We start from the raw sequence: 72,089 nt of genomic DNA, 5'->3' as shown, positions 1-72,089 counted from the left end.
GGGGCTATAGAACACTTACCCACCCCTCACACCTCACCACCACATCACTAATGGCCTATTAACAATAGCTTCTGCCTTTATCATATCCAGCTATCGAGAAAAAATTACAAGCCACACCGAAGGGGGAAAACACAATTTGAAGAGAGAAAGTAAAAATCAGAACCATACATCGCAGGGATGTTGGAATCATTGGATTGGGAATTTAAAACAATGATGGTTAATATTTTTAGAGCTCTAATGGATAAAGTAGACAGATGGGCAATGTAAGCAAAGACATGGAAATTCTAAGAAATAATCAAAAAGAAATGCTAGAGATCAAAAACACTGCCACAGAAATGATGAATGCCTTTGATGGACTTACAGATGTACAGAGGACATACAGAGGAAAAAATCTCTAAGCTAGAGGATATATTAATGGAATCCTCAAAAATTGAAAATTGAAAAGAGAAAAGGGGCTTAAAAAAAGAACAAAATATCCAAGCACTGTAGGAAATTTATTAAACATGTAACCTATATGTAATGGGAATATCAGAATGAGAAGAAAGGAAAAGAAAAAGAAATACTTGAAACAATAATGACTGATTATTTCCACAAATTAATATCTGAGACCAAACCACAGATCCAGGAAGCTCAGAGAAAACCAGGCACCATAAATAACAAAAGAGTACACCTCACCATATCATTTTTAAATTACAGAAAATCAAACAGAAAAATTATGAAATAATCCAGAGAAAAACATATCTATAGAGAAACAAATATAAGAATTACATACAATTTATCATCAGAAACCATGCCAACAAGAAGAGAATGGAATAAAATATTTAAAGTTTGAAAGAGAAAAAAACCCCACCAGCCTAGCATTCTGTATTCTGTGAAATTATCCTTCAAAATCGAAGGAGACATTTTTGTTCTCAGAGAAACAAAAATTGAGGGAATTTGCTGCTAGTAGACCTTCCTTGCAAGAAATGTTAAAATAAGTTTTTTAGAGAGAAGAAAATAATACAGTTCAGAAACTCATATCTAAATAAAGGAAGAGTATCAAAGAAATAAGTGAAGATGAAATAAAGCCTTTTATTTTACTTATTACTAATTGATCTAACACATAATCGTTTGTTCAAAATAGTAATAGCAACAATGTATTTGATTATGCTGAATTCGTATGTGTGTATACATGCTTATACATAAGTGAAATGAATAAAATGATTTAAGAAAAGGGAGGAAGGAATTACGGTTATTCTGTTATTAGAAGATATCACACTACCCATGAAGTGGTATAGTGTTATTTGAAAGTGGACTTGGATTAGTTGTAAATGTATACTACAAATTCTAGGCTACTGTTAAAAAAAATAAGTATATCTAATATGCTAAAAAAAGAGAGAAAATGAATTATATAAAATGCCCAGTTAAAACCAGAAATGGCAGAAAAAGAGTAGAATGCAAAAATAAGAACAAAGAATGAGAGCAACCAATAGAAAACTAATATGGTAGATATTAATCCAACTATATCAATAATCACTTGAATAGCAATGGTCTGAATGCACCAATTAAAAACAGATTTTCAGAGTTGATCAAAAAATACACTCCAACTATTTGTTGTCTACAAGAAACCTTATTTAAATATAAAGAGACATACAGATTGAAAGTAAATGGGTGGAGAAAAATATACCATGCTAACACTAATAAAAAGAAAGCAGGAATAGCTATATTAATTTTGGACTGATAAGACTTTAAAATAAGGAAAGTTATCAGGGATTAAGAAGAGTATTATATAACAATAAAGGCATCAGTTCTCTAAGAAGACATAACATTTTTAATACATATATGCCTAACAAGAGAATGTCAAACTACTTGAGGCAAAAATTGACAGAACTGCAAGAATGAATAGATGAATTCACTATCATATTGGATATTTCAACACACTTTTCTCAAAAATGGAAAGATCCAGCAGGCAGAAAATCAGTAAGGACATAGTTGAACTTAGAAATGCCATCAATTAACTGAATATTATTGATATCTATAGAATACTTCCTCCAACAACAGCAGAATACATATTTATGTCAAGTTCACATGGAACATTCACCAAGATAGACTAAATTCTGGGCCATACAACACATCTTAACAAGTGTAAAAGAATAGAAATTATATAGTATCTCCTCTCAAACTAGAAATCAATAACAGAAAGATATCTGGAAAATCCCCAAATACATGGATATTAAACAGCACACTTCTAAATACCCCATGGGGTAAATAAGAAATCACAAAAAGAATTTAAAAAATATTTTGAACTAAATGAAAATAGTACTTAAAATTTGTGGGATGCAATGAAAGAAGTGCTAAATTTTATAGCATCGAATACATATATTAGAAAAGAAGAAAGGTCTAAAATCAGCATAAGTTTCCATCTTAGGAAAGTGGAACAAGAAGAACATACTAACTCAAAAGTGAGCAAAAGAAAATAGTAAGAATTAGAGTAGAAATGATTAAAATTGAAAACAGGAAATCAATAGAGAAAATCAAAAACCAAAAACTGGTTCTTTGAAAAGATCAATAAAATTGATAAGCCCTTAGCCAGGCTAACTAAGGAAAAAAAAGGACAAAAATTACTAATAAAAGAAATGAGAGAGGAAAAATTACTACAGATTGCATGGGAATTAAAAGAGTAATAAAAAAAATTACTATGAACAACTCTATGTCCACAAATTTCATCACCTAGATGAAATGAATCAATTCCTTGAAAGTCTCAATCTCCCAAAACTCATGCAAGGAGCAATACATGATATTAATAAGCCCATATCTGTTGAAGAAATTGAATTAATAATTAATAATCTTCCAAAATAGAAAGCATTGTCTCAGATGAGTTAACTAGTGAATTCTATTAAATATTTATGGAAGAAATTATATCAGTTCTCTATAATCACAGAGAATTCTATGAGGCCAGAAATATCTTAATACTCAAACCAAACAACGATATTACAAGAAAATAAAACTACAAACCAATATCTTCTCATAAATATAGATGCAAAGATCCACAACAAAATATTGGCAAATGGAATCCAAAAAGTATAAAATATATATATATACGCCATGACCAAGTAGGGTTTATCTCAGGCATGTGAGGTTGGTTCAACATTTGAAAATCATTTGTTGTAACTGACAGACTAAAATAGGAAAATCACATGATCCTATTAATAGATTCAAAGAAAATATTTGACAAAATCAAACATCTATTCATAATAAGAAAAAAACTCTCAGTAAATTAGAAATAGAAGGGAACTTTCTCAACTTCCAAAATATTCAAAAACCCTACAGCTAACATCATAATTGTGAGAAATTAGAGGCATTCCCACTAAGATTAGACACAGAGCAAGGATGTCCACTCTCACCATTCCTTTTCAACATCATATAAGAAAATAAAAGTCATGCAGATTGGAAGGAAGACACTAATAAGATTTCGTTCACAGATGACATGATAGTCTATGTATAAAATCTGGAAGAATCAAGCAAAAAACTCAAGGAATAAGTAATTATAGCAAGATTGCAGGATATGAGGTTAATATACAAGAGTGAATTGGTTTCCCCTACACTAACAATGAGCAAGTGGAATCTGAAATTAAAAACAAATTACTATTTACAGTAGCATGCCAAATGAAATACTTAGGTATAAATCTAATAAAATACATACAAGATCTATATGAGGAAAACTATAATGCTTTGATGAACAAAATTTTGAAAATTAAATAAATGGAGAGATATCCTATATTTGTGGATGGGAAGACACAATACTGTTAAGATGTCAGTTCTTCCCTATTTGATCTTTACATTCAATGCAATCCCAATCAAAAGCTTAGCAAGTTATTTTGTGAATATTGATAAACTGATTCTAAAGACTACATGAAAAGGCAAAATAAACAACTGAATAACCAACACAATATAGAAAGAGGAGAAAGAACTTGCAGAACTGACCCTATTCAACTTTAAGATTGTACTGTAAATTTACACTAATCAAGACAGTGTGGTATTGGCAAAAGGATAGATAAATAGATAAATGAAACAGAATAGAGAGAACAGAAATAGGGCCACATAAAAATAGTTGATTGATCTCTGAGAAAGAAGCAAAGGCAATGCAATAGAAAAAAAGTCTCTTCAACAAATGGTGCTGGAACAACTGGACATCCATAAGCAAAAAAAAAAATGAATTAGGCACAAAACTTGCACTCTTTATAAAATATAACTCAAAATGGATCATAGACCTAAATATTAAATGTGAAACTATGAAACTTCTAGAAGATAACATAGGGGAGAGCCTAGATAGTCTTTGATATGGTGATGTTCTTTTAGATACAACACCAAAGACATGATCCATAAAAGAAATAATTGAAAAGCTGGACTTCATTAAAATTAAAAACTCTTGCCCAGTGAAAAACAATATTAAAAGAATTTGAGGACAAGTTATGGACTGAGAAAATATACTTGCAAAATACACATCTGATAAAGGACTGTTATTCAAAATATACAAACTTTTTTTAAAAACTCAAAAATAAGAAAATAACTCAATTTAAAAGTAGACCAAAGACCTTAGCAGATGTCTCACCAAAGAAAATACACAGATGGAAAATAGGCATATGAAAAGATGCTCCATATCATATGGCATTAGAGAAATTTAAAAAAATAATGAGATGCTCCCACACACCTAAGCCAAAGTTCTGGAACACTGACAACACCAAATGTTGGTGAGGATATGGAGAGACAGGAGTTCTCATTCATTGCTTGTGGGAATGCAAAATGGTAGTCACTTTGGAAGACAGTGTGGTGGTTTCTTATAAAAATAAATATACTCTTATCATAAAATCCAGCAATCTCACTCCTTGATATTTACCTAAAGGAATTTAAAACTTACGTCCACACAGAAACCTGTGCATAGTCATTTATAGCAGCTTTATTCATAATTGCCAGAACTTGAAAGCAACCAAGATGTCATTCAATAGTGGAATAGAGACAATGGAAGGAATATTATTTAACACTAAAAAAATAAGCTATCAAGCCATTAAAATACATCAGGAAGTTTAAATGCACATTATTAAGAGAAAAAAAAAGCCAATCTGAGAAGGCTACATACAGTATGATTCCAACTATATGACATTTTAAAATAAATTTATTTATTTAAATTAGTTTCAAGTATATAGTACATTGGTTAGGCATCTATAATGTTCATAAAACGATCCCCCCAATTGCTCCCTCCCTCATCTGGCCATCTGCTTAGCCATCATATTAATGCTAACTGCATTCCCTCTGACATGCTCCCTGTGCCCAACTATCAACTACTAATTTGTATTTCTTTAACCCTTCACCCCATTCTCCCAGCCTCCTGAACCCCCTCCCCTCTGTCCATCACCAAATTGTTTACTATATTTGTGAGTCTGATTTTTATTAGTTTGTTCTTTTTGTTGCATAGATACCGCATATAAGTGAAATCATATGTTGCCAAGGTCTGTTGCCTGTGTTAACTGCTCAACCCCAGAGCCAAGCAGGGCACAAGAGGCTGCTTGTCAATGGGCTGCAGGCACTTGTGGTTTGGGAGAAGTGGGATCTCAAGCCAACAAGGTCCATTCAGCCAATACAGCCTCAGTTTTGTTGCAACTTCTGTGCCTGGACATTCCTGCTGTAGACTCAGATCACAGTGAGACAAGCTGCTGTCAGGGGTGTTACCATAGACCACTGTGCTTCCTGGACACAATATTTCAACTCTTGTAGGCAGCAAAGGTCTGCTTGCCATTGGTTTCTGTGCAGTGACCACCCTGTGCCAGCCAAAGTTTGTTGCCTGAGTGGTTTAGGTGATTAGAGGAGGGAAAGGGCAAGGCTGAGTTAGTTCACTGTCAATGGGCCACCTAGGAAAATTTGTGAGTAGGGTGGGGTGGAGTCTGAGAGACAATGGCAATCAGATCAATATAGCCTCAGTCCTGCTGCAAATATGGTAACTGTTGTGAGTTCCTGCAGAAGACCCAGATCACAGCAAGACCAGCTGCTATCTTAGATTGGCCCACAGGTACACAATATATGCCCAAGTTTGTGTTGGTAGCAGCGATCTGCCTAATCCTACCATTGAAATGGGTCTCACAGCACTGGTCATCTGCTGGAAATGAAAATGTAGCTTAAAGGGCTGGCTGCTTTTGCTGATATTGGAAAGGTCACTCACAAGGATAGCCACACAGCTGTGAACACTTGGCTCTGAATCACTGGAATCAGGGCTTGGCAGCCATCCAGAAACAACTGCTCCCAACAATCTGAAGGTTAGGAAGGGCAGGCTGATCCCCTCAGACCAGAGCTTCCTAATGGCTCTGTGGGAAGAGTCTGCATAATTAAGCTGGAGTGGTCTCTAGGTTGCCCTGTAGAGGGGCCGAACTAAGGCACAGTGGTGGCTACCTTTCCAGTCCTTGTTCTGAAGTCAGGTAATAAAGACTTTTTCAGAATGAATCCCACACGACCCTCTAACCCACTGCTGGTATTCCAGGTGAGCGTTCGCAGGTCAGAAAGTCTTTACATATGTCCTTCAAAGAGATGTCTGGGGCTCAGTCATTTTCTGTCTCACCCAGATGACTGGAATCCCCTCTAGTTTCTACAGTCAGAGTTATTGGAATCTACTCTTCTCTGGGCTGGGACCCTGCGCTGGAGAACCCCCAGATGATACCAGGACACCCTTCCCCTTCAGGAGGGCCTCTGCAGCATCACTCTCCCTTTCGGTGATGCTTCGCCACCAACAGATGCGGGTCCAGCCTGATTTTGGACTTTGCCCCTCCTACTGCCTTCAATGTGGCTCCTTTATATTATCAGATGTAGGTGTTATGATCAGTTGAACTACAGATCATTCTCCAAGTTCATTATTTTATAATTTGGTTGTAATTTCAATGCAGCTTGGAAGGAAATGAACCCTGCTTTTACTTAGTCTGCCATCTTCCCTTGACTCTAACTATATGGCAGTTTAGTAAAGGCAAAACCATAAACAATTAATAAAAAACGGTGGTTGTGAGAGGTTGAAGTGGAGGAGAGATGGGGAGATGAATGGGCAGAGTACAGAAGATTTTTAGGGCAGTGAAAATATTCTGTATAATACTATTATTATGGATATATGTGTTCAAACCCTTAGAATGTACAGAACCTAGAGTGAACCTTTAGGTAAACTGTGGACTTTGAGTGATAATGATGTGTCAGTATAGTTTTTTCCTTAGTAAAAAAAAAGTACCGTACTCATAAGTGATGTTGATAATGGGTAGGGTATGTATGTGTGGGGGCAGGAGATATATATATTGGACACTGCCAGCACTTCTGTACAATGCGAGTCCTGCTTTAGCCCTCACTTCAATAACTCTTTCCCCCTGTAAGTCCTTGGTGGCCCCTGTGCAGCCAAACTGGCATAGACTGCTCAGAGCGAGCAGTCTGTCACCACGAAAGTATGGTCATAGACACAGCCCATTTAAGAGGCATCTACAGCTGCTGCAACCTCTGTCCCACTCAACCGCTTGGGACTGGGCAGCCTTGCATTCTCTCCCTGTCCTACCTTCTGCCACGGCAGTGTGATTTCTTATATTTCTCCCTAGTGGTATGGCTTGTTCATCTAGATCCCAGGTGATTTTTCCTCGATGTTTGCTCCTTGTTTCTGTTATAACTTTGATTTGGTTGCCAGAGGGATGAACAGAACCACAATCATTTATGCCATCTTTTTTCCCAATCAAGAACCTTTTGAAGTGTAACTTTCAAGTCTGAAAGAATGTGTGATTTTAATTGTGTTAGGTAGTATCAAATTTACCTGCAAGTAGGCTGAGCAGTGTGCAAGTGGTGGCCTCCTTCTGCCTACTGGGGCTCCATCTTGCAGACCTCATACTGTGTGTACAATAGACAGCATGGGGAGGCACCTTTCACATCAGAGTGATACTTGTGTCCTGTAAAAAAGTAAAAATGACAACATCAGTGAGGAGGGTGCAGCATCTGCCAATCTGGCCAACTTGGCCATACCTGGGTGCTAGGCACTTCAGAAGTCCTTTACTGGGCTGTCCTGCTGGTCACACCTCTCCTGTCATAAGACAGTGAGGACCCGAGCTCCTCCAATATGGCACTGTGTCATCTACAGCAGTGGAAAGCTCTGGAAAGCTGGGGTCTACAGCATTCTCCCATGGGTGTCAAGATTATCTCCTTGGACCTCAGCAAACCTGGGAAGTATAGCTTCTGAATTGCCTGGGACAGCAGCACAGACTTTGGTCAGCTCTCATTCACAGTGCGCCTGGGACGGCAAGTTAGCAGGTGTATGGTGAATGCAATGGCGGCAGCACCTTCCCCTCAGACCTTCAGAAGGGTTTAATGAGATACTGTGTGGAAAGTGCCCCCGATCCTACCTGGCCCACAGGGTGTGCTCCACTGGCTCTCACTTCTGTCCCCTTTCCATGTGGCCTTACATTCTGATCCTATGATGGATTCCCCTCCTCCAGATTGTGCTCGAGCAAACTTGAGAATCATCCTCGAAGCAGCTGGAAAGCTGTGATCAGCTGTCACCCTTGGGGAGGAGAGCTTGCATCTGCATGTCCTGGCATGTTGCTCCGAGTCTGCTCAGCTTCATCCCTGCAAAGGAGCCCTGAGCTTTCTTTTATGCATAGCAGTGGCCACTGCATCACTGAATACCTTCCATTTGGCTTCTGTAGCTCCTTCTTCAAAGACCCAAGTCACCAATCTCCCCAAATGCCAAACACAGGGTGTTGACGGTGGAGGCCACGGCCGGGCCTCTATGGGTTCCCAGCATGCCACATTCATCTTCTCTGCTCACCTCGAGGGTAGACCCTGTACCTCAGCTAGGGCTGGTGGGCCTGGCCCTTCTGGGTGGGGTCTCTGGTCCTGCCAAGCTGAGTCCTTTCTGCCGTACAGAGATGAGGAGGGCAATTCTCTGGGACAGCTCAGCTGTCAAGTTACAGTTATGGGTAGGGAGGCAATGCCCCTCCAGTATGTCTCCTCAGCTCTTGTGGAGGTCTGTGTGCTGCACCTCCAATAGAGCCACAGCATCAATGAGCTAGACTCTCTCTGGTGGTAGCTTTCATCCTGCCTGACACTGGACATTGCTCTGTTCTACATCGGCTTATGGAAGGTAGTGAAGACTCTTGAGAAGGCCTTGTGGATTATGGTCACCATGCCATATGTGGTCCTCTTTGTGCTGCTCCTGTGAGGAATCAGTCTTCTCGGAGCCACAGATGGCATCAAAGTGTACCTGAACATTGATTTCAATCAGCTCTGCAAGGTCTCCAAAGCTGATCTTCATTGGTACAGAAGGTCCCAAATCTCATCAGATGGAAAATGAAGTCCCCCCCCCCCAAAAAAAAGGAAAAAGAAAAAACCCGAAATCCAGAGTCGGGCTGCAGATTGTTTAGCAAAGAAAGAGATTTTTCTGGGTTAAAAACCCAACCATGACCGCCTCTCCACTCCTCAATTCACCCACAATAACCTCCTGTCCACTCCTCAACCCATCTGAAAAAAGAAAAACAAAAACAAAAACAAAAGCCCACTTTTTACTTTTTGAGGAAGATATATTTTAAGAGATCTTGCTGTTGGCCTCTCACTTTGGCCAAATCAAACACGTATTAAAAAAAATACCTGCACTTTAGCTTATAGCCATTTATATTACCACCAACATTTATGCAAGTTATTTTTATCCATGTGCTTCCTAACATATGTATTCTTTTACTTTTTGCCAGACTGATATACGCTATATAGTATCTCATTTTCATTTATACTTATATGTGAATGAGGTAGCATCTTATATGTTTATGGTCCACTTTATTTTTTAGTAAACTGTGCCTTCGGACCATTTTTCTCTTGAGTTGTTGGTTTTTGTGAGTTCTTTGTACATTAAGAAAATTCTATTTTCTATTATGTGTTAAAGTTGTTTTTTACTTGATTCTGATTAAATATGTGTGTGTATGTATGTGTATGTGTGTGTGTATATATACATATATGTATATATACATGTGTGTGTATATATATACACGTATATATACACATATATATACACACACATATATATATAGTCATACAGGTATTTTAAAATTGAATATAGTCAACCCTTGACCTATCTGTTAACTATTCCTACCTTTTGGACAGGGCTTTGAATGGAGGGTTCCTAACAAGGAGGTATGAGAAGGTATTTCATAGTGGTTTTGATTTGCGTTTTCCTAATAGCTAGTGATGTTGAGTCTCTTTTCATATATTTGTTGACCATTTGTATGTCCTCTAGGGAGAAGTGTCTGTGCAGGTCCTCTGCCCAATTTTTGATTGGATCACTTGTTTTTTTGTTATTGAGTTGTATAACTTTGTATATTTTGGATATTAGGCTCTTATTGGAGGTGTTGCTTGCAAATATATTTTCCCATTCAGATGGTTCTCTATTTACCTTGCTGACTATTTCTTTTGCTGCGCAGAAGCTTTTTAGTTTGATTAGTCCTATTCATTTATTTTAGCTTTTACTTCCCTTGCATTTGAGGTCAAATTATAAAATTCTCTTTAACTACAAGGTACTTGAGTTTCATTCCTATGTGTTCTTTTATGCTTTTTACTGTTTCAGCTCTTATATATAGATCCTTAATCCATTTTGAGTTAACTTTGGTGTATGGTGATAGACAACAGTCTAGTTTCATTCTTTTGCAGATGGCTGTCCAGTTTTCCCATAACCATTTATTGAAGAGGCTTTCCTTTCTCCACTGTATGTTTTTGGCTTTTTTTCAAGAAATTATTTGCAGCTATGAATATGGGTTTACAATTAGACTCTCGATTCTGTTCCACTGGTCCTTGTGGTTGATTTGCTGCCAACACTGTGCCGTTTTGATTACTGTAGCTTTGTAGTATAATTTAAAGTGGGGCAGAGTGATGCCTCCAACCTCGTTCTTTTTTCTCAGGATGATTTTGGCAATTTGTGGTCTTGTGTGCTTCTGCACGTATCTGATAAATTTTATTCTATTTCTTTAAAAAATGCCAATGGGATTTTGATGGGGATTGCATTAAATCTGTATAATGCTTCAGGTAATATGGTCATTTTAACTATGTCGATTCTTCCAATCTAAGAACATGGAATATATTTCCATTTTTTTAGTATCTTCTTTGATTCCTTTTAATATGGTCTTATAGTATTCATTATATAGGTCCCTCACATGTTTCGTTACATTTATTTCTAGGCATTTTATCCTTTTTTGTTGTAATTGCAAAAGGAGTTATTTTTTCCACTTCTTTTTCTGATGCTTCATTATTAAAGTATAGGAAGGCTATGGATTTTTGAACATTGATTTTGTATCCAGAGACTTTACTGTATTTGCTTATTGTTTCTAGTAGTGTTCTTGCGGAGTCTTTAGGGTTTTCTATATAGAGAATCATGTCATCTGCAAAACGTGACAGTTCAACTTCTTCATTTCCTATTTGGATGTTTTTTATATTTTGTCTGATTGCACTCACTAGGACCGCAAAAGTTACATTGAATAACAGTAGCAATAGTGGAGAGCCTTGTCTTGCTCCTGATCTTAGAGGAAAGGTTTTTAGTTTTTCACCATTAAGTATAATGTTGGCTGAGGGTTTGTCATAGATAGCCTTTGATATGTTAAGGTTCTTTCCTTCTATACTGATTTTGTTAAGTGTTTTCATCATAAATGGATGCTGTATCTTATGGAAGGCTTTTTCTGAATCTATTATTACGATCATATGATTCTTATTTTTTAATTTGTTTATGCGATGTATCACATTAATCAATTTTCACATGTTGAACCACCTCTGTGCCTCTGGGATGAAGCCCACTTGATTGCAGTGTATTCAGTTTTTAATATGTTGCTGTATTCAGTTTGCTAGTATCTTATTTAGGATTTTTGCATGTGTATTCATGAGAGATATTGGTCGGTAGTTCTCATTTTTTTGTGTTATCTTTACCAAGCTTTGTTATCGGAGTAATATTAGCCTCATAAAATGAGTTGGGAATTAATGTCTACTTGTCGATTTTGGGGGGAGAGTTTGAGGAGAATGGGTATAAAATCTTCTTTGAACGTTTGATAAAATTCAGTCATAAAGCCATCTGGTACTGGACTTTTACTTTTTGGTAGGTTTTTGATGATTGTTTCAATTTCCATACTGCTGATTGGTCTATTTATATTTCCCAGTTCTTCTTCATTTGGTCTATGAAGATTGTATTTTTCTAAGTACTGGTCTATTTCTTCTAGATTATTAATTTGGTGTTATACACTTTTTCATAGTATTCTTTTATGATCCTTTGTATTTTGTGGTGTCTGTCGTCATTTCCTGTCTTTCATCCCTGATTTTGTTTATCTGTGTTCTTTCTCTGTTTTCTTGAGTGAGTCTATCCAGGGGCTGGTCCATTTGATTAATCTTTTCAAAGAACCAGCTCTTGGTTGCATTTCTTTTTTCTTTTACTTTTTTTTTTCCTTTTGGTTTCAATTTCTTTTATTTCTGCTCGAATTTTGATGATTTCTTTTCTTCTGCTGTCTTTAGTCTTCATTTGTTCTTCCTTTCTAGCTTTTTAAGATGAAGTGTTAGTTTGTTTTTTGGGAGCTCATTTTTGTTCCTGGAGACAGGCCTGTAATGATATGAATTTTCCTCTTATGACCAATTTTGCTATGACCCAAAAGTTTTGATATGTTGTATTATCATTATCATTTGTTTCTACGTATCTCTTGATCTCTCTTAATTTTTTCTCTGACCCAATATGTTTTGGTGAAGGCCTTTTCTTGTGGAGATAATTGGGTGTTCTGTTGACTTCTTGAATTCCAAGCTCCAGCTCACTCCTTAGATTTGGGAAATTCTTGTCAACTATTTGTCTGAAAATGCTTTCTAGTCCCTGTTCCTTCTCCTCACCTTCAATAATGCCCATTATTCTTTTGTTTCCTCTCCTGATGGTATCAGCTAGTTCTTGAATTTCTCTTTCTGTATTTTTTATTCTTCGGATTCTCTCTTCTTCATTCTGACTTACTTTAGTTTTCTGTCTTTAATATCACTGATCCTTTCCTCCACTTGGTTGACTCTGTTTCCCAAGCATGCTATTTCATTTTTTCAACTCTTGCAGCATGTTCTTCATCCCCAGAAGATCTATTCTGTTCTTTTTGAGGGTTTTAATCTTTCTCTGCTCATCTAAGTGTTTTTCAATACAAGAAATTGCTTATATGACTCATTTTGGAATTCGATGAGTTTTTTTCAGAAGTACCATTCTGAATTCTCTGTCATTTAAATTGCATATTTCTATGTCTGTAAACTTATTTTCTGGAGATTTTTCTCTTTCTTTATGAGATGCCTTGTCGCCTTGGTTGTTTATCGTGTTTAATGGACTATTTCTTGCCTGAACATTAATGGAAATGTATTCTTCCCCTGCCCCAAAAGAAGGTTTATTATGTAAAGGTCTCTGTTTAGCCTGTTGCAAAGAAGGTGCTTTTCTTTTGTTTTCCAGTAAGTGGCGTGTAAGCCTCTTGGATTCCTGCTTTTTATAAAGCCTTGAAAATGCCTTTTTTATTTCCTGATAGATATTTTGTCACTCTCTCTACACTCAGTTTTAATCCTTGTCAATGTTAGCAACAATTTCTGTAGCGTTTCCTCTGATTCCCCTGGGGTTCCAAGGTGATAGTTCTCAGAGGGCATGGGGAGGCGCCCTCTGGTTGGGAGTTGGGGACTGAGGCTCTAGAAATAAACTGGTGTTTTTATGCCATCATGCTTTTGGGCCTTTGCTCTGATGACTTGGCCCTGACACCACAGGCTGCACTGAGGCTTCGAGGTGCTCATTGCTTTCCAAGACAGGGCTGTTCAGGGAACTTACCACTCCTTCTCCCTCCCCTCCCCCTACAGGTAGGTCCTGCTACTGTGAGAGGCATCTTTATTTCTCCCAGTCCACCACCAGACACCTGGGGTTCTGACCCGTGGTCATTCTTATGTGCAGCTTCCATGTTTAGTTGTCCTGGTGTGCAGTTTGGGTGTTTTTTGTTGAGTTTTAGATGTTCAGCTTTATTGTTGTTTCAAGAGGTGAAATCTGGGGATGTCTCTCACTCTGTCGTGTTTCCAAAGATTGAGGGCTGTCTTTTGATTTGTAATATAAGTATATTTTATTCCTTGCTTAGTTAAATTCACCAATATGTACTATGAGCCACTTTATACCAGCCCCTGTATGTGGAACTGGAATTAAAAAAGTACACATAGACTCTGGCCTCAAGATATTCAGTCTAGTAGGAAAGACAGGAAGATGTATAAGCCGTATATTTCTTTACAATTTCTTTACAATGTGTCAAGTACAACAATAAACATATGCACAAGATGCAGAAGTAATATGGAGGAGGGAGGATAACACCCTTGGGAGATCAGGTAGACTATCACAGAGGATGGTGCATGTGAGCAAGGATAAACAGGAGTTTGCCAAGTAAAAAGTGGGGAAAGAAAGTTTCAAGATGTATGAAGAGTATTACAAAGGTATAGAGGTCTCGAACACAGTGGTGCTTTAGAAAAGACTTGTGATAATTAATACCTGAGTAAGACAACTTTAAAATATAAGGAGGATTAACAGTGATGTAGCCAAAGTGGCAAAGAAAGACCAAGTAATGGAAGACTTTGCCAAAGTTCTTGAAGTTTGAAGCCTTTGAAAGGTTTAAAACAGAATAATTGATTAGGGCTTATATTTTAACAACACAACCCTCCTTGGAAGGGGATGAGACTAAAAAGTCAGTGAGACCAGTTAGAAGGTAACTGCAAGAAATGATGAGAGCCTGACTTTGCACAGGAGAAGAGAATGTAGTCAATTTAGGAGATCCAGGAAAATATAAAGTATATGTAATTTATACATGTGGATTTCAACTAATTGTTTTTTTCCTGAGACAGTTCTCAATAGGTTTGATAATACTGTTTCCACTGGGATTCCTAATAGAATGAATGTGTAAAAGTTGTGGGACAGGAGTGGGAGACATTTAGTTGTTAATCTTGAGCTTAATTTAGTGGTTCTCAACTTATTTTCTGCCTCCACACTGTGAAACTGTCATCCATCAGCAACATCATTCAGTAGCCTGCAGTGATTTTAAACTTGGAGGAGGAAGGTTGGTATGAGGAAAGTTATAGAATCCCCCATGGAGCATGTGTAGTTTGAAAAAGCCCCCTAAGAATTCTGCTAGGTACTACTCTTCCACTCTTCCTCCAAACACATATGCACATGTGTGCAGACACACACATATACAGTCAGCAAATGAATTTATGTTCGCACAGAGAATATATAGATATATATGTGTGTGTATGTATATGTACTAAAATATATAATGTATGTGTGTGTGTGTATATATATATACACACACACACATACATACTAAAATATCTGTATACTAAAATAGCTCCCAGTTACAGATTAATAAGAAGCAACATCATTACATTCTCGTTTTCTTCTCTGTGATGCTGTTTGTTAATGCTTTTTTTATGGGCCAATGCTTTTCTGTTAAGTGTAAATCAACTCACAGGGAGAAAGTAAACCCATGGGGAGAGAATTAAGAGAAAAATCATGAAACAAATCCAACCTAGATAGAAAGGAATATAAGGTGAATAATTCCTTTTATGTAGATGTGATTTTTGAGCTGACTGCTGTTGTAAAGTTTAAGATAATAAGTGTGGCATCTGATAATGGGGTGAATAGAGTCCTCTCTCTAGGTGAAAACCAGGTCACTTGCTGAGGTAACACAGACTGTCAGGGAGGCAGTATTTGAGGCCCCCGAGTAACTTCTGTACCAGGCCAGAGTTGCCTCAGAAAAATGATGATTTTCTTCCAGATCCTTCTACCTCACCTTGTGGCTTCAGCCTCCTTACTCACCTACCTAGTATCACTATGTTCTATCTCACACATGCTCAACCTATCCTTCAATTTTAACTATCTCAGTAGAAATGTGTTCATACTGACAAAACTCTAGGTTGTACCAGCTCTATAAAGATGTATATTACAAATACTAAGAGGAGTAATTTATTTTTAATAATGCCTTAAACTAATGCAGTTCAAAGATGAATATCTCTCTGTATGCTGTACCAATGGAATATTAAAGAGATAACCTAAAAAAAAGATGAATATCACTTGGCACTACAGACATGGTCTCCATCTTCATGGAGTTTACAGTCTAGTAGGGGATATGGACAATGAACAATTATATTCATGATGACTCTTACAAGAGGGGCAGTGACTCTCAAATTATAGAATATTTAGGTCAGAACAAAAACTAGAGATATTTTAGGTGGGGTCATTGCAGTTTATTTTTTATACCCCTTAAAACATACCCTAAAATTATAATGGTACCTATGATCAGCCTACTTATCAGGCTGAATCTCTTTAGGGACACAATCTCTCAAGCTGCAGAGATTAGCTTTCTGTTCACTGCCTGGACTATTTTTTTTCTCTTTTAATTTAGGTGTTTATCCATTTTCATTCTTTTAAAAAAATAATTTACTTTTAATTCTAGTTGACATGCAACATAGTGATTCAACATTTATATACCTTACAAAGTGGTTACCATGATAAGTCTAGTAACCAACTGTCATCGTATAAAGTTATTACAATATTGACTATATTCCCTATGCAGTACATTACATCCTCATGGCTTGTTTATTTTATAACTGGAAGTTTGTATCTCTTAATCCTCTTCCATTTTTTTTGCCCATTCCCCCATCCCCTCCTCTCTGACAACCTTCAATTTATTCTATGTATCCATGAGTCTGTTTATTTTTTGTTTTTTAGATTTCACATATAAGTAAATCATATGGTATTCATCTTTCTCTGTCTGACTCATTTCACTTAGCACAATACCCTTTCCTCATGGAACTCTTCCCTTGGCTAGTGTTTGACACATCATCAACTTGGAAAAGAAAAAAAATATATATATATGTATATATGTATATACACACACACATACACACACAAACACATACACACACATACATATATATACACATATAATATAATTACTTTTTTAATATAGAAATTCATTGCAGATTCTTTTTAAAGATTATTCATTAAGGGAGAAGCTCACATCGAAGAAAAAATGCAGACACAGCTCAGTCTGATGACATTTATACATATATTTTCCTATAGTCCCTCTGCAGGCAGCAGTTTCTTCCCCTCTATCCTGTCACTTTTTATGTTTTCCAGCCATTTTAATTCACACATGCCATAGAGATTTTGCACATGAAGGTTCTTCCTGACTCTTCCATGAAGGGTCTATTATACACCTTCATCTTTGCTCATTTAAAGTAACCGTGTTTAGAAAACTCACATTCTCTATAAACTGGGCACAAACCCAAGAAACTCAGGAGCTAATGTGCCTGAGAGTGGAGGTTATTTTGAGTTCTATTTCCCAGCAATCTTATGAAAAAGTGTCAGGTGCAGACTTTTGAAAGGTTAATTTTTTTCTCAGGCTGTAAATTCTGGCCTCAGGTTTTTTTCTCATAAACTGTCAGTGTCATGATAATTTTTGGTACTACCCAAATTTATTTATTATACATAATAAACAAACTCCTTACAGGAACATTCATGTTTAGTCTGTGCTTACAATTAGTGTTGCTTTGCATATCCGAGACAATAAATTTTAACGTTAAAATCTTCCAGTGTGATATTTAGTTCAAAGTGTGTTTCTGTAGTAGAATTGCTTATAAGCTTGTTTTCTTACAGGTATCAGATGGGTTATTGAACATGGATACCTGTAGTCACATAAAGTTGGTGAGGCTAATGCAGCCACATATGTTTTTGCTCGTGTATTTGATGGCATTATTAGACTGGATTGGCACAATCAGAAACTGGAAGTATGATTCTAATTGTTGCTACCAACTGGCTCCTTTAGGGCAAACAAAATAAATACTTTTAATATCATTGCCCAGTGAGAGACAAGGCTGACTAGGCAACCTGAAATAGTAATTTGATTCTGAATTGGCAATCAAAGGTTTACTATATTAGTGACTGCCAGATTAAAGTGAGCCAAGACATGGAAACCAAAAAATCACAGCAAGAAGATGTTTAGAGTTATGCATGGTCAGAAGTAAGGCAAACATCTGAAATCCAGGCATATGGTACAGAGATCACATCTCTTAGGTCAAGACAGTCAGAATTCCAGAATTTCAGGTAGTTTAAGATCACGAACCAGCTATAGATTTATAGAAGTAAGTCCTATCATAAGTTAGGAATTGTTTAACTTCTGGGTTATTTGGTAGTTCACATTGAGGTTAGAAATTCTAACTGAGTGGAGGTAAACTTGATTTGTGAGTATAATCAAGGAAGTAGCTAAAAATATATAACACCTGGATAGGCCAGGGCTAGGAGAGCTAAGTCCCATAAAGAATCACAAGCCCAGTAAAAATGGGGCTGGAATGATGATTTTGATAATGATAATAATAACAATAGCTGCAAAATGTCAATATGCTTCATCTCATTTCATCCTCTTAGCAACCTATGTGTAGGTACTATTAACGTACCCACTGTTACGAATGGAAAAATGCAGGCTGAGAAAATTTTAGTAATTTTCCCAAGACCCATAGGTAATAAATTACAAAGATTAGTTGTATATACTGCTTCTCTTTGATTGTAACTATATAGGCTGACATTAACCGCATAATACCACTTACCCACACAAGAAATGAAGATCCTCATGAAAAAAATAGACTAGGACAAGCATGGTAAAGTGGCTGATTTAACTAATGTTTTTGACTCTCTTTCTGCTCTGTTCTCCTGATACTTGCCTGAAAAAAAGTCTCAGAGTTGATTCTGTTGGTCAATTTGACCATTTTTTGTGGAACTACTTTCTGCTTAGTCCTACACTGGGCTCTCTGGGGTTGTCTTTCTCGTATGTTCTCATTAAAAGGTAAACAGTTCAGAATAGTAATATTTAACCTCAGTAGATTATACCTAACTCCGTGGTGTGATTGCTTAATGTAATTAATTCTTCAATCATCAGACCATGATTTTTCAACTCTCTGTCCTTGGCTGATAAGAGACATGATTAAAAACAATACTCCAGAATTTGGAAAACATGATGGAATTAGAGATGTCCCCAGATCTCTCCCCTTGAAACAACAATAAGCTGAACAAATGAAACTCAAAAAAAAAACCACCCAAAATGCACACCCGCATACCTGAGCTTGGGATCTGTGCATAATAAGAGCTACCACAGGTCAGAACCCCGGGTGTCTGGTGGTGGACTGAGAGAAATAAAGAAACTGCCTCTCGCAGACACCAGAGCTTCCTGCAGAAGGATGCGGAGGGGAGAAGGAACAGTGAGTTCCCTGAACTGCCCTACCTGAGAAAGCTGTGAGCACCCTGTGGCCAGCTGGTGGCAGGGCCCAGTCATCAGGGCATAAGGCAGAGAAGCAGGATGGCAGAAAAACAACACTTGAATTCTACTGGTTGCAGTTGCAAAACCAAGCCTGAGCTGCAGCCCCCAACACACAACCCAGAGGGCCACTCTCCCCTCCCCCGTACATTCCTAGACCAAAAAGGGCAGAGCCAGAGAGGAATCTAGGAAAAAAAAACACTACCAAAACTGTGGCTAACACTGACAGGGACTGAAACTGAGGATAGCGAGCATGATTAAATATCTATCAGAAAATAAAAAGGCATTTTTAAGGCTTTATATAAAGCAGGGATCCAAGAGGCTTAGATGCCACCTACTGGAAAACAAAAGAAAAGCACCTTCTTTGCAACAAGCTAAAGAGAAACCTTTATATAATAAATTTTCTTTCTGGAAAGAACAGCAGAATACATTTTCGTTAACGCCCTGGCAGAGAAAAAGTCCATTAAACACCAAGAAAAACCAAAGTGACAAAACATCTCATAAAGAGAGAGAAAAATCTCCAGAAAATAAGCTTACAGACATAGAAATATGCAATTTAAATGACAGGGAATTCAGAATGGTACTTCTGAAAAAACTCAGTGAATTCCAAAATGAGTCACATGAACATTTCAGGAATTAAAAAAAAACTCAATGAGCAGAGCAAGGAGATTGAAACCCTCAGAAAGAACAGGACAGAACTTCTGGTGAGCAAAAAAAGAAAAAAAGAAAAAACACTGCAAGAGTTGAAAAATGAAATAGCAAGCTTGGGAAACAGAGTCAACTAAATGGAGGAAAGGACAGTGACATCAAAGACAAATTTCTAGAAATAAATCAGAAGAAGAGAAAACTGAATAAGGAAAAATAATGAAAGAAAAAATTAGAACTAGCTGATATCATCAGGAGAGGAAAGGTAAGAATAATGGACATTATCGAAGGTGAGGAAATGGGGCAGTCACTAGAAAGCATTTTCAGACAAATAGTTGATGAGAATTTCCCAAATCTAAGGAATGAGCTAGAGCTTGGAATTCAAGAAGTCAACAGAACACTCAATTATATCAACCCAAAAAGGCCTTCACCAAGACACATTGTATTAAAATTATCAAAAATCAGTGAAAAAGATAGAATTCTCAGGGCAGCCAGGGAGAAGAAAACAGTAACTTATAAAGGAAAATCCGTTAGATTATCCTCAAACTTCTCGACATAAACCATGCAAACCAGAAAGGAATGCAATCAAATATTTAAAGTATTAGTGAAAGGAACTACAGGCCTAGAATAATGTACCCAGCTAAGCTCTCCTTTAGATATGCAAGAGAAATAAAGACATTTACAGACATATACAAATGTGGGAATTCTCCAAAACGAAGCATGCAATAAAGGAAATACTGAAAGAGGGCAACCCACCTAAAACAAAATGACAAAAAATACATAATTACTGATTATAAGGCAAATAGAAGTAGAGGAATCCAACAATAGGGCGTAAATAATAAGAAAATTGCTATAGCAGGATAGTAATGAAAGACCAGCATACATAGGGTCAAACTGAGGTGGCATTGACTGAAAAGGGGATTTAAAATCCTAATTTGCTAAAGGAAATGGATATAAGGCACACGCAGAAGAAAATAGATGACTCTGTGTGTGTGTGTATACACATATGTGTGTGTATTCTTTTCATATTTGTAATGGCAACCGCACACCAAAGATTCAAAACTGAAGTATATAACATAAAACAAGAAGAACCAGAGGGAAAACCCATGAAAACCAACCAAATTAAAGAAAACAGAAATATAAGCTCAAAGAAGCAATGGAAACACCGCACTACCAGAAAGCAAAAAGTAAAATGGATATAAGAAGACCTCATATTTCAACAATTACCCTAAATGTAAATGGACTGAACTCACCAATAAAATGACACAGAGTTGAAGAATGGATCAAAAAACAAAACCCAACCTTATGTTACCTCCAGGAGACACATCTCAACTTCAAAGAAAAATATAGACTCAAAGTGAAATGGTGGAACATGATATCTCAAATGAATCACATTCAGAGAAAAGCAGGAGTAGCAGAAATAATATCAGATGGAAAGGACTTCAAAATAAAAAAGGCAAAGAAAGATATTGAGGGACACTTCATAATGACGGAGGGAATCATGAACCAAGAAGACATAATACTTTTTAATATTGATGCACTCAATCAAGGAGCCCTGAAAAATGTAAAGCAATTGTTAACAGAATGAAAAGAAGAAATAGAGCAAAACACCATCATAGTAGGGGACTTAAATACCTCACTGTCTGATACGGACAGATCACCCAAACAGAAAATCAATAAGGAAATGACATCCTTAAATGACACATTAGAACAACTGGACATAATTGACATTTACAGAGCATTCCTTTACAAAAAAGCTGCTTATACATTCTTCTCTTGTGCACATGGAACATTCTCAAGAATCTATCATATACTGAGACACAGAGATAGCCTCAAAAAATGTAAGAGGATTGAAATCATACCAACCATATTCTTTGATGATTATGTTCTCAAACTAGGGATCAAATGAAGAAAGAAATCAGGAAGAAACACAAATACATGAAGATTAAACAACATGATACTGAAGAATAACTGTGTCAGAGAATAAATAAAAAGAGAGATCAAGAGATACATAGAGACAAATGATAATGGTAATCCAACATGTCAAGACTTTCGGGAGATGGCAATAGCAGTCATAAGAGGAAAGTTCATATCATTACAGGACTATCTCCAAAAACAAGAATGAGCCCAAATAAACACTCTAATGCTTCATTAAAAAAAAACTAGAAAAGGAAGAACACATGAAGACTAAAGTTAGCATAAGGAAATAAATTATCAAATTAGAGCAGAAATAAACGAAATTGAAAAAAGGAAGAATAGAAAAAAATCAATGCAACAAAGAACTGGTTCTTTGAGAAGGTTAATAAAATTGACCAACCCTGACTACACTTATTAAAGAAAAAAGAGAAAGGACACAAATAAACAAAATCAGGGATGAATGAGGGGGAAATTATGACTGACATGACAGAATTGCAAAGGATCATACAAGAATATTATGAAAAAGTATATAACACCAAATTTAATAACCTAGAAGAAATGGACCAGTACTTAGAAAGATACAACCTTCCTAGACTGAATCAAGAAGAAATGGAAAATCTAAATAGACTGATCAGCCATATGGAAATTAAAACAATAATCAAAAACCTACCAAAAAGTAAAAGTCCAAAACCAGATGGCTTCAATGGTGAATTCTAGCAAACATTCAAAGGAGATTTAATACCTATTCTCCTCAAACTCTTCCAAAAAATCAAAGAGAAGGCAACACTTCACAATACATTTCATGAGGCCAATATTACTCTGACTCCAAAACCTGGTAAAGATAACACAAAAAAGAAAACTACAGACCAATATCTCTCATGAACATACATTCAAAAATCCTAAATAAGATACTAGCAAACTGAATGCAGCCACATATTAAAAAGATTATACACCAAGATCAAGTGGGCTTCATCCCAGAGGGACAAGGATAGTTCAACATATGCAAATAGATTCATGTAATACATCACATAAACAAATTTAAAAAATAAGAATCATATGATCATATCAATAGATGCAGAAAAAGCCTTTGATAAGATACAGCACCCACTGATGATCAAATCATTTGACAAAATCAGTATAGAAGGAAAGTACCTTAACATAATAAAGGCCATATGTGACAAATCCTCAGCCAACATTATACTTAATGATGAAAAACTAAAAACTTTCTCTCTAAGATCAGGAACAAGACAACGCTGTCCACTACTGCCACTGTTATTCAATGTAACATTGGAAGTCCTAGCGAGTACAATCAGACAAGAGAAAGATATAAAAGGTATCCAAATAGGAAATGAAGAAATCAGATTGTCACTATTCATGAATGGCATAATTCTCTATATAGAAAACCCTAAAAACTCCACAAGAACACTAGTAGAAACAATAAACAACTACAGTAAACTTTCTGATACAAAATCAACATTCAAAAATCCATTCCTATACTCTAATACTGAAGTGTCAGAAAAAGAAGTGGAAAAAAGGATTTCTTTTGCTATTGCGACAAGAGTAATAAAATACATAGGAATACATTTATCGAAACAAGTGAAGGACCTATATAATAAAAACTATAAGACTCTATTAAAAGAAATCGAAAAAGATACAAGAAAATGGAAAGATATTTCGTGTTCTTAGATTAGAAGAATCAACATATTTTAAATGATCTTATTACCTAAAGCATTATACAGATTTAATGCAATCCACATCATAATCTCATCGACATTTTTAAATAATTAGAGCAACAACAACAACAACAAAAAATCAGATTTTTATGGAAGCATAAAAGACCCCGAATTGCCAAAGCCATCCTGAGAAAAAGAACGAGGCTGAAAGTATTATGCTGCCTGATTTCAAATTATACTGCAAAGCGACAGTTATCAAAACGATATGGTATTGGCAGAAAAACAGACACCTGAAGCAGTAGAACAGAATCGAGAATCCAGAAGTGAACCCATTTTATATAAGCAAATAATTTTTGACAAAAAAGCCAAAAACATACAGTGGAGAAAGTAAGCCTTTTCAATAAATGGTGCCGGGAAAACTGGAAAGCCACCTGCAAATAATGAAACTAGACTGCTGTCTATCACCACACACCAAAATGAACTCAAAATGGATTAAGGACCTAAATATAAAACCTGAAACTATAAATTACATAGCAGAAAACACAGGACTAAACTCAAGGACCTTGGATTTGCAGAGGATTTTATGAATTTTACCTCAAAAGCAGGTGAAGTAAAAGCTAAAATAAATGAAGGGGACTACACCAAACTAAAAAGCTTCAGCTCAGCAAAAGAAATTTTCAAAATAAATAGAGAACCATCTGAAAGGGAAAATATATTTACAAGTAATACCACCGATAAGGTGCTAATATCCAAAATATACAAGGAACTCATACAACTCAATAACAACAAAAATACAAGCAATCCAATCAAAAAATGGGCAGAATCACTGAATAGACACTTCTCCCTAGAGGACATACAAATGGCCAACAAATTTATGAAAACATGTTGAACATCACTAGCTATTAGGGAAATGCAAATCCAAACCATAATAAGATGCCATCTCACACCTGTTAGAATAGCAACTATAATCAACATGGCAACTAATAATAAATGTTGGGGAGGATGTGGAGGAAAAGGAACCCTTATACACTGCTGCTGGGACTGCAAATTAGTACAGCCACTATAAAAAAAAACAGTATGGAAGTTCCTCAAAAAACTAAGAATTGATCTACCATATGATCCAGCAATCCCTCTACTGGGCATTTACCCCAAAGACTTGAAAACTCATATCTAAAAAGATATTTGCATACCGATGTTCATAGCAGTATTATTGACAATGGCCAGAACACTGATGCAACCAAAGTGTCCTACACTAGATGATTGGCTAAAGAAGCTGTGGTACATATATACAATGGAATATTACTCAGTCATAAGAAGAGATGAAATACTGCCATTTGCGACAACATGGATAGACCTCTAAATAATATTACTAATTGAAATAAGTCAGATAGATGAAGTTGAAAATCACATAATATCACTTATATATGGGATATAAACCTAAAAGCAACAAATGAACAGACAGACAGAGACTCACGGACATGGACTATAGATTATTTGTTACAAGAGGGTAGAGGGTAGGTGAGGAAGGAGTAGGTAGACGGGGGAAAGGTGGTCGAATATAGGGTTTAGGTGGAGGGTGACATGAGTAAAGGGGGTCAAATATATGGTAGCTGAAGGAAATTGGACTTTGGTTGGTAAACACACAATAGAATATACAGACATAAAATTATAATGTACACCTGAAAATTATATAATCATATTCACCAATGTTACTGCAATAAACTTAATTAAAAAAAAATACTCCAGTGATGTTACCTTCCAGACCCTGTTCTCTATTCTAGGTAGAATTTTTGTTGCCCTTGTTTCAGATAAACATTTCTTGTCCAATTGTTACTTTTCAGGTAGCCTGGGGAATTGCTGCCATACACCTTAGGTCTACAGAAACATTTTTTTCCTATGAACCTTGTCTTCTCAAGTAATAATAACTCTACTTCGGCACAAGAGTCAGTTTCATAGTTTTTACTTGGTACCTGGCTTATATAAATGTCCAGTTTCGATGCTTTGGCATTTTTTATCTTAGACTGAATAGTACATGCAGGATTAATGACAGGTTTTGACTAATTGCATTCCCAAATTAACTCCAGAGTTGCAGATCAGTCAGGGTCATTAGTCTCTTGAACTTTTTCTTCTAGTAAGTCTTCCATCTCTGCCTCCAACTTTCCATGTAGCATATCAATTTATGTCCTAGTCCCTTGTTTCCTGAGATTGTAAAATGGGGATAATTATTCTTGTACCTTCCTTGAACATGGGTGGCAGGTATATGAATATGTTCTGCTAGTGGAGTCCATTTGGCCTTTTGAGAAAATGACACTCTATTCATTCAGGGCAATAATATTGAGAAAGAATGACTGTTAGGAACACGTATAAATTATTTAGAGTTTGATCATCTCAATTTAAGTTTACCCAGGATATCTTATAGTGTTTGTACAGATTTCAGAGACTGCAACAGAGATCTCCAAAGCCATTAAGGGGGTTTTCAGGCATATGCTGATATTAATTTTAGTAAAATATTGGATCTTTGTGTAAATAGAATAATTAAAGTAATAGATAATGGGAACCCGTTATGTTACAAAGTATTTCAGGGAGAGACACTGACTATCCTTCAGGACAAGAAATCATACAAACTGATTTCAAGTCATACACATTACTTTAGGAACATGTCATAAGCAAAAATAGTCTTAAAAGACTGACAAGAGGAATATGTCTGTTTTAATTCTTTTATTCTCAATAGAGAGGGATGCAAAATTCTAGTCATCTTTTTTTTAAGAAGTTAAAAAGCTACTGACTATGCCACATATCTGAACAAAACTGACATTAGAAGGTGAAATGGAGCCTAAAGGCACTACATATTCTCAGGCAGTTTTCTGTCATCCCCATGGAATAGGCTAAAAGATAACAAGCAAGGGTTGATGAATTTTTCATGGATGTTGAGGCTCTTCCTGGCCCCTTTGATAATATTTTCTAAAAAGCTCTTTTTTCCCCTGCTACTTCCTGTGGTAGAGTGTTTGTGTAGGGAGAGGAGGTGGGAGGGGAACCATGGGGAGATGATTTTGTCTTACCCTGTGAGGCCAGTTTGAGTATGACACTTTACACTGCCTACTCGCACCCTTAATGGAATACTTGGATGAGCTCTTAGTATCAGGCAAAATATCCACAAACCTCAAAGAGCCTGCAGGCAATCACAGTTAAAATCTCTTCCACTTTGTCTCTTGACTTACCCTTGAACTTTATCTGCCGCTTCTATTCATTTTCATTTAGTGGATTTAAATTTGTTGTTCTTCTCATTTAGAGGTTTTTATTGAAATCAGTGTCCCTTCAAAATGATGAAAGAAAAAGAAGAATTTTAACTACATACGTAAATTGCCAATCACTGATCCATCAGACAACCTCCCATCATTCACTCAGGAATATCTGAAAGGGAAGATTACTTCTGTTTCACATGATGGCTGACTTGATTAAAATATTTAGCATTTTTTTAAAATTCAAATACAGTTCCATTATCCAATGTTATCATGAATATTTACATACTCATCAAGATAAAAAAGGAGCTTTTCAGATTTTACTGTTTGAGTCCTTTGATAACTGAAATAGAGCTGCTGTTCACTACTGTGTTCTTTCTTTCCAACATGTTCACAGAATTGTGACAGCTGGAAAATAGTTAAATTCTTTTTCAGGATGTATGGTACAAATACTATAGGTCCTACAGCATTTGTCAGCCTTGAACAGTGTAGGGAAAGAAAAATCATTTTCCCTCTTCCTTTGTAGGTTATTGGATGAGACTTCACTGAAGAAAAAGACTGATTAGCAGGAAAAGTAAAAACGGAAGTTTAACAACATGTATACCTCCTGTATATATGAGAGAGACCAAGGAAAACTGAGTAACTCTCTGAAATGACCCAAGCCACCACTTCAAATATAATCTCCAGTGAAGACAAAAGATGTTGGGAAGTAGTTGAGGGGATTCTTTATGGGAGATTACCAGGGAAAGCAAAGTAAACAGGATATGGTTATTATGCAGATAAGTCATCACCTTCTCCATTGGTAAGGGTGTCTACATATTTGGTCATCATCCTCTTCCTGGTATAAAGAGGAAGACACCCTTACCAATGGAGATTTTCCTTATACATGTAAATATCTCTTACAAAAGGGAAGCTTATAGTAGGTTTTCAGAGCTTCTCCTGTGTCTGTTTTTTTTTTTTAATAACCAGCCCCAAATAATCAACAGGCTGAAGAGGCATATTTTGCACTGGCAAATTCTGCTCCCTTCCAAAAGTAAAATATCTAACAGTATTAGAGCTTGGTAGAATACATGATTAAATTCTCAACCCTAGAGTGGGCATTTGTATAATTATTTAAAGGTAAATAGTGAAGTATACTCATTTAAAGGTAGATAATGGAAAGGATATAGAATGTGAAGCTGGAACACTTGTCTAGTATTTATTAATAACTATGTCCAAAGCCGTATGGCAAGCAAGTGGCAAACTGAAACTCAAACAGATTTGTCTTACTAAGCACCCTATGCTTCTAAACTCTAGCTATAAAGGCTATCAGAGATATAACAACTTGTCATATAATAACTGCCATAATTTACTATGTGCCAGACACTGCACTTTAATGCATTATTATATTTAATATGGCACAGTCAAGAAAATTAAAACTTCAGGAGATCTGTGTGATTGTGAACAAATCACTTAATTTCTCTGGAGCTCAATTGCCTTTTGTTTTCCCTGGCTGTCTAAGTCTTATTTGCTCAGGAAAGGACAATCAGGTTGTACATGTGATTATAAAATTAAGTTTCTGCCATCAGAACCCCAGGTTCACAAGTCTCTCCTCCCTCACCCAGTTCCTTTTGTCTTCTGAATCTCTATTGTTTGACATGCCTACCTGCTCCTGTTTCCGTTTTCCATACTCCACTCCTGCTGCCTTCCCAAGAACCTCTGCTCTATTTTTCTATCCTGTTTCCTATCGACATTTAAATATGCTCATACATTCCTCATCTTAAAAACTATCATAAAACTCCACCCCGAAAACTCTATGCTCTTCCTGTTAATGCACTTTTGTTATTTCCACTTAAAAAAATCAACATTTTTTAATTTTCTTCACTCACCATCTCTATTTTCTCACTTTCCAGTCACTGTTTACCTCACTGTGATCTGTCTTCTGTCCTGACTATTGTCCCCTCTCTCCGTATTAGTTTTCTATGGCTGATTAACAAATTACCACAAATTTAATGACTTAAAACAACACCCATTTATTCTCTTAAAGTTCCATAGACGTCTAATATGGTCTCACTAGGTGAATGGGTGGCATTTCTCTTTGGAAGCCCTAGGGGAGAACTTTTCATTTTCTTTTTCTAGTTCCTAGATGTTGCCCACATTCATTGCTTCTTAGTTCTCTTTCCACCATCTTCAAAACTTGCCATATTGGTTGTATTTCTTTGGTTATCTCTTTCACAGTCACATCTCCTACTGACAACTGCCAGGAAAGATTCTTCACTTCTAAGGACCCTTGTTATTAGATTGGGCTCACCTGGATAATCCTGGATAACTTCCCCATTCTAAATTACTTAATTCAATTACATCTGGCACATTCGCAGACTCCAAGGATTAGGACATGGGGGACATTATTCTGTCTACTCTCACCCTGTTCCCATAATTTTCGCACTGAAATCACCAAAGACTTCATTGTTAAGACTCCAATGGACACTTTTAATACTGGTCTTTATACCTATACATGAGAGTGTTGATAAACTCTTCTTTCTCAATTTCTCTTTCTTTCCTTTTATGACCAGTTGTTTTCTGTCATCCTGACAATTCTTCACTTCGTCCTTTAAGCAGTAGTATTCTCCAGGATTCAATCCTCAATCCAATTCTCTTCAATCCATACAAACTGTCCTCATGTTATCTCAAACATTTCCATGACTGAAACTTAAGTTGTGGGCTGATGACTCCATTTCATAGCCTCTTCTTGAGTCCAGATTATATACCTGAATACTTACTTTCATATCTTTGAAAAAATTTCAGTATTTAGGCTTTATTTTTCTAGTTTTATTGAGATGTAATTGACAAATAGGAATGTATATATTTAAGGTATACAACTTGATGTTTTGATATATGTATACATTGTAAAGTAATCACCACATGCAAGCTTAATAATAAATCACTTTATGTAGTTACCACTTGTTTTTGGTGTTATAAGAACACTTAAAAATTATCTTCTTAGAAAATTTTGAGTATGTGATACATTATTGTTAACTATAGCCATGTTGTTGTACATTAGATCTCCAGAACTCATTTATTTTGCATAACCGAAAGTTTATACCTTTTGACCAACATTTTAATTCTCTCACCCCCCTGCCTCTGGAAACAACCATTTTACTGCTTGCCTCTATGAGTTTGACTATTTTAGAGTTCACATTTAAGTGATATTATGCAGTATTTATTTTTCTGTGTCCGGTTTATTTCACTTAGCATAACAGTAATCAAAACAGTATTTTACTGGCATAAAAGCAGGCAAATAGACCAATGGAGTTGAATAGAAAACCTAGAAATAAATTCACATATTTATAGACATTGATCTTCCACAAGGATACCAAGAACGCACAATGGGGAAAGGATAGTCTTTTCAATAAATAGTGATGGGAAAACTGAATATTCACATGCAGAAGAACAAAAGTGGACCCTAATCTTATACCAAATAAAAAAATCAATGAAAAATGGATAAAACTTTAAATTAGAGTCCTGAAATTGTTGTGAAATTATTTGAAGAAAATAAGGGAAAAAACATCATGACATTGGTCTTGGCAATGATTCATTTTGTCATCACACTAAGTTCAGCCAAAGCAAAAATAGACAAGTAAAATAGCATCTAACTAAAGTGCTTCGTACAGCAAAGGAAACAATAAAAGAAGTAAAACTTCAGTCTATGCAATGGGAAAAATATTTGCAAACCATATAGCTGATAAGGAATTAATATCCAAAATATATAAGGAAATGAAACAGCTCAATAGCAAAAAGCAAGCAAGCAAACAAACAAACAAACAAAATAAACCAACCTGATTAAAAAATGGGCAAATAGGACCAGGCAAAATGGCATAGATGATAGAAGCTTTGCTCATCCCCTCTTGTGAGCACATCAAAGTTGAGATGGAAACACAGATCAAATAGTAAGCAGAGTTGCCTGGGGTCTGGATGAACAGAAGTCCTAAAAGTAGGGAGAGAAATAAGAAATTACCTTGCAAACGTTGGAGGTAGGAGGGGGCAAAGATGTGAGGCTGTCAGTATAGCAGCTGAGTGGGACAGAGGCTATGGTAGCGGCAGTGGACAGCTGCAGATGCCTCTTAAAGGGGTTGTGTCCACAACTGGACTTTCACGGAGATGGACCTGCTCACTCTAAGCACCAGCATCAGGTTGGCTGATCAGGGGACACCAGGGACTAACAAGGATAACACTGAGTTGTTGGAGTGAAGGCCAGAGGTGAGGCTTTCTACCAGGCAGAAGTGCTGGTGATATCCATTGCTCCTCTGTTGAGTCCTCCCCACTACCATTATGCAGACCCAGACACTACCATAGTTGAGTCATCATCAAACTGGATAAAAGAGGTCGCTCCACCCAGGCGATTCCCTGAAATTCCACCTCCCCCAACACGCTGCCTCTCACAAGCCACATCCACTTGTGTCCTTTGCAAGTCCTGTGCTCCTTGTTGAGCCAACTCCAAGAGTCACACTGGTGGCAGCTGATCTCGGTTCCTGGTGTGGTTTCTTTATGCAGCTATAAACACGGCATCTGTGGATTGTTTGCTGAATCTTAACAGGTGGACTCAGAGCGGCACAGGCTGTGGCTAAACTTGGCCTACAGCTGAACCCCTCTCAGGACTGTGTACTGGACACCTACTCCACAAAGCCACACTAACATGCCCCGGGAGACTTGGGAGGTTTGCTCAGTACATAGAAGGAGACACAGAGAGGCAGCCAAAATGGCAAGACAAAGAAGCAAAAACCAAATGAAAGGACAGAACATAGATCAAGAAAAAATGGAGTCAAGCAATCTCATAGATGCAGAGTTCAAAACATTGGTTATAAAGATGTTCAATGAACTTAGGGAAAGTGTAGATGAACTCAGTGAGAACTTTAATAAAGAGATCACAAAAACATAAAATGGAAATGGAAACTATAAAAGGGAACCAGTCAAAAATGTAGAATACAATATACAAGATGAAGAGTATATTAGAGGGAATTAACAAAGTGGATAAAGAAGAGGATTGTACCATCGATATAGAGGATGGAGAAGCCAAGGTCACCCAATCAGAATGGCAAGAAAAAAGAAGGAAAATACAATAATAATTTAAGGAGTCTTTGGAACAAAATTAAGTGTAAAAATATCTGTTTAATAAAGGTAACTGAAGGAGGAGAGGGAGAACAAAAAACGGAAAAACTATTTGAAGAAATAATGATGGAAAATTCCCTCTCCTGATGAAGGAAATAGACATACAACCTGAGCTAAGAGAGTCCCAAGAGAGAGGTACTCAGAGACACCCACATCAAGACACATAACTAAAATGTCAAAGACTGAATACAAAGAGAATCTTTAAAGTAGCAAAGGAATAGCAGTTAGTTACCTAAAAGGTAACAATCATAAGACTGTCAGCTGATTTCTCTAAACACACCATGCAGGACAGAGGCCTGGACTCAAAATATTTTTTTTAATTATTTTTTTATTTTTATTTTTTAAAATTTATTTTTATTTATTTATTTATTTATGGTGACATTGGTTAATGAGATCCAATGTTTCAGCTGTACACTTCAACATTAAGATATACATATATTTACACTATATGTTTACCTCCCATAGTTAGATTTCTTTCTATCAACCCCCTTTACTCCATCTACCTACCTCCTCTCTTCGCTCTCCCCACTCCCTTCTGGTAACCATGGTCCATGTCCATGAACCCGTTCGTTTGTCCTGTTCATTTGTTGCTTTTAGGTTTATACCCACATATTAGTGATATCATGTGATTTTCAACTTTTTTTGTCTGGCTTATTTCACTTAGCATGATTATCTTGAGGTCCATGCAGGTTGTCACAAATGACAGTATTTTATCTCTTCTTATGGCTGAATAGTATTCCATTGTATATATGTACCACAGCGTTTTTAGCCAATCATCTACCGTAGGGCACTTCAATTGCTTCCAATTCCTGGCCACCATGAAAAATGCTGGTATGAACATTGGTGTGCAAATATCTTTTTGGATATGAGTTTTCAAGTCTTCAGGGTAAATACCCAGTAGAGGGATTGCTGGATCATATGGTAGATCAATTCTTAGTTTTTTGAGGAACTTCCATACTGTTTTTTTTTATAGTGGCTGTACTAATTTTCAGTCCCAGCAGCACTGTATGAGGGTTCCTTCTTCTCTGCATCCTCTCCAATATTTGTTATTAGGTTGTCCTGTTGATTATAGCTATTCTAACAGGTGTAAGATGGTATCTCATTGTGGTTTGCATTTTCCTTTTCCTAACAGCTAATAACGTTGAGCATCATTTCATATATTTGTTGGCCATTTGTATGTCCTCTAGGGAGAAGTGTCTGTTCAGTGATTCTGCCCATTTTTTGATTGGATTGCTTGTATTTTTGTTGTTATTGAGTAGTATGAGTTCTTTGTATATTTTGCATATTATGCCCCTTTTGGAGGCATTGCTCGTAAATACATTTTCCCATTCGAATGGTTGTTGCTTTACCTTGTTTATGATTTCTTTTGCTAAGCAGAAGCTTTTTGGTTTGATATAGTCCAATTCATTTAGTTTTACTTTTACTTCCCTTGCCTTTAAGGTCACATTCATTAAATCCTCTCTAAGTCCAAGGTCCTTGATTTTAGTTCCTATGTTTTCTTCTATGCATTTATTGTTTCAGGTCTTATACTCAGATCCTTAATCCATTTTGAATCAATTTTGGTAAGTGATGATAGACAGTCTAGTTTCATTCTTTTGCAGGTGGCTTTCCAGTTTTTCCACTACCATTTATTGAAGAGGCTTTCCTTTCTCCATTGTATGTTTTTGGCTTTTTGTTGGAAATTATTTGCCTGTATAAATATCAGTTTACTTCTGGATTCTCAATTCTGTTCTACTGGTCCATGTGTCTGTTTTTCTCCCAATACCAGGCTGTTTTGATTGCTGCCGCTTTGTAGTATAATTTGAAGTTGGGCAACATGATGCCTCCAGGCACATTCTTTTTTCCTATGTCCATGAGTCTGTTTGTTTGTCTTTTGGTAATTTGGGGTCTTTTGTCCTTCCATACAAATCTGAGGATTTCTTGTTCTATTTCTTTAAAAAATGCCAATAGGATGTTGATGGAGATTGAAATAAATCTGTATGATGCTTTAGGTAATAAGGTCATTTTAACTACCTTAATTATTCCAATCCAAGAACATGGAATACCTTTCCAGTTCCTTGTAACTTCTTAGATTTCTTTTAATAGGTCCTTAGAGTTTTCATTATATAGTTTCTTCACATGTTTCATTAGATTTCTTCCTAGGTATTTTATTCTTTTTGTTGCAGTTGCAAAAGGAGATATTACTTCTACTTCTTTTTCTGACACTTCATTATTCAATTATCGAAATGCTATCAATTTTCAAACATTGATTTTGTATCCAGAAATCTTACTGTATTTGCTCATTGTTTCTAGTAGTGTTCTTGTGCAGTCTTTAGGGTTTCCTTTATAGAGAATTGTATCATGCACAAATAGTGACAGGTTGACTACTTCGTTTCCTATTTGGATACCTTTTATATCTTACTGGATTGTACTGGCTAGGACTTCCAGTGTTATTTTGAATGACAGTAGCGATAGAGGCCAGCCTTGTCTTGTCCCTGACTTTAGAGGGAAGGTTTTTAGTTTTTCACCATTAAGTATAATGTTGACTGAGAGTTTGTCATAGATGGCTTTTATTATGTTAAGGTACCTTCCTTCATTAATGATTTTATTGTGTTTTGATCATAAATGGATGCTGTATCTTGTTGAAGGCTTTTTCTGCAGTTATTGATATGATTGTATGATTCTTATTTTTTTAATTTGTTTATGTGGTGTATTGTAAAAATCGATTTGCATATATTGAACCATCCCTATACCCCTAGGAATAAGCCCCCTTGATCATGGTCTATATAATCTTTTTAATATGTTGCTGGATTCTGTTCACTACTATCTTATTTAGGATTTTTGCATCTGTGTTCATGAGAGATATCGATCTGTAATTTTCTTTTTGTGTGTGTTATCTTTACCAGGTTTTGGTATCTGGGTAATATTGACCTCATAAAATGAGTTGGGAAGTATTGCCTCCGATTCAAATTTTTGGAAGTGTTTGAGGAGAATAGGTATTAAATCTTCTTTGAATGTTTGGTATAATTACTTGTTGAAGACATCCATTCCTGGTCTTTTACTTTTTGGTAGGTTTTTGATGATCGTTTTAATTTCCATACAGCTGATCAATCTATTTAGTTTTTCCAGTCCTTCTTGATTCATTCTAGAAAGGTTGTATTTTTCTAAGTTCTGGTCCATTTCTTCTAGGTTATTAAATTTGATATTATATACTTTTTCATAGTATTCTTGTATAATCTTTTGTATTTCTGTGGTGTCTGTCATCATTTCCCCTCTTTCATTTCTAATTTTGTTTATTTGTTTCCTTTCTCTTTTTTCTATAATGAGTCTAGCCAAGGATTGGTCAAATTTATAAACCTTCTCAAAGAACCAGCTCTTTGCTGCATTTATTTTTTCTATTGTTCTTTTGTTTTGTTTTGTTTTCAATTTCATTTATTTCTGCTCTATTTTTTATGATTTCTTTCCTACTGCTGAGTTTAGGCTTTATGTGTTCTTCTTTTTCTAGTTTTTTATTTTTTAAGATGAAGCATTAGGTTGTTTATTTGGGCACATTCTTATTTTTGGAGATAGGCATGTAATGATATGAACTGTCCTCTTATGACCGGTTTTGCTATGTTCCAAAAGTTTCTATATGTTGTACTATTATTATCTTTCGTTTCTATGTATTCTTGATCTCTCTTTTCATTTTTTCTGACCCAGTTATTCTTCAGCATCATGTTGTTTAATCTCCACGTATTTGTGTTTCTTGTTTTCTTTTTGCAGTTGATCTCTAATTTCGAAGCATTATGATTAGAGAATATGGTTGGTATAATTAACCTCTTATATTTGTTGAATCTATCTCTGTGTCCCAGTATGTGGTCGATTCTTGATAATGTTCCATGTGCACTAGAAAAGATCATATAAGCAGCTTTTTTGGGGAGATGAAAGACTCTGTAAATGTCAATTATGTCCAGTTGGTCCAACGTGTCATTTAAAGATGTTATTTCCTTATTGATTTTAGGTTTGGATGATCTGTCCATATCCAACAGTGGTGTATTTAGGTCACCTAATAGTATAGTGTTTTGATCTGTTTCTCCTTTTATTTCTGTTAGTAATTGCTTTACCTACTTTGGGGCTCCCTGATTGGTAGCAGAGATATTAATAAGTATTATGTTTTCTTGGTGCATGATTCCCTTTATCATTATGAAATGTTCCTTGGTATATACCTTTACCTTTTTAATATTTTTATCCCTTGGGGAACAAATTTAATATTTTGTTGTTAAACAACTGGGGCAAAAGACTAGATTCGTTATAAATGCAATTGATCAGGATTACAAAGGCTTCCCTAGAGGTCCCAATATCATAGGGATGTGATATTTTTGATGGCTTTATGAAGACATTTATAACCTTCTAGTATTTTTGGCTCTGAAAAAAATGTTCAATCAAAAGACTAAATCATATGAATCATTTAATATTTCAAACAGTGCCCAATAACAAAATTTAAAACAAGAATCATTCAGAGCACTAAATTATGTTTATCAAATATTTGAATAAGCTTCATTCAGAAACTCTACATTAAAGCAGCTTACGGGTATGTTGCCATTCTCTGCAGTACTACAAAATTAGTTGTAAAGAGCTTTACCCATACTTGATGTAATGCTAATGCGTTACTACTTGCAAGCCATATATCTTTCAGTTATATTCTACCAGTTGATTACATTCCAAATGGCTTTTAGATAATTACGTCTATTTTTATACTGAAGATAATAAGCATGCTCCCATACATCAGTCCCCAGCAGCAGAATAAGAGTTGTTGTTCCTTGCAGGGATCCTAGTTAGGACAAGCAGTAGCCTGTAAGTGTCCCTTTTCTTTATTGAAACCAAGCCAACCCCAACCCAAGCCTTGAACACCAGCAGATGCAGTAGGTGACTTCTCCTTACATTTAGCAAAGGAAACAAAGTCACGTTTGATGACTTCCAGTAATTCCCCTTTGGGTTCTCCACCACCATTAGGGATCAGGTTCGTCTAGAAAATGCTGTGATTGATATAACCTCCACTGCTGAGCTTTAGCATAGGCTGAAGAGCTCTCTGAGTTGCAACATCACCCATCTCCAGAGCCTCTAGTTTCTTGTTCTTGGTAAAATTCATGTTGTTCACATGATTCATGTGGTGCTTGCTGTAGTGCAGTTGAATAATATGGGCATTAATGTGAGGCTCCAGGACACCATAGTCTTAAGACAAGATGGTAAGGGTGTATTCTGCCTGGAGCCCAGAGACCCCAGTGCTGGTGCCAGCTTCCAGTTCATCCTACACGCCGCCTGGGACAACAAGGTGATGCCACACTCAGGCCTCTCAGAGTTCAAGATGCTGCACTACACTGACAGCCTGGAGTAAAACCTATCTTTTGAATTTTGAATCTATGTTGTTTGACATTAGTATCGCTACTCCCATTTTTCTTTGAATGCTATCTGCTTGAGATAGCATTTTCCACTTTTCCACTTTGAGTGTATATTTGGCTTGGGAACTGAGATTTATCTCCTGGAGGCAGCATACGGTTGGATTTTGTTTTTTGATCCAATCTGCAACTCTGTGCCTTATTATTGATGAGTTCAGTCCATTTACATGTAGAGTGATTATTGAAATATGAGGTTTTCCTAATACTATTTTATGTTTTGCTTTCTGGTAGCTCTGTGTCTCCATTGCTTCCTTGTCCTTGTGTGTCAGTTTTTGTTACTTTGGTTGGATTTTGTGAGTTTTCCCTATGGTCCTTTTTGCTTTATGTTATATACTTCAGTTCTGAATCTTTGCCATGTGGTTGCCATTATGAATATGTAGAGGATAATTATATACATAGTAGTGCATTTTCTTCTGTGTGTGGCTTATCTCCATTCCCCTTTGTGAATTTGGATCTTTCAATCCTTATTTTTTCTATCATTGCTATCTCAGTTTGTCCCTATGTATACTGAACATTCATTACTATCTTGCTATAGCAAATGTCTTCTTATTTTTAGCTTATAATGCCCTGTTTATAGTAAGAGTTGCACTCTTCTGCTTGTCTCTGCCTGCTAATCGCCTTCTCATAGTTATGTATTTTTTTTTTGTCATTTTGTTTTAGGTGAGTTTATTCCTTTCAGTATTTCCTGTAATGCAGGTCTTGCACTGGAGAATTCCCTCAATTTTAGTATGTCTGGAAAAGCCTTTATTTCTCCTTTATATCTAAAGGAGAGCTTTTCTGGTTACATTATTCTTGACTGGTAGTTTCTTTTATTTAATAGTTTGAATATTTGATTCTACTCCTTTCTATCTTATAAGGTTTGTGCTGAGAAATCCAACAATAATCTAATGGGTTTTCCTTTATAGGTTACCATTTCCTTTTCTCTGACTGCCTCGAGAATTCTGTCTTGTCATTTATTTTTGATAATTTTAATACAATGTGTCTTGGAGAAGGCCTTTTTGGGTTGAGATAATTGTGTGTTTCATTGACTTCTTGAATTCCAATCTCCAGCTCATTCATTAAATTTGGGAAATTCTCATCAACTATTTGTCTGAAATTGTTTTCTAATCCCTGCTCCTTTTCCTTCCCATCGAGAATGCCCATTATTCTCATGTTTCCTCTCCTAATGGTATCAGCTAGTTCTCACGTTTCTCTTTCATTATTTTTCATTTTTTAGTTTCTCTCTTCTTCCTTCTGATTTATTTCTAAAATTATGTCTTCAAAGTCACTGATCCTTTCCTCCATTTGGTTGACTCTACTTCCCAAGCTTGCTATTCCATTTTTCATCTCTTTCAATGTGTTCTCCATCTCCAAAAGTAATATTTGGTTCTTTTTGAGGGGTTCGATTTCCTTGCTAAAGAACTCATTCTGCTTATCAATTTTTTTTGTAATTCCTGAAATTCTTCATATGAATCCTTTCAGATCTCATTGAGTTTTTTTTTTTTTCAGAAATACCATCCTGAATTCTCTGTCATTTCAATCACATATTTCTATGTCTATAAGCTTATTTTCTGGAGATTTTTCTCTTTCTTTCTGAGATGCCTTGTCACCTTGGTTGTTCATGGTGTTTAATGGACTATTTCTCTCCCTGGGAATTAATGGAAGTGTATTCAGCTTTTTTTCCCCAAAAAGAAGATTTATTATATAAAGGAGGTCTCTCCTTAGTCTGCTGCAAAGAAGACACTTTTTAAAAAATTTTCATTAGATGATGTCTGAACTTCTTTGGATCCCTGCTTTATACAATGTCTTAATAATGCCTTTTTTCCCTTATAGATGTTTAATCATGCTTGCTACTCTCAGTTTCAGTCCCTGTTAGTGTTAGCAATAGTTTTGGTAGTGTTTGCTCAGATTTCCCTGGGGCTCTGTGGTATTTGGTCTCAAAGGATATGGGGGGATGGGCCCTCTGGGTTTGGGGATGGGAGCTGTGGCTCAGCCTCCTGTTTTGCAACCACAGCTGGTAAAAATCAACTGTTGTTTCTCTGCCATCCCCTCTTCTCTGCCATACCTGGGCACTGCTATTGGCCACATGTAGCTCACAGCTCTCCCAGACAGGGCTGATCGGGGACCTACCTCAGCCCCTGTACCATCTCCCCTCCCCGCCCTCCTGAAGGGAGCTCCAGCTGCAAGAAGCAGCTTCCTTTTTTCTACCGGTCTACCACCCGACTCCAAGGTTGCTGACCTGTTGTAGCACTTATGTGTTGATGACATGTTCAGATGTGTTGGTGTGCATTGGGTGTTTTTTCTTGTGTTTTCAATGTTTAGCTTATTGTTGTTTTAAGTGGAGACATCTGGGATTGTCTCTCACTGCACCATGTTTCTGACATTTTTCTCATTCTTTTATTTGTTTCCACCTTTTCACTGTATTTCTACCACCTCTTTCCTATTTTGTATAAAATCTTGCTTCTATGAAAGTCCCTTATCCTACAAATTTTGCATATTCATTCAGCAATTCAATAATTTGTAGTGCTTATTATGTGCTAGGTATTATAATTGGCACTAGAAATAAAATATTGAGCAAGGAAAATTATGCTCCCACTATCCTGGAGTGTATGTTCTAGTTAGAGGGTGATTGTTAATGAACACATCAAAAAAATCTACAGGTAAAAAACAATATATCAGATAATAGTGTCATGCAGTGAATTAAAAGACAGTAATAGGAGAGTGATTAGAAGCCAAGAGACAGCTTTTCTGATGGTGACTTTTATGCTTAGAATCGAATGACACAAAGGAGACAGAAATGTCAAAATAAGAAGGAAGAGCATATCAGAAAAGGGGAACGAGTGATGTAAAGTTTCTAAGACAGATACAAGTTGACATTTTGAAGACAGAAAGCGGCACTTTGAAGGAAGTACAGCATCTGAGTGAGTGTAGGGTGGTTTGAATGAGGTCATAGGAATTCATTCGACATGACTTGTTCATGAGCTGGATGCTGGGGGCATAAGGAAATTGGTGATCAGGGATGACTCTTACATTTTTTATTGGCAATTGTATTTGGTTTCTAAATATTGCTTTCTAAAATGTGGAAGAGTAGTGAATAATTTGGAAGGTAAGAGAGGGTGACAGGGGAAGATAGATGATTTGTTAGTTCTTTGTGAATGTTTTAAGTTTGAAATGCCTATTTTTGCAAATACGAATGTCACATACTGGTTTAAGTGATACACATGAATCCTCAGTATATTGATTAAATTAAATTCATTGGATTGCATGAGATTACCTAGAGAGAGTGTCGATAGACTACAGAATAATACCTGAGATTGAGCTATATGTAACATTAAGAGGATCCAGTAATGAAGGCTGAGTAGAAGCAACCAGTAGGGTAGAAACCAAGGGTATACTCTAAAGGATGTCACATTAAAAGGGGGTTTTTAAGGGAAGTGAGTGGTCGACTATGCTAATTAAAGAATCAACTGCTGCCGAGAAATTAAGTAAGATGAGAGAAAAAGCAGGTATTGGATTTCACTACAAGAATGTCATTGATGATTTTGATCATAGCGGTTTTAGTGGTATGGTGTGGTCAGAAGCCTGAGTTAAGTGGCTGAAGATAAAGTGGGTTGTGAAGGAACAGAGACAGAGAGTTACATCACTCTGAATAAATGGTACTGGGAAGAGGAATCAGGGGAATCGATTATATATAGAAGGGGATGAAAGGTCAAAGCATTTTTTTTAAGACAAGAGATTCTATGTCATGTTTGTATGCAGGTAAGAATACCCCAGTAGAAAGGGAGAAACTGAAGTTTCAGGAGAGGGCATAATTATAGGATTAAAATTCTTGATTAAGGAAAACAGAATGGGACCCACATCACAAGTAAAGGAGTGCAACTCTACCAAGTCTGAAGATGCAATAATGCAATCAAGGCAAAATAAAAGATGATCTCTTTTCTCAAGTGGATATTTTTCATTAATTTCCAAGCCCATAAGGTCATATACCTTGCAACAACGATCATTCCACGGGCATTGCTCATGATGCCTCCTTCTAAAATCTCTTATTGGGACTTTCACAAATATCTGTCTTATATTGATCTGGCTGTCTATGTTTCAGGTCCTAATCTGTTCTGCAACCACTGAGCCCTGGCTCTCTAGTCTTTGAGCACAGAAATCCTAGAGCTTAAAGATGATCATGCAGGGCCTCATGGACAGGTAAAGAGTTTCGGAGTTTGGTTTTTGTTTGTTTACTTTGTTTATTAAGATATAATTAATGGTGTGTAAGTTTGAGATGTACAACAGATGATTTGATACATGTATAAGTTGCAAAATGAATACCATAAGAGGGTGAGTTTACATTTCCATTACCTCACATAATTATCCTTCTTTGGTGTGTGTGGTGAGAACATTTAAGATCTTCTCTTAGCAACTTTCAAGTATACAAAAATGTGGGGGGGGGCATACTGGATAGTTTTAAATAGGAGAGTAAGTGATGTGACTTAGATTTGAAGATAATCACTGTTGCTATTCTGCATATAATAGAATGGAGGGGGACAACAGTGGAAGCTCAGAGAGCCCAAAGGATATTGTTGCAGTATTCATCTTGAGAGATGATGGTGACTCGTAACTACTTGTGTGGTGGCAATAGAGATAGAAATAGATGGACTTGAGAGTTATTCCAATTCTGTTCAATGATTTGAGACAATATTACTTTCACTTAAATGAAATGAAAATTGATTTAATGAAAATAAATAAGCACATAATTAAAATTTAATTGCTAATACATAACTGTGAGGTAAGTCTGTGCTAAGGAAACAACCTGTATAAAAATACTTGGCACATAGTAGGTGTTACCGGGACCGCAATATTTGAGTTTGTCTGCCTGTGTGCACTGGTCCAAAGAAATGCATGAGAAGGAGTTTGCAGTATAGAAATACGGTTTATTAAAGAATTGGCCAGTCTGTATCATGGCAAGCTAATGTTTTAAGAACCTAACTCTCTGCTGACATGTAGGTTACAGATTACATAGGGCAAAATTACAAGACACTGTGAGTTAGAGGGTTTGGGATCATGTTGGGAGCTGATTGGTTGGAGGTAAGGTAATGGTAATAAATCATTTCTTCTGGTCTTGATGACATCTCTAAGGCCTGTTCTGGCATTTATCTGTCTGGTTTCATGGGACAGTAGCCAGAAGTTTGTTCCACCTTAGGGCTCAGGAGCTGAAATATAACTTAGTCAAGATGTTATCTTTATCCTGTCAGAGGTCAGGACTGTGTGACCGTTAATCAGGTTTGGGCTACTATCTTTTGCTGCCTTGGGGGTTGCTGATTATCTTGGGGAAAGGCTAGGTCTATGAGGGGTGTGTGTGTGTGTGTGTGTGTGTGTGTGTGTGTGTGTGTGTCTCATATATATGTGAGAGAGAAAGGGAAGCATGATTTCTAGAGCTAGAATTTAAAGCTAATTCTAATCCAAGTCCTAAGAACCCTTATTTTAAGGTGCCCAATTAAAAAATGTTATAGCCATCTTAAAATTTAACTTAGAGCATGATGAGTTGACTTGTTATGGGGTACTTTGAAGAATAAATAGAACCTAAAATCATTACTTGGAAGTCTTCAAAGTGATGAATACATTCCAAATTATTAAAAAACTGCAAACTCATATTTAGTTCAAGTATCTTTCTTCACAGTTGTCTTCCAATGGATAAGCACACACACACAAATCATTAAAATTGATTCTTTTCATGTATGCATGCTGTAGCAGGTGTACCTATGGGTCTGTTCATTTGTAAATACATCCTTTGGTATTTAAAGAATAATGTAAACTTTGCTTTTAACATTGAGACATTACCCATTCATTAGAATTGGACAAACCAAGTTTTTTTTTTTAATGTAAGAATGGATCCGAGTGTTGGCTTAGTTCTGAAGGCTAACCACTACCACATTAGACACTGTGTTTCTCAGTTTTCATTTTTAAAGACCATTATAGTAATTGGTTATCATAGAAAACCACACAGCATTCCTGGGATGAAAATTAAGACTATCCAGATTGCAGAACATGTTTATGGTCAGATTGGATTGACATTTCTTTAGTAGATATTTGAGGAACCATATAATTATAGTAGAGGGTTTGTTTTAGGGCATATTAGGAGAGCAGGCAGGCAAGGTAGGGTGGGGGCCAAGTCACAGAAAGCTTTTAGCCCTAATTAATGAGACTGGACTTAATCCTGATTATAGCAGGGAGCCACTCGAAAATTTTAAGCCAGGGATTTGAACATGGTTTTCTTTCAACTTCTGAGTGTAAGATTTCACTTTACTTATGGTAAGCACCAGGGAGATAAAGTCCGTCAGTGGGCCCTTTATAGCTCAGCCCTGGTAGCTGTTTAATGTTTTCTTTCTAATCAAGCCTCATCTCTCATTCTATAGAATTCAATGGTCATTTCTTGAATGTCTTCTATGTGAAAGGCACTGTGCTAGGCATTTCTTTGCTTAGTAGAGATCATGTGTCTCAATCCTTAGGCAGTAGGGATTCTGAAAAAGTTATCTTAAAAAGCGAATTATACCTTTAAATGTGCATATTTAGTTATCTCTCCGTAGATTATATATTTTGTGGCTTAACTGATTAATCTAGGGCTGCAAGATCCTTCCCATGACTCTGTAATCACTGCTGCCATTATGCAATGTCCTTACCTTTGCCAGTTCACTATTGCCTCTAGGATCAAGTCCAAATGTCTTGGCTGGGATCCTGAGGTTCTTCACAAATCTGACCTCAACCAGCCTTTTGGCCTTGTTTTTTTCTACCTCTCCCCATGCATTCCACATTTAACTTTCTCTAAATAAACTATCCAGATTACAAAGGAAGCTTGACCTGTGATCTTGACTTTCCCTTAGTATGTCATAAAATTTCATGTCCCTATGGGTTTGTATGCAATTTCAAGTGATGAGAATTAAATCTCCTGATGTGTTGGGATTGAAAAAAAATTAGTGCTGAGCTAGATTGAAAATTATTTTTATTTGAAAATTATTAATAATTTCCAGGCAGGGTCTATATACATTTTATTTCTATCTCTTTTTTTTCCCATCCAGGGCCTTGCCAAGTGGATGGGAGATCAGAGTTGGCCAGTACAAGTCGGATAAATGAATGTGAGTGCAGAGAATTCAAAATTATTTTTATATAGCCTAAGCCAAGAAGAATCAGGATAATGAGTCTGCTAGAGGCCAAAGAGTGTATTTTAGTGAGGAGAGAAAGAAGGAGAGTGTGCAAGGAGAACCTGAAAACCAGTGGGCAGAATTTTTTATTATCTGCTGTGTTAGATCATCTGCCTCACTGCTTTCCTCCATTGGTGTGTATAATTGAGAGCAAGGAATGGATCTTTTGGTTAATTAGCTTTTCTGGTTAACCAATAGTTGACTAAAAGGCTTTCTTCTTTTAGGAAAAATAAATCCTCTCTAACATACATCAAATACTATTTGCTATCAGTATACTATAAGGCAAAAAATGAATCTTTTTATGATTCAGGAACTACTGACAAAGTAAGTACTACTCTATTCCAAAATCAACAATTATTTAGTAAACATAGAATAATCTCTAGTTAGTACAAAGCTCTGTGGAGAACAAGAAAATGTGTAAGACCTGAAGAATAGACAGGAGCCTATAGAATGCTTTGGGAGGAATTCATGGAGGAAATGCTAGAACTTGAAGAATGCTTGAGGCTTAGGTCAAGGAGATTGGAAAGGACAGACACGCATTTCAAGTTCTGAAAACATGAGTATGAAACAGCAGAGAACAAAGAGCAGGTTGCAATCAGAGATTGAAGAGTATGAGCTATAGCTATAGAATGACAATATAGGGGTGAGAGCATTAGAGAAGAGCTAGTGCAGTAGGAAACAAAGCTGGGAAGTTTGTTAGGGGGTTAATTTTGAATGGGATTGAATGCTAAGTTAAGAAATGTGGACTTTATTTTGTAGACAACTGAAAGCTGGGAAAGAACTCAGTTAAAACCTCGGTTTAAGAGGCTCTGTCTGTGTCAGTGATGTGGGAGCTGGCCACCCTCTGCTGTGGTGATGGGCAGTTGTCTGAGGACACCTAATGTTACTCCTGGACAATTTAGAGGACAATGAGGAGGACAACAGGGTTTCCCAGGGAAGCCCCCACAAGCTGGATGCTTGAGGAAGTCTGAGTTTAAGAAAAAACATTCTTGCCATCAGCCAGTGACATCCCTGGCAAGTGAAGGTGGCATAGGGGCAGTGAGAGGTGGGAGCAAGACAAATTATCCATTGTCCAAATCCTGAGGCCAGTGGGGAGAAATCTATGCTGCTTTGGGACAATGTTTTCTGGGTATGGGAGGCCCCCTTGGTTCTAGAAGGAAAGACCAGTCGATGATTAGCTGCCACCCAGGAGTGGTGGGCAGGAAAACCTACCAGGAGATGTGTGGAATAAATTATTTTAAAAAAAAACAAAATAGGCACAGTCTGGTAGAGGTGTGAAGGATATGTTTGAAGGAAGACAGACTGGAGACAGAGGAACCAAATATTAGGCTATTCTGACAATCCATTCATTCATCCTTTCACTCATTCACACATTCATTAATTCATTTAACAGATATTAAATGAGCATCTGTTTAGGCAAGGCTGTTTTCTGGCCTGAGGAAAAAGGACAGACTGAAGGATGGATAAGCACGAGAGAGTGAGTGAGAGAGTTGAAGAGAGGAATCAAGGACAGGAATAAAATTTCAAAGTTATAAAAGTAGAAATTATGTCAGTTCTAGATTTTTATCTTGGAATTATGCTGGAAGTTTGATTAGGATGAAAGAATAGAAGCAGCAGTGTTTCTGTGGGATAGTGACAGCATCTGCCAGAGCAAAGCATGGAGTAGGGGCCAGGCAATGGTTTGAGGATAGTGGGGATAACTTCTTTTTCAGATTCCATAATGTCAGAAATTGTAGGAATCCTATGGGATGCATCCTTAAGCATGGAGAAAATAAGATTCATTTCAAATCCCACCGGGACTTGAGAGTGGCTTGGTTTAGACCATCTGTTGTATTCTAGTTGCCTTTAATTGTCTGCTACAAAGGACAACATAACTTGAGCATCTGGATGTACCTGTGAAACAACAGGTGGAGATCTAGGCCAAGATTGACAAATTAAGCCTGAATTAAGGAGGAGAGTGTTAATTAGTTTAGATTTATATGTACCAAATTGACAGAATTTGGTTATTAAATTTCAGGGATGACATAAAGAAAAGGGTAACTTTGAGGACCTTAATACCATTAACTGGATAAGTGTTTTTACTTATTTGTGTCTCTTTTGCTTCATCTGCCAAATGAAGAGATTGAAATAGATCAACTGTGTGGTAGGGAGAATAATGGTCACCCAAAGTTGTCCATGTCCTAATCTCCAGAACTTGTAAATATGCTGTCATATGGCAAGGGAGGATTAAATTTGCAGATGTAATTAAAGTTGATAACCAGATGGCCTTTAAAAAATATGTTGGATTATCTGAATGGGTCCAGTGTAATCACAGGGATCCTTAAGTGAGGAATAAGGAAGCAGAAGAAGCAGAATCAGAGAGAGGGCTTCATGTGGAAGACTTGACCAACCATTGCTGGTTTTGAAGATAGAAGTGGGACACGAGCAAAGGAATGTAGGGAGCCTCTAGAAGCTGAGAAAGGTTAGGCAAGGGATTCTCTTCTAGAACCTCTAGAAAGGAATGTAGCCCTTTGTACACCTTGAATTTAGCCCAGTGAGACCCATTTTGGACTTTTGACTTTCAGTATTATAATTATTTGTGCTGTTTCAAGTCACTGAATTTGCATTAATTTGTCACAGTACCAATAGGAAACTATTACAAACTCAATTATTTAAAATTTCAAATATCTCTTAATCGAAAAGTTCTTAACTTGGATGCATATCTTAATCATGTATTGTTGTAAAAAGTATAATCCCCATTCCCAGAAATTTGGATGCTATAGAGCTGCAGTAGGGCCCTGCTATCTTATATCTTAAAGTTTCCATAGTTGATTCTAATATATTATTCTTTTTGAAAATTACTGTAATCCATCCCTGAATATCTGTTCAAATGAGAAAAAGAGCAAAACAATAGTCATACACTTATAGCTGTGGAAATCGAGGTGAAGAAGGAGTGTGAGAAATAGTTTCTGGAAGTTGTAACCAGGTTTTTAGTGTTCATTTTCTAGAAACCTACAAGAGAATCCCTGCCTACCTGCTGTGTTTGTTAAACAACAAACTTATGGCTGCAAAAAATTTTTGGTAGTATGTAATTATAAAAAACAATTTCCTCAATGTCTTTGCATAAAGCAATTTGTATTGTCTCGCTTTACAGTATTTTTTGAATCAGAGCATATGGAAAGAAAATCTATGGATGAGTCATTTCTACATATTCTCAGAATTGGAACTTCACTAAAATCAGAGATCATTCTTCAAAGCACCATTAACCAGTATAGACTCCTGGAAACTCCCTTTTTCAAACATCTTTTTATCCCATACACTCAGTAAACTTGGGTGGTTATTAATATTAAATTCTCAGGACAATCTCCTAATACATTTGTTTTCTTAAATGAGTCCCTATTTTAGAATCTGCTTCTGTCAATAATTTCTTGCCTCCTCTTAAAGAGTTTTTTCACATTTATATTTCTTTGGAAGCTGGACATTTTCAGGATACCACAATGATATGTAGATATTTTTATTGCATAAATTCTCTTTTAAGTCACAGAAAAAAATGGACAAAGAGAGGTTCTAAGGTAATCCTGTCAGACTTCCTATTGGTTCAGGTCAGGGAGCATGCGACTTAGGTTAGCCAGGTAGGAGTAATTATCTATCAATATAGAAATTAGTCAGCCAGCATATGGCCATCTCCAGATCCTCAGTGGGACAGCCGGCGAAGCCTTAGGACAGAGCAATGAGGAATGGAACCTTCTTGGGTTCAAGGAGTTAAATAAAATTCCTTGTGAAGACAGAAGACAAGACTGAGTACATAAGGGCTTTACTGAAAATGAGGGATAACTACAGTGAGTTAAACAATCATTTAAGCTCATTACTGCAGGGAAGTGACAGTCCAAGTAGCAGCTATATAAAGCAGGGAAAGTATATCAATTTAGAGCAAAAGGAAAGACAACCTTCTGTATGCCAGTACCAAAGGAGCTTCTGTCATCACAATGTGCCGATGACATGTAAGTGAGGTCACATCACATGAATAATACATGATGGCTAAGAGAGAGAAAAACAAGCTTTCAAATCCAACTGGGCTTGAGATTTTGAATTACATCAAAATATATTATGAGAGGAGGACTCCCTTATATCTCTATGGAATTGCTGCTACAGTGGCTATCCTAGTCTCTGCTTTATTTGTCTTCCTATTTAATAGGCAGAGCCCTCACTGACATAGCTCAGATATACCAATTCTATCTTTAAAGGCCATTAGTAAGCCACAAGATATGGGGGCAGAGACCCAGGCAGGGAGTTGGGCAGCTTGAGTGCCAGCCATTGTCCTAACACGAGGTAATGATGTGATTAGGCAGATCATTTAGCCTCTCTGTGAATGTATATGAAGATATTAATCATATAGTTCCTTACAGACACATCAAGAATCAAATGTGATGTGAATAACACATCAGAGGAGTGAGTGCTCCTTAAAAATATATCAAATGACATCTAAAATATATATACACCTGTACACATGTAGGGTGTGCTGGTTATTATTATAAGGCCTCTCCATCTAGACTAGGTCTGTTTCACCTCCAGAACAACAACAACAACAAAAACTCTTCCGAATCAGTAAACAATATCATGGATAAATGACCTACATACAAAAGTACAGTAACAGGGCAATGTTGTCAGCACCTGTAAATTATTACAATATCAAGCAGCAATAGCTATATCCCGTTATTTTTACAGGCTTGTTCTGGTTCTTTGTATGGGTAGAATCAGAGTCTTAGATTTTAAATGATGACTAAGTAATTGTAACTCTTCTCAGTGAGTACCTTTTCCCTAGGACTCATGTGTACTTAAAATTTAAAATAGGAGAAAACGCTTCTGCTTCTGGACAAGATGGAGAAACAAGGACCAGATTGACCTTGCCGCTGGAAATGCTCAAACAATGGATGAAATTAATGAAATAATGGTTTGCAAGACACTGGATATCAGAATACTAAGGCACTAATCCCCAAGACAACTGATAAACCACTATGATTGCTCTAGATTACTTCCTGGAGAGAACTTCCATGTCATATTGCAGGTAGGGGCAACCCAGGTAGAGCCTGGTGGATTCTGTGTTGAGGAGATGGAACTGAGAGCAGGGAGACCAAGGCAGCTACACTTTACAGGACAGAGTAATGGAGAGGAAAGAGCTATATAGGGAGAGAAGTCTAGAATTTGTAGAAGGCCCCCTTTGAGTATTTAGATAAATTCAGATCAACACTTCTGTACAAATAAATTACTCAAGGCTGGGGAAATGAAATATGTAAAAGGTTTAAAGTTAACAGTACTTGGTACTCACATATGGCTGGGAATAGTGTCTATTCCTACTAACTATGCTAGTAAAACCTCAAGATTTATAAGGTATTGAGCAAACATAAGAATTTAAATTGAGTAGTAAAAATAATAACTCCTAGACTGAATGCTGCTTTGTTCCTACCTAAAAATATTAACAGCAAGACCCAAAAAGATCAAACTGTTTTCAAGTCACTTAACTGCATCTCAGAACACAACTCAAGATTTATAGATATAAAAAATTATCAAGCATTCAATAAGGGGAAATATCACAATGCCTAGTATCTAATCAAAAATTACCAGTCATACAAGGAAATAGGAAAATTTAATAGAAAATAATCGATCAAAAATCGATTGATCAAAACTGAATCAGAATTGACATAGATATTGGAATTAGCACACAGTAAATTAAAATAGTTACTATAACTACATTTCATGTTAAAAAACTTAGAGACATGGGAGATGAAAACATGGATCCAAATTGAACCTCTAGAGATAAAAATTACCATGTCTGAGATTAAAAATACACTGGATGGAATTAATTGTAGATTACACATTACAGAAGAAAAAAAATAGTAAACTTTAAGACATAGCAATACCAATTATGCAAATTGAAGCAGCAAGGAAAAAGAATATAATAAAGAACAGAATATTAATGAACTGTAAGACCATATCAGGCAGTTCAATATACACATAATTTGAGTTTCTGAATTAACAGAGGGGGACAGTGAAAATATTTAAAGAAATAATAGTCAAAATGTTCCAAATTTGATGAAAACTATAAGCCCTCAGATCCAAAAAGCTCAATCTCAAGTACAAGGGATATGAAGAAAACTACCAGCACATATCAGAATCGAATTGCTTAAATCAGAGACAAAGAGCCAATCAGACAGACAACAGATAAAAAAGAGAATCACGTTATGTATGAGGAACGAAGATAAGGATGGTAGCAGATTTGTCATCAAAAGCTATGAAAGCAAGAATATAGCAGAAAAACATCTTTAAAGTACCAAAAGAAAAAAAGAATATAACATATGTTTCAAAAATGAAAGTTAAAATACTTTTTTGGATACACAAAACTCAAAGAATTCATCCCTAGTATACTCTTACTATAAGAAATGTTAAAGGAAATGCTACAGGCAGAAAAAAATGATACCAGATGGAAATCTATATCTACACAAAGAGATAAGGAACACCAGAAATGGCAACTTTATGAGTAATTATAAATCACTTCAAGCTATAATTGTTTCAAACAAAATTTGTTTAAACAAGTTGTTTAAACAAATGTACTATGGAGCTTATAACATATATAAAAGTAAAATGTATGAACACAATAGACCAAAGATCAAGAGGGGAGAAATGTTCTAATACTATACACACAGTGACACAATTTACCTGACAGTAAATTGTTAAGTTTAAAGATGTATGCCTTAAAGCTTATAACAATCACTAAAATAACAACATAAAGAGATATCTACTAAGCAAAAAAAAAAGGTAAAGTGGAACTATTAAAAATATTCAAGGAATCCAAAATAAGGCAGAAAAAAAGAGAACAAAAAACGGATGGACAAGAAGAGAACAAAATAGCAAGGTAATAGACTCAAATGTAATGATACCACATTATCACACCAAATGTAGATGTTTTAAGTATTCACAATTAAAAGACAGATATTATAAGATTGGATAAAAAAGCAAGACCCAACTAAATGCTGCCTATAAGGAATGCACTTTAAATATAAAGATACAAATAGGTTATAAATAAAAGGTACAAAAAACACTTTGTTAACAGAAAATACCTTGCTTATGATCTGCTAATAACTAGCTGAGTAGCTATATTAATATCAGACAAATTAAATTTCAGAGCAAAGATTATTACTAGAAATGTGGAAGACCATTTTGTAATGACAATGGGGTCAATTCATCAAGAAAACATAAAAATAGAGCTTTAAAGTATGTTAATAAAAACTGATAGGACTACAAAGAGAAATAGTCAAATTCACAATTATGGTTAGAGATTTCAATATCTATACTCAGTAATTAATAAAACAAATATATGGAAAATCAATAAGGATATATAAAACTTGAACAACACTATCAACCAACCTAACCTAATTGACATTTATAGAGTATTCCCTCCAACAACAGCAGAATTCCCTGTTTTTTTCAAATGCATATGAAACATTTAGCAACATGGACCACATCATGGACTATAAAACTAGTTTCAACAAATTTAAAAGGATTCAATAACAGGAAGATCGCTGGAAATTTCCTAAATATTTGGAAACTAACACACTTCTAAGTAATTCATGGATGAAAGAATAAATACAAATAAATAAATTAGAATGTATTTTTTAATTGAATTATACTTTTTAGAAACTCAAATTCTAATTTGTAGGTTAATGCTAAAGCAGTAATTAGAGAGAAATTTATAGCACTAAATGTCTATATTATAAAAGAAGAAAGATCTTAAGTCAGATATCTTAGCCTCTACCTTAGAAACCCACAAAAAGCAAAGTAAATCAAACCAAATTATACAGAAGAAAGGAAATAATAAACATCAGAGTAAAAATAATACTAGAAAAAAATAATGAAACAAAAATCTAGTTTTACGAGATCCATAAAGTTGATTTGTACCTAGTCAGACTGATCAATATAAAAAGAGAAAATATACAAATCAGAGTATCTTGAATGATGGAGGCAATATCTGTACATATTATATAGATACTAAATATAAGATAATAAGAAAATATGAACAACTATGCCAATAAGTCTAATGACTTAGGTAAAATGGACAGATCTTTTATTTTATTTTATTTTTTACTTTTCCATATAAACTTTTCTTTATTTTCCCCCTGGCTTTATGGAAAAATAAGACAATTAGTTGCTTGTATTTACATTGTACAATTCAATGAGTTTCTTTTTCAATTACAGTTGGCATACAATAATATATTAGTTTCAGTTGTACAACATAGTGATTAGAGGTCTTTATAACTCACAAAGTGATCATCCCACTAAATCTAGTACCCCTCTTCTTCCCTACATATTTATTGTGACATAATAACTATTTTCCTTATGCTACTCTTTATATCTCCATGACTATTGTGTAAATATCCATTTGTACTTCTTAATCCCTTTCCCCTTTTTCACCATCTCCACCAACGACCCCTCCCATTTAGCAGCTCTCAAAATATTCTCTGTATCTATGAGTTTGTTTCCATTTTTGTTGTTGATGTTCTTATTTTGTTCTTTAGATTCCATATTTACATGAAATCGTGATATTTGTCTTTTTTTGTCTGACTAACTTCATTTAACGTAATATCCTCTAGGTCCATCAAGATAATATCTTTTTCCATCCCTTTCCTTTTAGTCTGTGTGTCTTTTAACCTGAAGTGAATCTCTTATAGGCAACATATGTAGGAGTCTTATTTTCTTATCCATTTAGCCATCCTATCTTTTGGCTGGAGCACTTAATTCTTTTCCATTTGAGGTAACTTTTAGTAGAAATGTAGTTATTAGTATTCCCTCCAACATTTCCTGTAATAGTGGCTTGGTGTTAATAAATTCCTTTAGCTTCTTTTTGTCTGGGAAGCTCTTTATCTGTCCTTTGACTTTAAATGATAGCTTTGCTGGATAAAGAATTCTTGGTTTCAGACCCTGGGTTTTCATCATGTTGAATATTTTGTGCCAAGCCCTTTCATCTTGCATAGTTTCTTTTGAGAAATCAGCTGCCAATCTTATGGGTGCTCTGTTGTAGGTAAGTAACTATTTTTCTCTTGCTACTTTTAAGATTCTTTGTATTTAACCTTTGACATTTTAATTATGATGTGTCTTGGTGTGGATGTCTATGGGTTCATCTTTTTGGGGACTCTCTGAGCTTCCTCGGGTTGTATGCCTATTTCTTTCACTAAGTTAGAAAAGTTTTCCATCTTTATTTTTTTAAATTTCTTCATCCCTTATGACCCAGACATTTTTACATTTAATTTTGTCCCATAGGCTCATAAAATTATTATAGGTTGGCTTAATGTTTCTTGCTGTTCTGATTGGGTGTCCTTGGCTTCCTCATCCTCTATATTGGGAGTTCAATCCTCTTTTTTATCCACTCTGTTGGTATCTTCTAAACTACTAAACTACTCTTCATTTCAGATAATGAATTCTTCATTTCAGATAATGAATTCTTCATTTCTGACTAGTTTCCTTTTATAATTTCCATTTCAATATTTGTTTTTTAATCTCTTTTTTGAAGTTCTCACTGAATTCATCTACTCTTCTCCTAAGTTTATTGAGCATCTTTCTAACCAGTTTTTGAACTCTGCATCTGTTAGATTGCTTGACTCCATTATTCCTGAATCTCTGTTCTATTCCCTCATATGGTTTCTGCTTCTTTGTCTTCCCATTGTGGCTTCCCCACCCCTCTTTTTCTATGTACTAAGCAAAGTTCCTAAGTCTCCCGGCCTTATTAGTGTGTCATTGTGTTGTAGTTTACCAGCGGCACAGTCCTGACAGGAGTTCAGCTACAGGCCAAGTTTAGCCCCACCTGTTAAGATTCAGCAAGCAATCCACAGAAGCTGTGCTTATAGTTACCTCAAGAGGCCACACAAGAAACTGAGGTCAGCTGCCACCTGTGTGAGTATTGGGGTTGGTTCGGTAAGGAGCACCAGACTTGCTGAGGATACAATGGATATGGCTTGGGTAGGTCCACGAGTTGGGGGAGGTTGTAGTTTCAGAGACTTCTGTGGGTGGAGCAACCTCTATTATTCAGTTCAATGATGTTTCAGCTATGACGATGCTGTGTCTGCACACTGGTAGCAGGAAGGGCTTAACAGAGGAAGAATGAATGCCACCAGCACTTCTTCCCAGGAGAAAGCCTTGCCTCTGGTCCTCATTCCAGCAACTCAGTGTCTCCTGGTAAGTCCCTGGTGTGCCCCCCCCACCAGCAGCCAACCCAGAGCTGGTATTCAGAGCGAGCAAGCCCATGACCACGAAAGTTCTCTTGCAGACACGACCCCTTTAAGAGGAGTGTCTGCAGCTGCTATAATCTCTGTCTCACTCAGCCGCTCATGCCCTGGCAGACTCACATCTTCTACCCTTCCTACCTCCTCCCATTGTAGGGTGGTTTCTTATTTCCCTCCCTAGTTGTAGGGTTTCTGTTCATCTAGACCCCAGATGACTTTTCTTACTGTTTGCTCCATCTTTGTGTTCCAACTTTGATGTGGTCCCAAGAGGGGTGAACAAAGTCTCTATTATCTATGACTTTTTGGGTGCCTGAAATGGACAAATCTTAAAAGATACAAACCAATGAAGCTCTTGTAAGTTAAACTAGATAATTTGAATGTATGTGTGTGTATAGATTTTTAAAAATTGTATTTGTACTTACCCTTTTAATAACCAGATGGCTCCACTGTGGAATTTTGCCAGTTATTTGAAGAAGTTATATCACGTGTAGAGAAACTCTTCCAGAAAATTGAAGGAGAGGGAGTAATACCCAAATTGCTTCATAAGGCCAGCATTTTTGTGGTATAAAAAGCAAAGAAAAGATATTACAAGAAGACTATAGACTTATGTCGTTCATGAACAAAAATGCAAAATTTCTAAACAAAATATTAGCAATCGAATCTAAGAGTATGTAAAAACAATAATGCATCATGACCAAGTAGAGTTTATGTCAGGAATTCAGGATTAGGTAGCATTTGAGAATCAATCAATGTATTTTACCACATTAGCAGATTAAAATAGAAAAGGCATATGATCATATCAATTTATGCACAGAAAGCACTTGGCAGAATCTAACATCCATTCCTGAAAAAAGCTCTCAACAAATTAGTAAAAGAAGGGAACTTCTTAACCCTTAAAATGGGCATCTACACAACTAATATCATACTTCAGATAAAATACTGAATTGATTTTCTCTAAGGGTAAGAACAAGAATTCCATAGAAACAAGCATTCCTATCAGAGTGAAGGGCAGGGGCTCTTTTTATTCATCCAAATATCCTCGCCATATTTTCCATAATATTTTTCCTGTAGCTAATACATAAGGAAGGTTTTTTTTAATCTTGTGATAAGAACTTTTAAGATCTACTCTTAGCAACGTTCAAATATGCAATAAAGTACCATTAACTAACAATATTCAATGTGTTGTACATTATAACCCATGACTTATTTACTTGATAACTGAAAGTTTGTACCTTTTCGTCACCTTCACCCATTCCAAACCCCCAACCTCCCAACTTCTGGCAACCAATAATCTGTTCTTTGTATCTATGAGCTTGGATTTTTACGTTTTGTTTGTTATTTCAATTCCACCTAAAAATGGATATTTGTCTTTCTGTTTCTGACTTCTACCACTTAGCATAATGTCTTCAAGTTCCATTCATGTTGTACAAGAAGCCACAACAGATCTCCTGGCTTCTTGTTTAGTATTTCTTCCTCTGTACAATTTTGTTTTCTTTTATTTGCTGCATGGATCCTTGCTTGTATCACAATGTCATTGCTTGGTCTGCTGTTTTAGAGAAAGTTTTCTTTTTCACTTGCTAGATTCTTAAACTTCCTGCAAGGTTGTATAGGAGTGGGTTGGCACTGAGGTGGATAGTATTTCTATCCTCCTTTCTTTTACTCTGCCTTCGTTCTATTTCCTCTTCTGAACATTACTGGCTCTATTGCTCATAAAACTTCTTTCATCTGTTCTGCTTTTAAAACCACAAGTTCTTTTTTTTCTGCCTCCAGATATCTGGAATTTTCTATTGGTCTCTATCCTTTTGTGATCATTTTAATTTCTCCATTCATTGAACTTTATATTTATTTTGTCAAAAGGATTAAATAATTTCGTGTATTGTCAGTAGGAATAGTGATGAAGTATGCTATCTAGTGTAAATCATTAGTATTTGGGAAATTTTCCCCCATAAAAAAATTAATGCATTAGGAATACATTGGAGGCTTCTGAGAAACATTTTTTTTAAAAATCTCTATTTTACTTAACTATTTTTCTTTCTCAATATTTTAAATTAATTTTGTATTACCAAACTTAGCTGTCTTAACATAGGCTGGTCTCATACCAACATCAGGGAATAAATTGCCTATGTATCTGCAACCAAAATTTCTTAATTTCTTTTCCTCCTTCTCATCCAATCCCATTTTTAAGAAAAAGTATTCAGGTAACAATACCATATTCACAGTCATGCATTGCTTAGTGATGGGGATACATTCTGAGAAATGCGTTGTTAAGTGATTTCATCATTGCATCAGTGCGTGAACATCATAGAGTGCACTTACACAGAACTAGGTGCTGTAGCCTACTACACACCTAGAGTTTATACTATAGCCTATTGCTCCAAGCTACAAACCTGTCTGGCACATAACTATACTGAATGCTGTAGGCAATTGTAACACAATGGTAAATATGTGTATCTAAACATAACTAAACATAGAAAAGGTATAGTAAAATACAGTATAAAAGATTTAAAAAATGGTATACCTCTATGGGGCACTTAACATGAATAGAGCTTGCAGGACTGGAAGCTGCTCTGGGTGAGTCAGTGAGTGAGTGATTAGTGAATGTGAAGGCCTAAGATATTACTCTACATTACTGTCAACTTTATAAATCCAACAAGCCCTCCCCCTGCTTCTTTCTGACAGGGTCAGAAATAGAACTTTGAAGCTGTCAATGCTGCTCCGTGAACAGGGATGTGGGCTGAATTGACTGGAAATATTGAGGATAAACTGGCTGGATGAAGCATAAATCTCTCCATAATAGTGACTGTCAGGAAGGAGTAAAAGGTGGCCTAAGGATCAGTAGGAATAAGAAATTAAAATGGAGAGAGATAAAGGAATATAGGGGATTGTCATGGCAATGTGGCTTTGGCTATTGCATATTAGTATTCTTTGAGGTATTCTTTAAAAAAAGAGGGCATTTAACATGGATAGGCTGTAGAACTGAGGACTCAATATTTTGACTTTAGAAATTCCCCTTTGGTTCATTGACCCTATCTGTCACAAAAGTTTCTTTCTGGCAATGAATTGCTGGAAGAAATAAAACCTATCTATGTATACATCATTACAACCTATAAACATTTCAAAAGTACAGATTAGGCTGGCTCCACACTACCACAGAACATTTTTACTAAAGTGGCAGTGGTACTTAATACTTGTTAAGGTAGCTCCTGTGGACTTGTGTCCTTGTACAAGAGCTTAGCTCCTCAGAAAAGAACTGATAGCAGCATATTATGAAGACCAACTTGTAGAGCTGTAGTACTCTCTAAATATATAGTGATGGGGAAATAGTATTTTCTGTGCTGAATAGGTCAGTGGCTATCTGGTTTATAATCTGTAGACCTCTGGTTTGTAATCAGTGTACTAAAAATTGAGGTGCTGTAAGTGAGAGGGAATCTACTGCCAAGCCTCACAAATATTACTCCCATCAGAGGGGGAAAAAAGTTCCTCTTGAATCACATATCCTTCAATTTTTTATAGGAAATCCAGCTCCATTATAATCTAATGAGACAACCATCATATATGCAATCTGTTGTTGACCAAAAATATCATTCTATGATGCATGACTGTGCATTATGTTGTATAGTATTTACTCAGTAGTATAAACAACCAAGCTCCTCTGTCCTAGCCGATAAAGTAACCAGTGACATTTGTCCAATTTGTCAGGGCGATTCAATTTTTATTTTGCAAACAACTTTGCTATTTACACAGGTTGGCTCTAATTCACAGAATAAAATAGCCAACAGGAGTGGTTACTTCCATTTGAATTTTTAAAATGCAAATATAAGGCTTTGCAAGACAGCATGAGGCATAAAAAGCTTTCTAAGTGCTAGAAGTACAAACTGTAGAGTGGCTGCCACATACGCTTATAAATATCCCTAAGTCTCCTGTTTCAGTAAAGGAAAATAAGAGAGTCCTAAAGTGTTTTGCTGTCTCTCAAAATACAAATGGAAAATCTGGGTCTAAAGACTTTTCACTCACAGTGCAGTTAAGCTGGAGGATGAAAAAAAACTATGCTAGAAGATTTCATTGTAAATAAAATGAATCACTGATGAATTTTTAAAAAGGAAGCAGGACAAAAAGAACTTCTTATAATTAAAAACAAAAAAAGGCTGTAAATATGACCTAGTTTTATTTGAAAATATTTGCAGTGAAGTTATAAAACATATGTGCATTCTCAATGCAGACATAAAGAGCAAGAACCATTATTATTCCTTTAACCAAGTAGCTTTTTAGGTGTGTAATTAATGATCTATTGTTACCTGTATCTCCCTGCACTTTGAAAACTAAGAAAATATCTGGGTTATTCATCCCCTAAAGCAGTTTATATGAACAATGCAAATATTAAGGGAAAAGGTTTTGATTAGAATGATATTAATAATTGCTTCAGTTTTCTATTTCACTGTGTCTGTAGACAGCCTAAGACAGAGAGCTGTACAAAATGGATTTCGGGCATCAGTGGACTGAAAATATACATGTGTATATTTTACATTAAAATGTCATCTGATTTTGCATTAGTTATAAAAAAAATCCAACTCCAATGAGCAAAAATAAAATATAACTTCTTCTCTCTTTATTATGAATAATTAAGGCAATTGAAAGATCTATGCTTTTTGAGTTAGAGGCAATCTCTGGACTACTTCATGAAACTAGAAATTGTTCCAAAATATAGTAAAAATAGACCTCAGATAGGTTCTACACCTAGAAAATGAGAACAAGATGTAACAAGATGTCTTAACATCTCTAAATTTAATATTCTTAATCTGCACACATGAGATTAAAGTTATGGAAAACATGGAAAAGTAAATGAAGTACTATGTGAAAAACTCTAGAACATACTAGTGTTTGATAAGCGATACTACTCTTACCTATAACTAAGGTAGGGAGGAAGAAGGATTATAGTAAGCTTTAGAAGCACGAGTATGTTTTTCCCTAAATATTTTCATTCCTCTCTGTGTTAAAATGATAAATGGTGGTTAGATCAGAGTTGACCAACAAGGAAGATTTCTCCTAGAAACTATCACTTACCCTCTGCTCTGTAGCAGAGCGTACAACTTGACAGGCCATTGGTTTTCTCTGTAAAAAACGCAGATGTGTGTCCTGGTGTATTCATCCCTTGTTACTTCTCTTTTGCTGTCATATCTAATTTGATGGCGTTCATTTGCTTTTTTCCAAAGTCTGTGTACTTTTGAGTTCTCTCTTGTTTAAATACCTGGCTTCTGTATATGGGATCTGTCAGGTTATGGGAAATGGAAATGCCTTTATATGCTGAAGTGGAATCCAGAAAACCACTTATTTAAGGAAGCTCTCCTATGACACTTTTTTTATTTCTGTTACAGCTCTTATGGTAGCATGTCTATTATTTGTATACATGTCTGAACTCTCCACTCAATTTTAAGTTTTTTGGTGTCTTCTTTGGTTTCCTGACCTTCATAGCTTAACACAGTATCTAACACAGTAGATACTCAACAAGTGTCTGTTGATTAACTAATTTACAAATAGCCTCCTATTTAAGAGACACTATTATATGTTTTTGTATGTCAAATTAACAGACATTAAGGACAAAGATAATATCCAGTATTGGTGAGAGAGGAGAGGAACTGGGTACCTGTAGTGTTATTGTCACTGTCATTATTATTTTTAATGACAGTTGAGTATATATTGGGAAGTATTCTTGCAGTGTATTTTGACAATATGTTTAAAAGTCTTAAATATTTTCATGCCTTTTGACCTTTTATTTCTAGCATTTTTCCCTTGGAGAATAAATAATTATTATAATTTAGCTGCAAGGATTTTTCATAGCAGGGTTGAATATAATAGGAAACAAACAAACAAATATCTAATAATATGAAGTAGTTAAACTATGTAATAGTGAAATATATTATGCAGCTACTAATGATGTAGAACCACATTTATTAAGATAGAAAGATGCTCCTTAAAGACTTAAAGAAAATTTTACAATTCAATTTTTTGTACATCTGTGTATCTGTATATATTTATCTACACTAATCTATATGTAAGTATTTAATAGCCATACACCAAGACTTTACTTGCATTTATTATTGGTTGATATAATTGTTTTTAATTTTTTTCCATTCTTACAATTAGTGTCATCTAATTTTTTTGAAGCGAATGTGCAGTACTAGTATTAAATTTTTATCTGAATGAATACAAGGAAGGTAGGGGAAATGTTTGAACAAATGAATAATTATAAAATACTTATTAAAAATTTCATGCTGATTTCATCCCTGATGGTTTAGCTCCAAGTCACTGAAGTGTAAATGAGCATATAAATTTTTTAAAAAGTTTACAAAGTTATCTAATTCTTTTCTATTTTAAAGAGAATTGATGTTGAAATAAGACCCTGTTTTTCATTTTGGATAAATAAAACTTTGCAAGAATGTAAATAATACATGGCACAAATAATCTTAAGCAATTAAAAAAATATTTCTGTTACTTGAAAATGCACAGTGATTTTAAAAAGAAAAATATCCTCAGGTAATCATATTTTCTTATTTTTTTCTGCAGTAAATCTCTCTTTTTCTCTTAAGATATGAAAGTCTGGTATTCGTATCAGAACATTTATGTATAAATAATCAGTGTAGCAATTTCAGTATGGCCTGCTCAAAACACATCCACACCTTTTATGCTGAACGACTTAGTCTACTGATGTCTTTGTAAAGATTTAAAGACTGTACCTAAGCCTATTATAATAACAGTGCCAAATTTCTTTATTAAAAGATAAAACTACACTATTTTATTTTTCAGAAATATTACAGAATAACAATGTTTTAGTACTTTGGCATCTGTTTTAATGCAGATCTGAATTAGTTCTTAAGAAATGAGAGTTTCAAAGAAACATAATTGTTACTGCCTGAGGGGAGATGGTTTGTGACAAGGGAGAAACTGAAAGATGTATGTGGTGAATAGAAATGCAAAATAGAGGAGAATGATAAAACTGGGATCTTACTCTAATATTTATCTTTTCTGTAGAAGTCAGTATAAACAAGGCCCATCTGGATTTAAATATTAGATTGCCCAGTAGATTTTATCATAAGGTGATTTGCCTGTATAGTTGCCCCATGATGGGAATTTAAAAGGCAAACTCATGTTTGGAAAAATGCTAATTTACAGTACTATACTCCCTTTATTTGCTCTGCTTCCTTTCATCTTTTTCTTTGTCAGTGTTCATTCTTTTTATTCCCCAGGGCTTGTTAATGCTGACATTAGCATCAGTGGTTATATGGATTATGTCAACCATTAATGTTAAAAACATCAATTTTTATATCCATAGGTACTAAAATACCTGCAGAATCCACAGGCTTATATATTAGACCCAAAGAAATGATAAGGCTTGAAATTGTCATATAATCAAAGCAAATGTATTTTCTCCTTGAATTATTGAAGTTATCAGAATAATTATCCTGCTTTATTATTTTTCATGATACAACCTTCAGTCAGATGCTTTATTTTTACATTTTTATTTGTTATTATTGTCATTCTCTTTCCCCTAAAATGTAAACTCCATAAATACAAGGAATTTGTCTTGTTTTGTGTTATATTACCAGCATTTAGAAAGTATCTGGCACATAGTTGGGTGTACAACAAACATCTATTGAATTATTTCTATTTTTTTTATGGATAGTAGTAGGGTTGTAGTTTGTTTTTGATTGAACCACCTTTTTAAAGTTTGATCAATATTTTCACACTCTGATCACTTAAATTGTGAAGGATTAATTTATACCATTTGATGGTAGCTTGGGTGGTCAGAAAATAGTGAATGACATTGAATTCTGTGTCCTTCATTCTGCCAAGTATTTATTGAACATCTATGTTTCTGTTTATGTGTTAATTGCTGGAGATTCAAGGATGAACAAAACACAGTCACTGACCTAGAGGAGCTCATAGTCTAAGAGACAGACTTATAAAGAAATTATCTTGATATAGTATACTATATGTGAAAATGTGTGTATGCCCAGAGAACATTGGTAGTACAAAGGAATGTGTGATTAACACCGATTCTGGGAGATGGACATCAAAATAAATGAAATATGGTCCATTGTCCTCATGGCACTCACAATCAAGTAAGAAGGAGAGACACATATCTATAATATAATGTGCTATATGTTGTATTAGAGATATAAATGAACTACTGTGACCACATCAGGAAAGTAACAGTTTTGCCTTAGAACTTAGGAGAAGGTATTATGGAACAGTTAATATTTGTACTGGGTCTTGGATTCACTAGACACAATTGGAGTTGAGGGTGAAATGGGATGGGGCATGAGGAAATGCATGGAAATTAGATAGCTGAAGTGTAGTGGAATGGTAGGAAAATGCAGAAATTAAATCTGGATAGGTGACAGACAAATTATGAAGGGCATGGAATGTTATGCTAAGGAGCTTATACATTATAACATAAATTATAGGGATATCAAAGATTTAGGTCCCCATGTTATCTAATTTTAGTTTTGTAGGTTGACTTTGTGATGTTCATTCCAGGTTGATCTAACTCTAGAAAATGAAATTTATACCACCAAAGCACAGAAAAATGTTTAAAAGCCAACTTGTTAACAATGATAAATGTTTCTGCCAAAAAGATTGGATTACTTGTTTTCATCTCTCACTTAGGAAATCAAAATAGGGGTGGGATACAAGGCTATTTGAGGAAATAAAAGGTAAAGGAAAGTTCTGTCATTAAGATAACCAAGAAAAGTAAATGTTCTACTTACAGAGATGGACCTGGCACACAGACCTGGCCAGACAAAGGCATAATTCTGAGGGAGGCTTGATTTGACTTTCGACTGAATTAAATGACTTACCTGAGCCTTGGTCTTCTGATTCCTCTCTAGTACCTAATTCAAGAGTCTACTCTGCATTATTTTATCAATTCAGAAAGATTTTAAAACATTAGAAGCTCTTACTGCTTTGTATAAAAAAAATTCTTTCTAGGGCTATGAGAGGACCCAAGGTATTCATTCATCAATCATTTTAGGTTACTCTTAATACAAAGTTATGCTTTAAGGTAATAAAAATAAAATATCAAGCAAATAATGGATAACTTTATCATAAATAAAACATATATCTTTGAAGTGTAAAAACCAAAATTTATGTATAAGTTCATGGAATTAAACTAAAGCCAATATATTGCAAAAATTAAAAATAGCACCAAGCATCAATTCAATAATTCTGACTAAAGCCAAATTACAGAATTTTGTAAGGATATTAGAAAGTAATAACTCAGATGTAACTAAGGGAGAAGGGTAGGAGAGGGAAGGAAAGAAGGGAGAAAAGCAAGAAGAGTGAGTTGGAGGGAAGAGAAAAGATGTTTAAAAAAAGGAGATGTAAACTTTTCAACTGTTTCATAAGTGAGATATAATGAATTAGTTCAAAATTGGCTACTAAAGCAATAATTTTGTGGCTATTACTGATGAAGATTATTTTCTTTCTTGCTGCCTTTTTTATTAAGGACAAGCTGAAGTGTAGCATCAACTGAGAGTACGGGGAGGTATTTGTTAAAAGGTTGAAACAAGGAAAAAAATACTCTCTACCTTCTCCAGAAAGTATGACATTACCTCAGGTCAATAAATATTTGAAAGCCATATTTGTGTGGGAAGATTTAAATAACCTTTCTTTGTCAGTGTAAGAAATGTTGTCCTCTTAAATAGATATTTTCCAGCTCATCTGGCATTTATTAGTCTGACAGTATGTAAAATACAAAGAAAGAAAGATAATGCGAGATCCAGTTATAGAAGGGCTTTATAGGCATTGTAATTTTTTATGTGTACTTTTTTATATTTTTAAAATTAATTAATTAATATTCATATATATATATATATATATATGATATTAGTTAACAAAATCCAGAAAGTTTCAGGTGTAGAATTTAACACACACACACACACACACACACACACACACACACACACATTGCATTGTGTGTTCCCCTCCCATAATTAGATTTTTTATGTCACTACATATTTGACCCCTTTTATTCTATTTACCTCACCACTCTCTTCTCCCACACTACCCTCTGGTAACTACTAGTCTATTGTCCATGTCCATGTGTCTCTATTTGTTTGTACTGTTCGTTTGTTGCTTTTAGGTTTATATCCCACATATAAGTGATATAATGTGGTTTTGAACCTTTTCTGTCTGACTTATTTTGCTTAGCATGATTATCTCGAGGTCTATCCATGTTGCTGCGAATGACAGTATTCCATCTCTTCTTATGGTTGAGTTATATTCCATTGTATATATGTACCATGGCTTCTTTATGCAATCATCTGTCATAGGACACTTTGGTTGCGGCCATGTCCTGGCCACGGTGAATAGTGCTGCTATGAACATCAGTGTGCAAGTATCTTTTTGGATATGGGTTTTTAAATCTTTGAAGTAAATACCCAGCAAAAAGATTGCTGGACCACATGGTAGATCAATTCTTAGATTTTTGAGGAACCTCCATACTGCTTTCCATAGTGGCTGTACCAATTTGCAGTTCCACCACCAGCGTATGGGGTGGGGGGCGGTCTTTATTCTCCAAATCCTCTCCAACATTTGTTATTAGTTGTCCTGTTAATTACAGCTATTCTAACACGTGTGAGATGGTATCTCATTGTGATTTTGATTTGCATTTCCTTAATAGCTAGTGACAACGAGCATCTTTTCATGTTTGTTGGCCATTTGTATTTCCTCTAGGGAGAAGTGTCTGTTAAGGTCTTCTGCCCGATTTTGATTGCATCATTTGTTTTGTTGTTGTTGTTGTTATTGTTGTTATTGAGTTGTTTGAGCTCTTTGTATATTTTAGATATTAGGCCTTAACAGAGGCACTGCTTTCAAATATATTTTCCCATTCAGATGGTTATCTCTTTGTTGATAGTTTCTTTTGTTGTGCAGAATCTTTTAGTTTGATGTAGTCTCATTCATTTATTCTTGCTTTTACTTCCCTTGCCTCTGAGGTAAATTCATAAAATCATCTTTAAGTTAAAGGTCCTTGAATTTAGTTTCTATGTTTTCTTCTATGAATTTATGGTTTCAGGTCTTATATTCAGGTCTTTAATGCATTTTGAGTTAATTTTTGTGTGTGGTGATAGAATGAAACTAGAAAATAGTCTAGTTTCATTCTTTTGCAGGTGGCTTTCCAGTATTCCAGCACCAGTTTTCCTTTCTCCACTGTATGTTTTTGGCTTTTTTTTTGTCAAAAATTATTTGCCAATATAAACATGGGTTTATTCCCAGACTCTTCGTTCTGTTTCACTGATCTTTTTTTTTTCTCCCTTGTAGTTTTGTAGTATAATTTGCATTCAGGCAGAGCGATGCCTCCAGCCTCATTCTTTTTTCTCAGGATGATTTGGCAATTTGGAATCTTTTGTGCTTCTATATGAATCTGATGATTTTTTATTCTATTTGTTTAAAAATCGTTGATGAGATTTTGATGGGGAATTGCATGAAATCTGTATAATGCTTTAGGTAATATGGTCATTTTAACTACGTTGATTCTTCCAATCCAAGAACATGGAATACCATTCCATTTCTTTGTGTCTTTTTAGGATTCTTATAATAGGGTCTTATAGTTTTCGTTATATAGGTCTGTCACATGTATTGTTAGATTTATTCCTAGGTATTGTATTCTTTTCATTGCAGTTGCAAAAGGAATTATTTTTCCCACTTCTTTTTCTGACACTTCATTATTAGTATGTAGGAACACTATGGATTTTTGAACATTGATTTTGTATTCAAACTCTTTAGTGTATTTGCTTATTGTTTCTAGCAGTATTCTTGTGGAGACTTTAGGGTTTTCTATATAGAGAATCACGTCATTGGCAAATAGTGACAGTTTGAATTTTTCATTTCCTAATTGGATGCCTTTTATAGCTTTCTCTTGCCTCATTGCACTTTCTAGGATCTCTAATGTTACAGTGAATAACAGTGGCAATAGTGGACAGCCTTGTCTTGTTCCTGATCTTAAAGGGAAAGTTTTTACTTTTTCACCAATAAGTATAATGTTGGCTGAGGGTTTGTCATACATGGCCTTTATTGTGTTAAAGTACTTTCCTTCTATACTGATTTTGTTAAGTGTTTACATTATAAATGGATCCAGTATCTTGTTAAAGATTTTTTTCTGCATGTATTGATATGATCATATGATACTTATTTTTAATTTGTGTATGTGATATATAACATTAATCGATTGGCAGATGTTAAACTATTCTTGTGCCCCTGGGAATAAGCCCACTTGATCGTAGTGTATAAACTTTTTAATATGTTGCTGTATTCAGTTCTCTAGTATCTTATTTAGGATTTTTGCATCTGTGTTAAAGAGAGATATTGGTCTGCAGTTTTCTCTTTTTGTGTTATCTTTACCAGGTTTTGGTATCAGAGTAATATTGGCCTATTAAAATAAGTTAGGACATATTGTCTCCTCTTCAATGTTTTTGGAAGAGTTTGAGGACGTTAGGTATTAAATCTTTGAATGTTTAGTATAATTCACTGGTGAAGCCTTCTCGTCCTGGACTTTTACTTTTTGGTAGATTTTTTATGGTTGTTTCAATTTCCATACTGCTGATCGGTCTATTTAGATTTTTCAGTTTTTCTTGAGTCTGAGAAGGTTGCATCTTTCTAACTACTTGTCCATTTCTTCTAGGTTATTAAATTTCATATTATATATGTTTTCATAGTATTCCGGTATGATACTTTGTATTTCTGCAATGTCTGTCATCATTTCCCCTCTTTTATTCCTGATTTTGTTTATTTGTGTCCTTTCTTTTTTTTTCTTTAATGAATCTATCCAAGGGTGTGTCAATGTTATTAACTTTCTCAAAGAACCAGCTGTTTGTCGCATTTATTTCTTCTGTTGCTTTTTGTTTTCAATTTCATTAAACCCTGACTAATTTTGATTATTTCTTTCCTTCTGCCGATATTACGGTTAATTTGTTTTTCCTTTTCTAGTTTTTTAAGATGAAGTGTTAGGTTATTTATTTGGGCTTGTTATCATTTTTGGATGTAGGCCTGTGACGATATGAACTTTCCTTTTATAACTGTTTTTGCTGTGTCCCAAAAGTTTTGATATGTTGTATTATCATTATCATTTATTTCTATGCATCTCTTGATCTCTTTTTTATTTCTTCCCTGACCCAGTAATTCTTCCATAGCACGCTGTTAAATCTCCACATATTTGTGGTTCTTTCTGATTGCTTTTGGCATTGATCTCTAGTTTCAAAGCATTATGGTCAGAGAATATGGTTGGTGTGATTTCAACCATCTTATATTTGTTGAGGCTATCTCTATGTCTCGGTATGTGGTCAGTCCTTGAAAATGTTCCATGTGCACTAAAGAAGAATGTATAAGCAGCTGTTTTGGGGTGAAAGGCTGTGTAAATGTCAATTATGTCTAATGTGTCATTTGGTCTAATGTGTCATTTAAGGATGTTATTTCTTTATCGATTATATGTTTGGATGATTTGACCATATCTGACAGTGCAGTATTTAGGTCCCCTACTATGATTGTGTTTTCATCTGTTTTTCCCTTTGGCTTTGTTAGTAATTGCTTTATATATTTTGGGGCTCCCTGATTGGGAGCATGCATATTAACAAGTGTTATGTCTTCTTGGTGTATGATTCCCTGTACTATTATGAAGTGTCCTCTCAGTATTTTTCTTTAGCTTTTTTATTTTGAAGTCTATTTTGACCAATATTAGTGCCACTAGTCCTGCTTTTCTCTGAATGCCATTTGCTTGAAGTATCATTTTTCACTTTTTCACTCTGAGTCTATATTTGGTTTTGGAGCTGAGATGTGTCTCCTGGAGGCTGCGTATGGTTGTTTTTTTTTTTTTTTCCAATCTTCAACTCTTTGCCTTTTTATTGATGAGTTTATTCCATTTATATTTATGATATTTATTGAAATATGAGGTTTTCCTATAACTATTTTATGTTTTGCTTTCTTGTAGCTCTCTGTTTCCATCGCTTCCTTTCCTTGTTTGTCTGTGTGTTTTGTTTTGTTTTGTTTTGGTTGGCTTTTGTAGGTTGTCCCTCTGGACCTTCTTGTTTTACATTATAAACTTCAGTTCTGAATCTTTGGCATGTGGTTACCATTACAAGTATGTAAAAGATATATAGTAGTATAGTTACTTCTGCGTGTGCCTTATCTCCATTACCCTTTTTGAATTTGGATCTCTGCATCTTCACCTTTTAAGTCATTGTCTTATTTTTTCCCTATGTATTCCAAATGTTCGTTACTATGTTGCTATAGCAAATCTCTTATTGTTTAAGCTTATAATACCCCGTTCATAGTAAAGGTTACACTACTCTGCTTTTCTCTGCCTGCTAGTCACTTTTCTCCTAGTTATACATATATATTTTTGTCATTTTATTCCAGGTTAGCATACCCCTTTCAGTATTTCCTGTAGCGTAGGACTTGTAGTTGAGAATTTCCTCAATTTTTGTATGCCCAGAAAAGCCTTTTATTTTTCCCACATATCTAAAGGAGATTGTTTCTGTATACATTATTCTTGGCAGGTAGTTCCTTTCATTTAATAATATGACTTTTTGATTCCACTCCTTGCTGGTTTGTAACGTTTGTACTGACAAGTTCAATGATAATCTAATGTATTTACCTTCATAGATTACCATCTTCTTTTCCCTGTCTGTCTTGAGCATTCTTTCTTCATCGTTGACTTTAATGATTTTAATACAATGTGTCTTGGAGAAGCCCTTTTGGGGTTGAGATAATTGAGTGACTTCTTGAATTCCAAGCTCTCGCTCATTCCTTAGATTTGGGGAATTCTCTTCAACTATTTTTTTTCCTGAAAATGCTTTCTAATCCCTGCTCGTTTTCTTTCCCTTTAAAAATCCCAATTATTTTTATGTTTCCTCTCCTGATGGTATCAGCTAGTTCTTGTATTTTTCTATCATTATTTTTCATTCTTTGGTTTCTCTCTTCTTCCTTCTGATTTATTTCTAGATTTCTGTCTTCAATATCACTAATCCTTTCCTACATTTGGACAACTCTATTTCCCAAGCTTGCTATTTCATTATTCAACTCTTGTAGTGTACTTTTTATCTTCAGAAGTTCTATTTTGCTCTTTTTTAGGGTTTTAATCTCCTTGCTAAAGAACTCATTCTGCTCATCTAGTTGTTTTTTCAATTACTGAAATGGTTAATATGAATTGTTTTGAATCTCAGTGAGTTTTTTTCAAAAATACCATCCTGAATTATCTGTCATTTAAGTAGCATATTTCTATCTGTAAGCTTATTTTCTGGAGATTTTTTCTCTTTATTTCTGAGATACTTTGTCACCTTGGTTGTTCATGGTATTTAATGGAGTATTTTCTGCCTGGGCATTAATGGAAGTGTATTCTGCACTACCCTCAGTCTCAACCCCTGTTAGTGTTAGCGACAATTTTGGTAACGTTTGCTCAGATTCCCCTGGAAATCCGCTGTGTTCAGTCTTGGAGGATATGGCGGGAGAGACCCTCTGTGTTGTGGGGTGGAGGCTGTGGTTCAATTTCGCGTTTTGCAGCCATGATTGGTAATAATCAAGTGTTATTTCTCTGCTGGCCCCAATTCTGTGCCCTGACCCCTGGGAACTTTCGCTGTATGGAGCTCACAGTTCTCTCAGGTAGGGCTGTTCAGGCAACCCACCACACATTCTCTCCTCCCCATCCTCTTGTAAGGATCTTTACATAGGTGAGGTAGCTTTTTTGTTTCTTTCAGTCTACTGCCAGATTCCTGGGGTTCTGACCTGTGGTAGCTTTTATATGCACATACCATGCTCAGACATGCTGGTGTATAGGTTTGCTGTTTTTTTGTTAAGTTTTTAATGTCCAGCTTATTGTTTTCTTCATGGAGAGATCTTGGTATCTCCCTTAAGAAGCTGGTGTCATAAAAAAAGAATATATAGAGAAAAACCAGGAATTACAATGCAGGATCATAAGAGTTTAGATAGGCTTAAATACTGGGTTCTATGGAGACATATAGGAAGACATTTAACTCATTTTCATTGGAGGCTTAATGAATAAGATGATGTTTGATTTTGTATGGTTGGAAAAATAGTTTTGCCTCTACCTAGGTTCTTGGCTGAGACACCCCTCTGTAATAAAAGACAGATAAACAGGAGAAAAACAAACAGAAGTTTAATAACATGTATACCTCCTTTATACATGAGAGATACCCAAGAAAACTGAGTAACTCCCCCTCCCCCCGATAGCTCAAGCCGCCACCTTAATTATCATCTCCAGCTAGGAAAAAAAAGACAATTTGGGTTGGGGGAGTCTAGTTATAAGAGGATACAAGGAAAAGCACAGTAAACAAAGGTAAGGTTGTTATGCAGATTTAAATTTCTGTCTTCTCCAATGAATAGAGTTTTTAGATTAATCGTTCTCTTCCTGATAAAATGAGTGAGACACCCTCACAAATTCCCTTATAAATTTAAATGTCCCCTACAAAAGGATAACTTCTATTTGGTTATCATAGTTTTTAATTTGTTTTCTATTTCTTAAAAATAACCTGATCAAAATAATCCTTATGCCAAAAAGGCTTATTTGAGGGTGATATATTCTGTTCCCCTTCAAAGTGAATCAGAATATTCAGAGTGAGGAGGATACTCTAAGCAGAAGAAACTACACATGTAAAAGCCTGAATGTAAACAGGAAACTCCCAATATATTATATGACTGGAGGGCAGGGAGTGTCTTGAGACAATTTGTGGCAATGAGGTCAGAGAGTTAGACAGGGATCAGTTACATTATTCAATGGCTTATGTGTTATTCTTAGGGATTTGAAGTAACGTCACAGATTTTATTTACAGCAGTGTTTCTTTGGTTTTCAATAATCTAGGTACTCTTTCTTCATCTAGTTTTTCCTATAAATTTTACCTTTTTCATAGTAGTTCTTATTAAAGCTTCATTGACTTTGAACATCTTGGTAGTCCAGTTGACAGAAACTATGGCCCTGAAGTAGAGCCAAGATAATGGGGTTAATGAGTCTGGACTGGAAAATGTGCTTGGCCCCGTGAAATAGACAATCTACTGTACTGAAGTTTCTGTTCAAGGATGAAATAATGTTAGCAAGGTACTGACCATTTTAGGATAGGCACCATGAGTGAATGCCATTCTTAACGAGGCCACTCCGGGACTTAGGTTCATGTATTAGTTTTTCAGAATGGAAATTCATTTTGATCAGATTACTCATGCTAGTCAAAATCAGACAACTCTGATCTTCCAGAAGTCCATTTTCTTAATGTATGATAAGAATCATATTCAACAGTATAGCT

The 72,089-nt window shown here is 35.6% G+C and overlaps 1 pseudogene; it reads right to left on the bottom strand.

Annotated features, from left to right (window-relative positions):
* Positions 1-36,587: 36,587 nt before the first annotated feature.
* Positions 36,588-39,620, bottom strand: LOC107506685 (annotated as a pseudogene).
* Positions 39,621-72,089: the final 32,469 nt, after the last annotated feature.

Source organism: Rousettus aegyptiacus, unplaced genomic scaffold, assembly GCF_014176215.1.
Source record: "Rousettus aegyptiacus isolate mRouAeg1 unplaced genomic scaffold, mRouAeg1.p scaffold_m13_p_9, whole genome shotgun sequence".
In the NCBI taxonomy this organism is placed as follows: Eukaryota; Metazoa; Chordata; class Mammalia; order Chiroptera; family Pteropodidae; genus Rousettus; species Rousettus aegyptiacus.
Note: the sequence above shows the minus strand (reverse complement) of the source record. Positions and strands in the feature narration are given on the sequence as shown.